This window comes from Salmo salar, chromosome 02, assembly GCF_965601325.2.
Source record: "Salmo salar chromosome 02, fSalSal1, whole genome shotgun sequence".
Taxonomy (NCBI): domain Eukaryota; kingdom Metazoa; phylum Chordata; class Actinopteri; order Salmoniformes; family Salmonidae; genus Salmo; species Salmo salar.
The window spans coordinates 89,992,726-90,064,814 of NC_138292.1; the positions used below are offsets into that span (position 1 = coordinate 89,992,726).

The 72,089-nt window shown below is 41.6% G+C and overlaps 2 protein-coding genes across 2 annotated transcripts; one reads left to right on the plus strand and one right to left on the minus strand.

The window, feature by feature from the left end:
- Window positions 1-8,626: 8,626 nt before the first annotated feature.
- On the minus strand, window positions 8,627-16,658 carry LOC145864037 (uncharacterized). The gene is made up of 2 exons (XM_082968955.1): window positions 14,556-16,658; window positions 8,627-12,040 (listed from the first exon to the last, which is right to left on the minus strand). Exons 1-2 carry the CDS (start codon window positions 14,887-14,889, stop codon window positions 11,052-11,054), a joined length of 1,323 nt encoding a protein of 440 aa, XP_082825081.1. The 5' UTR covers window positions 14,890-16,658; the 3' UTR covers window positions 8,627-11,051.
- Window positions 16,659-16,882: 224 nt separating this feature from the next.
- Window positions 16,883-46,572, plus strand: LOC106595040 (uncharacterized). Its single transcript, XM_045714142.2, has 2 exons — window positions 16,883-17,594; window positions 42,758-46,572. Exons 1-2 carry the CDS (start codon window positions 17,198-17,200, stop codon window positions 44,296-44,298), a joined length of 1,938 nt encoding a protein of 645 aa, XP_045570098.2. The 5' UTR covers window positions 16,883-17,197; the 3' UTR covers window positions 44,299-46,572.
- The last annotated feature ends 25,517 nt before the right edge of the window (window positions 46,573-72,089 follow it).

Sequence of the window (72,089 nt, forward strand, 5' to 3'; positions counted from 1 at the left end):
GCATTTTTTTACTCCAATGTTTATAAACTGTCGTGGAAATATCATGTCATTCCCCAAATAGACTTTATTACAAAGTAACAAGCCGAGCTGGTCCATGGAACAACTGCCGGACTCAGTCTCAGTCCTATTATACAGTTTCATGCTTATACAAGTGTCATAGTCCCTCCCCTTTATGCTAATAACCATATCCCCTCGGCTTTACTCCACCATTATTTACAAATCTAAGTTCTTTCCTGTGGTCCCGTGTGGCTCAGTTGGTAGAGCATGGTGTTTGCAACGCCAGGGTTGTGGGTTCGATTCCCACGGGGAACCAGTACGGGGGGAAAAATGTATAAAATGTATGCATTCACTACTGTAAGTCGCTCTGGATAAGAGTGTCTGCTTAATGACTAAAACGTTTAAAAAATATATATGTTTTATCTCTTATTCTTTTCTGTATGTTTTTGAAACTGCACTGTTGGATAGGGGCTCGTAAGTTTATTTTTGGGCTCGTTCCAAGGGGATGAGGGTTCTAGAAGCTAGTGAGTTTTAGGAAGAAAGAAGAAAAAAATAATATGATTGTATATTATTATTTAAATGCGTGTTTTTAATTGTTGACAGCCAGTAGACACCATGTTTATATTGGTGAAGGTGAAGCATTGTAGTTGGTTATAATGTGAAATGGAAGTTGTTTTCTGTTGGTGGTGAGCAAGCTTGTCCAACAAAAATATAGGATATATTTGTTGTCTTAAGGGGGAAGGTGTTACAGGCTTTGGTTTTGCCATTTATGTTTTGAGGTTGGATTTTAACACGTCTAGCTCGTTAGCACGTCTAGCTCCGTTAGCACGTCTAGCTCCGTTAGCACGTCTAGCTCCGTTAGCACGTAGGACGCACTGATTGGTGTCACCTCGTTAGTCAGTATGTGTTACACCTGTGCTGGCTTGTCCATCTCGTTAGTGGGAAGGTGTTTCACCTGAGCTGGTCCAGGTTCTATTTAAGAGTGTCTGGCCCAGTGCTCCAGTTGTCTTGATAGATGTGGAGAGTCAACACCTTTAGTTGCTCCACCTTTTTGGTTTGCTTCCTGTCTTTAAGTTTGTTGTGGGTTTTTATTTTGTTTTCCTCTTCTTGGGCAGATTTAGTGGGTCTCATGGTGGGTGTCTTTTAGGTCCCAGTTGTTGTTACTAGTCAACTTTCAGTGGACACCCCCATAGTGTCTTTCAGAACCCCTCCTAAAAAACAAGCTTATATTTTGGGTTGGATATTGCACCCAATTAATATTTTAATCAATGGAATTTCTTTAGGGTGCTCATTAGTATTTAAGTTGTTAATTTACTTTTTTATCCTCTTCTGTTTGTTGTGTACTAAATATTTGTTTATTTTCATTGTTTTTCTCCCCTGTGAAGCCATTTAGTTGCATCCATGTCTGAAATGTGCTTTATAAATAAAGCTTGATTTGAACATATTGCAAAACAAATTAACCCAATGATCGACCAACCAATCAACAGACTTGCAAAACCAATTAACAAATATGTGCAAAAGCAACACATATTGGTCCATCTTAGTATGAAAAACAGTATAAATTCAGTATATCTTCCACTGTCAATATAGTGCAAATGGTATGCATGTTTAGTATCACTTTTCAACCAACCAGTTCATTTGTTAAAAATGTTGAACTCAATATCAGAGGATTCAACTACTGAGAACTGAAACAAACAAATGGACCAAACAGATCAATCCCATTTTTCCAGCGTGGTGGAGTGGTAAACACCACCCCCGGCTCTACCAGGGGCTTGAGGTGGTCTCCCACAGCTCTGCTTATGTCATGTTCTGTGGCCTTGCTGTTCCATTTCTTGACTGCCCCTGTAACACAGAAACACATTTAGTCATATTATATAAAACACTCAAAGTAATGGATATGGAGCATCTAGGGCCTCAGTTACACCTGGCACCTAAATGTGACTTCTGTCATCTGATCACTCCAAGCTGCATATCTACCAGGATTAACATTCACACAGCCAAAAGGGATGAGAAATTACACCCATATCAGTGGACAATTTGCACTAATGTAAATAAACATAGATGATGGAACATATTCCCTTTTGCTGACGTGATGAACCGCTAAGAGGACATAAATATTTACCATCTAAACCATGTGTGACCTCTCACCTCTCTGGCTGTAGAAGTGTTCTTCCTAACCAGTCCCTCAACAGCTCTCTGACTGAGCTCCACCCTCACTGGGTCTTCAGAGGAGAGGAAGGCTGAGGAGGGACTGAAGGATGAATGGATCAGTCAGTCAATAAAGTGTAGAGCTGTTGTCTATGCTGTCTGACAAAATCACAATTTTAGTAGTTCATTAAAGTAAATAAGGCTTTATGACTGCTGAATACCAACTATCATTCACTTAGATCATGTATTTTCAGGTAGAGATACATCCTTGAGACGTCCCTAGCCCGTTGAAGTTGACATTTAAAATGGTTAAGGTAGGGATTAAGGTTAGGGTTTAGGGTAGGGATGTCCCAAGGATCCCAGATAGCATTGACCATTGTGCATTCTTCTGTCTCTTTTACATAGCAGGTGTAAAAGAAACACAGACAAGACAAGTAGGCTCGCAATGGATTATGCTCATTGTAGTTAATTACGTTTTATGCGCTAAACTATGTAGAATATTGGCCTGTTGGAAACTACAACTCTACTATCACACACAGTTCAGTCTGGGTCTGATTTATCTCTAGAGAAACTACAACTCCCTACTACATCACACAGTTCAGGCTGGATCTGATTTATCTCTAGAGAAACTACAACTCCCTACTACACCACACAGTTCAGGCTGGATCTGATTTATCTCTGTACAATGTTGTGAGGGAAAATCTATGTTAACCTCTTTAAGTTGATATGACTTATAATGTGTTGAAGGATCTTTTTAAGGTTGAGAAGTTTGTGTGGGTCTGTAACCACACACCCTCTGGGCAGACAGACCAAAGCCCCAATTCAGGGAACCGTTGATCTACTTCAGAGGAACTGTGTCTAGAGTGATTTCCTGTTGTTTTGACACCTCACTAGAAGACTAGAATAACTAGCTGTTGCTACAGAACGAGACGACCAATTCACAGTTAGTCTGTGTCTCGTTCTCCACACACGTACACAAACCAAGATCACGTGTTTTCTATATGCACAAGATAGTTTGACTATATAAGGCTTCTGAACTCCTTGTGTCATCGAGCTCTCGACCTTCCACCTCAGAGTGTAGGGCTGACCAGCTACTTTATTGTAATTCTTATCAAATAAAGGTTGATTGTTTGAAGAAATGACAAAGTCTCTCCTTATTGGTTAGAAATTCCACCACAATGTGCAGTAACAATGATAGACCAGACTCATATCAGTTCACCGTCTCACCTCATACTGTATTGGAGCAGCAGCAGCTGACTGCCCGGTTCAACATCAGCTCACCGTCTCACCTCATAATGTATTGGAGCAGCAGCAGCTGACTGCCCGGTTCAACATCAGTTCACCGTCTCACCTCATACTGTATTGGAGCAGCAGCAGCTCAAATGATCCATTAAAGATTCCAACTCAAAACCTACGTTCGTCTACATATGGGTTGTTTAAATTGTATCTAATTATATTCCCAGTATTACTTCATCAAATCTCTAGTAATTGATTATACACACATACAATTCATCATATTTTCATATATTCACAGAATCCATATAAAACGTAAGAAATTCTCAGGTAGTCACGACAACCATTCCATTTGCTTTTTCAAGGACTCCACAGCTACGAAGCAGCTCTCCATAAATACTCCCAGCAGAACAAAAAATAAACTTTTGTTTCCCAGACAATGACCATGGGATCCTTAACGGTTCTCTAACCTCCCAGAGACCACGGCAAAATCAAGCCTCCCAGGAACTATAGACCTTCAGCTGCTTTCTAAAATATCATCCTGCTTATTATCCACATTTCAATCATCTGATTAAGAATACTTCTATATGTTACTATCCAGACGACAGACTAAGACTCATTTCCACAACTCTCATATCACAGTCACACAACTCTCATATCACAGTCACAACTCTCATATCACAGTCACAACTCTCATATCACAGTCACACAATGCTATTCATTTACATTTACGTCATTTAGCAGACGCTCTTATCCAAAGCGACTTACAAATTGGTGCAATCACCTTATATCCAGTGGAACAACCACTTTACAATAGTACATCTATATCTTTTTTTTTTGGGGGGGGGGGGGGGGGGGGTTAGAAGGATTACTTTATCCTATCCCAGGTATTCCTTAAAGAGGTGGGGTTTCAGGTGTCTCTGGAAGGTGGTGATTGACTCCGCTGTCCTGGCGTCGTGAGGGAGCTTGTTCCACCATTGGGGTGCCAGACCAGAGAACCGTTTTGACTGGGCTGAGCGGGAACTGTGCTTCCGCAGAGGTAGGGAGGCGAGCAGGCCAGAGGTGGATTAACGCAGTGCCCTTTTTGGGTGTAGGGACTGATCAGAGCCTGAAGGCACGGAGGTGCCGTTCCTCTCACAGCTCCGTAGGCAAGCACCATGGTCTTGTAGCAGATGCGAGCTTCAACTGGAAGCCAGTGGAGTGTGCGGAGGAGCGGGGTGACGTGAGAGAACTTGGGAAGGTTGAACACCAGACGGGCTGCGGCGTTCTGAATGAGTTGTAGGGGTTTAATGGCACAAGCAGGGAGCCCCGCCAGCAGCGAGTTGCAGTAATCCAGACAGGAGATGACAAGTGCCTGGATAAGGACCTGCGCCGCTTCCTGTGTAAGGCAGGGTCGTACTCTGCGAATGTTGTAGAGCATGAACCTACAGGATCGGGTCACCGCCTTGATGTTAGCAGAGAACGACAGGGTGTTGTCCAGGGTCACGCCAAGGCTCTTAGCACTCTGGGAGGAGGACACAATGGAGTTGTCAACCGTGATGGCGAGATCATGGAACGGGCAGTCCTTCCCCGGGAGGAAGAGCAGCTCCGTCTTGCCGAGGTTCAGCTTGAGGTGGTGATCCGTCATCCACACTTATATGTCTGCCAGACATGCAGAGATGCGATTCGCCACCTGGTTATCAGAAGGTGGAAAGGAGAAGATTAATTGTGTGTTGTATGCGTAGCAATGATAGGAGAGACCGTGTGAGGATATGACAGAGCCAGTGACTTGGTGTATAGCGAGAATAGGAGAGGGCCTAGAACTGAGCCCTGGTGGACACCAGTGGTGAGAGCACGTGGTGCGGAGACGGATTCTCGCCACGCCACCTGGTAGGAGCGACCTGTCAGGTAGGACGCAATCCAAGAGTGAGCCGCGCCGGAGATGCCCAACTCGGAGAGGGTGGAGAGGAGGATCTGACTGTTCACAGTATCAAAGGCAGCAGATGGTCTAGAAGGATGAGAGCAGAGGAGAGAGAGTTAGCTTTAGCAGTGCGGAGAGCCTCAATGACACAGAGAAGAGCAGTCTCAGTTGAATGACCAGTCTTGAAACCTGACTGATTTGGATCAAGAAGGTCATTCTGAGAGAAATAGCAAGAGAGCTAGCCAAGGACGGCACGCTCAAGAGTTTTGGAGAGAAAAGAAAGAAGGGATACTGGTCTGTAGTTGTTGACATCAGACGGATCGAGTGTAGGTTTTTTGAGAAGGGGTGCAACTCTCGCTCTCTTGAAGACGGAAGGGACGTAGACAGCGGTCAAGGATGAGTTGATGAGCGAGGTGAGGTAGGGGAGAAGGTCTCCGGAAATGGTCTGGAGAAGAGAGGAGGGGATAGGGTCAAGCGGGCAGGTTGTTGGGCGGCCGGCCGTCACAAGTCGCAAGATTTCATCTGGAGAGAGAGGGGAGAAAGAGGTCAAAGCATAGGGTAGGGCAACGTGAGCAGGTCCAGCGGTGTCGTTTGACTTAACAAACGAGGATCGAATGTCGTCAACCTTCTTTTCAAAAGGGTTGATAAAGTCATCCGCAGAGAGGGAGGGGGGGGGGAGGATTCAGGAGGGAGGATAAGGTGGCAAAGAGCTTCCTAGGGTTAGAGGCAGATGATTGGAATTTAGAATGGTAGAAAGTGGCTTTAGCAGCAGAAACAGAGGAAGAAAATGTAGAGAGGAGGGAGTGAAAAGATGCCAGGTCCGCAGGGAGGCTAGTTTTCCTCCATTTCCGCTCGGCTGCCCGGAGCTCTGTTCTGTGAAGCCACGGAGCAGGAGGGGAGGACCGAGCCGGCCGGGAGGATAGGGGACATAGAGAGTCAAAGGATGCAGAAAGGGAGGATAGGAGGGTTGAGGAAGCAGAATCAGGAGATTGGTTGGAGAAGGATTGAGCAGAGGGAAGAGATGATAGGATGGAAGAGGAGAGAGTAGCAGGAGAAAGAGAGCGAAGGTTGTGACGGCGCAATACCATCTGAGTAGGGGCAGAGTGAGTAGTGTTGGAGGAGAGTGAGAGGGAAAAGGATACAAGGTAGTGGTCGGAGACTTGGAGGGGAGTTGCAGTGAGATTAGTAGAAGAACAGCATCTAGTAAAGATGAGGTCAAGTGTATTGCCTGCCTTGTGAGTAGAGTGGGACGGTGCGAGGGTGAGGTCAAAAGAGGAGAGGAGTGGAAAGAAGGAGGCAGAGAGAAATGAGTCAAAAGTAGACGTAGGGAGGTTAAAGTCACCCAGAACTGTGAGGGGTGAGCCATCCTCAGGAAAGGAACTTATCAAGGCGTCAAGCTCATTGATGAACTCTCCAAGGGAACCTGGAGGGTGATAAATGATAAGGATGTTAAGCTTGAATGGGCTAGTGACTGTGACAGCATGGAATTCAAATGAGGAGATAGACAGATGGGTCAGGGAAAGAGAGAATGTCCACTTGGGAGAGATGAGGATTCCAGTGCCACCACCCCACTGACCAGATGCTATCGGGGTATGCGATAACACGTGGTCAGATGAGGAGAGAGCAGTAGGAGTAGGAGTGTTTTCTGTGGTAATCCATGTTTCCGTCAGCGCCAAGAAGTCGAGGGACTGGAGGGTAGCATAGGCTGAGATGAACTCTGCCTTGTTGGCCGCAGACTGGCAGTTCCAGAGGCTGCCGGAGACCTGGAACTCCACATGGGTCGTGCGCGCTGGGACCACCATGTTAGAGTGGCAGCGGCCACGCGGTGTGAGGCGTTTGTGTGGCCTGTGCAGAGAGGAGAGAACAGGGATAGACAGACACATAGTTGACAGACTACAGGAGAGGCAAAGGAGATTGGAATTAAAATTAACTTAACTGGGGAAGCGAGAGCGCAGGGCCTCCCTCAAATAACCATTCACTGAAACACTCAAATATAACTTTTCCAACTTCCACTTTATTAATTATAATTGATGTAAACTACAGTGGTTCAATGTTTCCAGGAATAGGCTCAATCTATTCCCAAACATACCTAATCAATTAGTTGTTTTTCAAAAATATTTTTACCTGCAGGAATATTTTCACATTTCAATCTCATGGTTAGTTCCTAGGATAATGTAACTCATACATTTACATCTGTCAATACTTCTTAAATGGGGTACAGGTTTAAAACAATTACAGGTGCACCTTACTATCTTATACTATACCATAAATGGTCTTAACTAGAATCTGTGTTTACTAGTTTTCATCCAGTTCACACAGATAGCCGACTCAGCCTCAGAGCCTCCTGACTGGGCCCTGTTTACACCTCCACACAGGAATGCACACTCAGAGCCTCATGACTGGGCCCTGTTTTCACCTCCACACAGGAATACACACTCAGAGCCTCCTGACCGGGCCCTGTTTTCACCTCCACACAGGAATACACACTCAGAGCCTCCTGACTGGGCCCTGTTTACACCTCCACACAGGAATACACACTCAGAGCCTCCTGACTGGGCCCTGTTTTCACCTCCACACAGGAATACACACTCAGAGCCTCCTGACCGGGCCCTGTTTTCACCTCCACACAGGAATACACACTCAGAGCCTCCTGACCGGGCCCTGTTTACACCTCCACACAGGAATACACACTCAGAGCCTCCTGACTGGGCCGTTTTCACCTCCACACAGGAATACACACTCAGAGCCTCCTGACCGGGCCCTGTTTTCAACTCCACACAGGAATACACACTCAGAGCCTCCTGACCGGGCCCTGTTTTCACCTCCACACAGGAATACACACTCAGAGCCTCCTGACCGGGCCCTGTTTTCACCTCCACACAGGAATACACACTCAGAGCCTCCTGACTGGGCCCTGTTTACACCTCCACACAGGAATACACACTCAGAGCCTCCTGACTGGGCCCTGTTTTCACCTCCACACAGGAATACACACTCAGAGCCTACGGGGCTTTCCTAAAAACTCCACTTTGTGTGTGTCGCGCACCTCTTTCTTTAAACTACGTTCGAGATGTGGTATCCACTCAGCTCGCTGCCTCTGGAGATGTACTGATGTATATACTATTCTGATGGTATCCACTTGGCTCGCTGCCTCTCAGATCAAAGGTGGGTCCATCTGCTCCGTTCCCGAAGTGTGGTCACCCTGAGATCCCAAGTTAGAGGGATCCCTCATGCACCATTTACCCAGGTCATCAGGAGCAGTCACCAAGTCAAGATTCACATCCCCAAATGTGGTTGTTAATTTCTTTAATATCAAATGAGGTGAGACAAACTTATCATATAAGTCAGTTATTCTTAAACTAAATATTTATTCACTTATAAGGGAGCAGGTCAATACAACAATACAACACATATAAAGTGAATCAATTGAGTGCCCTACGATAATGATGGCTGGTGGACCTACGGGACAAAAGTACAAAGGTCTTTTATAGCCCCTTTCAACCTACATGACGAACAATAGATGTACAGAACGGGTCACAAGGTTAAGATTTGTATGAAAGATACTTATTATTCTCAGCAGACAGAATCTGCTGTAAAAACACTACTCTTTGTGTCGAGACCAGGGTCTGGCCCTGGGGTCATCTCTCCCTGGTACCATATAGAACAGAAACATTAACTCATGCTCTGGAATCCAGTCTCTTTAGGTTTTATCACACAAAAGACATTGTAAATCTCCTGTCAGTGTTTTCTCCCAGAGGCCCATCCTCAGTAGAACACAGACACAATAGTTCTAAGAACACTATTCTGTTGCATAAAACAACCATTTGATGCAATAAAAGTATTATAACATAATCTTGCAGTTTTGCTCTCAGTGTCCACTGAAAGTTGCCTAGTAACAACAACTGGGATATAAAAGTCACCCACCATGAGACCCACTAAATCTGCCCAAGAAGAGGCAAACAAAAGAAAAACCCACAACAATCTTAAAAACAGGAAGCAAACCAAAAAGGTGGAGCAACTAAAGGTGTTGACTCTCCACATGTATCAAGACAACTGGAGCACTGGGCCAGACACTCTTAAATAGAACCTGGACCAGCTCAGGTGAAACACCTTCCCACTAACGAGATGGACAAGCCAGCAAAGGTGTAACACATACTGACTAACGAGGTGACACCAATCAGTGCGTCCTACGTGCTAACGAGCTAGACGTGCTAACGAGCTAGACGTGCTAAAGTCCAACCTCAAAACAAAATGGAAAAACCAAAGACTAACACCTTAAAAGTTTGCTTACCACCAACAGAAAACAACTTCAATTTCACATTATAATCAACTACAATGCTTCACCTTCTACAATATAAACATGGTGTCTACTGGCTGTCAACAATAAAAAAAAACAAGAAAAAAACCTTGTCTTCCTAAAACTCACTAGCTTCTGGAACAAATGTTTTATATTTTTTTCCCCACTAGCTTCTCGAACTCTGGTCCCCGTGGAACGAAAAATACGGAAAAGAATAAGAGATAAAACATATTCGCCAATACGGAAAACCAGTCAAAATAAAATGTAATCAATGGCAACGCACTGGCTAACGCAAAACTTTTTAACTGCCCACAATCAGCAACCAAGTTGTCCTTACCACGGACATGTCTGATTTGGAGCTTCTCTCTCTTCTCAGGGTTCACTAGATAGGCATGTTGTTGGATCGGGGCCCAGTCCCCAATGTCATGCTCTAGTACATTTGGGTTGGCACATCTGAGAATGAACCCTGATATTCTAATAGCAGGGCAACAATGTCAATATAATTGTACCAAAAATTGTGTTGGTTACATAAATAAATATTTGGTTGCATAGTCCTTTTTTCAAAGTATTTTCAATTACATTTTTCTAGGTGGGATAGCACAATGTCAAAACACAGTTTTAACATGTACAAATCAATAACCAATATGCAGAAACAGTTTGTGATATATTGAAAACCTAAACATAAAATGGGCCACACTGCATACACAAACATCTGCCACAATAATCATATTACTTTTTAAAAACAAGCACCTTATAAACTGCACAAGCTCCAAAAACGCTGTTGTTTTGACAAGTAGCAATAAATCACTGATATCAATTAGGGGTGAAATCAGGTTGTACGGGATGTTGAAACTAACACAACTAAAAAACACATGGAAATGGGAGATATATTTTACCTCACTGGTTAGAGGACAACCTGCCGAAGACAGTCAGCTACATTTTGGAGTGATACATTTAAATTTAGGGGTCGCTAAACAAAGGAACACAACACTTATTTGTCATAACTCATCGCTAAAATCATTTCTGCGAGAGGAGGGAGATGAGGTTGCACGCCCTGTTAAAACTAACAGCTCAAAAACCACACGGAATCTGGGAATAATGTGTACATCCCTGGTTAGAAGACAATTTGTAGAAAACAGCTCGCTACATTTTGAAGTGTTGCATTTTGATTCAAGTGGGTCACCAACGTGGTAAGTGTAACACAACTCTTTTTTTGTAAGTCACTTTTTGTTAAATCACATAAATAGTAACTCTTTCATTTCAGAGCCTGGATTTCCCCACTGAGGCTAATATCCATATCATGTTGAAATCAATAGAACAGGGGACAAACGTTTAGGGTTCTACATTGTGACATCATTACAATACTGCTACTACAATGTTAAAACTTTCTACATTGTGCCATTAATTCATAGATATCATGAAACAACTCCTTCATGTATGTATTTTCTGATATTTGATCAGAGATTTTTTATCAGATTATCTCTGGTCACAGGTATGAGGTTTCTCTCCTGTGTGTGTTCTCTGGTGTTTAGTCAGACCACCAGACTCAGTAAAACTCTTCCCACACTGATCACAGCTATACGGTTTCTCTCCTGTGTGTGTTCTCTGGTGTACTGTCAGCTGGCTAGATTGAACAAAACTCTTCCCACATTGACCACAGCTATAAGATTTCTCTCCAGTGTGCGTTCTCTGGTGTAAAGTCAGATGGTCAGATCTAGTAAAACTCTTCCCACATTGACCACATCTATACGATTTCTCTCCTGTGTGTATTCTCTGGTGTAGAGTAAGATAGGTAGATGCCGCAAAACCCTTCCCACATTGACCACATCTATACGGTTTCTCTCCTGTGTGTATTCTCTGGTGTAGAGTAAGATTGCTAGATGCAGCAAAACCCTTCCCACATTGACCACAGATATAAGGTTTCTCTCCTGTGTGTATTCTCTGGTGTAAAGTCAGATGGTCAGATTGAGTAAAACTTTTCCCACATTGATCACAGCTATAAAGTTTCTCTCCTGTGTGCTTTCTCTGGTGTAAAGTCAGATGGTTAGATCTAGCAAAACCCTTCCCACACTGACCACAGATATAAGGTTTCTCTCCTGTGTGTATTCTCTGGTGCACTGTCAGATAGCTAGATTGAACAAAACTCTTCCCACATTGACCACAGCTATAAGGTTTCTCTCCTGTGTGTATTCTCTGGTGCACTGTCAGAGATGTAGATTGAACAAAACTCTTCCCACATTGAGTACAGCTATAAGGTCTCTCTCCTGTGTGGATTCTCTGATGAATTTTAATGCCCGAGGAGGTGAATCTCTTCCCACAGTCAGAGCAGCAGTGAGATTTCTTCCCTGTGGATCTCTGCAGGTGTTTATTGAGGTGTTCTGATCTGGAGAGACTCTTCTCTGCCTCTTCAGCATCAAGAGGTTGTTGAGACTCCCCAGAGGATCCACAACTGTCCCGCCTCTCTCCTGTGTGAACAACAAAGACAGACAGATGGTTAAAGGCCCACAACAGCGGTAATCCACTGTAAAAGGTGATGCCAACAGCGCAGCCACGATGTTGTACAACAATTGACCTCTGTAATGAATGTTAAAATTATTTGACAATTGTCTTAAAATTAGCTAGAATAGTCATATTTTGTCTTGTTTTCACATTAGTAGTAAAATCGATGATGTTAGGCTAGAAATAAGTTAAAGTTATTGAAACTCGAAGCAGTGTGCCAGACAACTTTTTGTATCCAATGTAGGCCCCTTTTTGTGTTTGCTAAAATTGCGGCACGAGGGCGATGCACATGCAATTTGATTGCAGAAACTCCTCCCTGCTAATGAGGAAACCGCTAGTTATGGATGTAGTATATCTGCCTGGAGCAGAAATGGTGAGCAAAGATTTTAGTTTTTCACAATGTATTCTGAATGTGAACGGGGGAAAACTCAGGGGAGAAACCTCCATTTCCAGGTTGCTTATGAGTACATTTCACACTACTTTGGATTATAATTGTAAGGCTCGTTTGAATGCCCTGCTTAATATAATGTTTGTGTCATCATCTCAAATAAACCACTTTGTACTTAAAAACACTTCAACCAGTAAAATGCTCTTTGGCTTTTCCATCAGCTTGACAATGAGGGTTTGTACAGTTTGCCAAATTGGCCCATAACTTCACCTAACAATAACATAGACATACTGTAGGACCCATAACTTCACCTAACAATAACATAGACCTACTGTAGGGCCCATAACTTCACCTAACATAGACCTACTGTAGGGCCCATAACTTCACCTAACAATAACATAGACCTACTGTAGGACCCATAACTTCACCTAACAATAACATAGACCTACTGTAGGGCCCATAACTTCACCTAACAACAACATAGACCTACTGTAGGACCCATAACTTCACCTAACAATAACATAGACCTACTGTCGGACCCATAACTTCACCTAACAATAACATAGACCTACTGTCGGACCCATAACTTCACCTAACAACAAATATAGGAAAATAGCTCTGTGTGTTGTACAATAGCCTATCCATCAAGGAACATTTCTCTACACATTATGAGCAAAGTATCTCTGTGTCCAAACAGACTAACGAGACCCTACAGTAAATCAAGCAGACAATAACACTTTATAAACATCAATTTGTTAGGGATGTTGGATTCAAAGTGGAGCACGGCATAACTTTCTTTACCAGAGTAATGAATGAAGAAGCACTTTGGTTGTTGTTGCATGTCGTGATGTTTGTCATGTGACTGTCATTCAGAAAATGATTTCCTGGATCAGCTGATGATAGTTGAACATGTGACTGTAACTAAACAGCTACAGTATTAAGTATTATGTGTAATTATTGAAGAACCACATTAATGACAGTATCCATTTGGGTGTTGTCAATAAAGTTAAGGTGACTCTCGGTTAGAACCATTGGATTTAGCAAACTCTGAAATGATTTAGGATTTTTGTGCCCATGAAAACTATTTTCCCAGCGTAATATAAGGAGACACTAAATGTTACGTAGGTAGAGTGTATTTCAGAGATCTGAATACAAAAAAACTGTCCTAACAGGACAATAACCAAAACCACGAGGCCAAATCTACACTGGAGGAACTTACCAAGATGACATTGAATGTTCCTGAGTGGCCTAGTTACAGTTTGGACTTAAATCGTCTTGAAAGTCTATGGCAAGACTTGAAAATGGCTTTCCAGCAATAATCAACAACCAACTTGACGGAACATGAATGATTTTAAATAGAATAATGAATATTCACATGAAGATCAGTAGCCTATTGGATGACATCACGACTTCCTATCAAGCCAACTCCTTGAAGGCCTTACTTTGACATCACTCCTTCTAGTTTGCAGATCTAAAAAAAAAAAAACTATTTTGCTCCAAACATTTATTTGTTTCCCTTTAGTGTGTTTATACTTTACTGTATTTATATATCCCTTTTCAACAGGAAAAGTTTAAAAATCCCTGGAGGACGTCATGAACAATTCACACAGTACAAAAACATATTCAAGTGTAGAATGCCCTTTTAAAAATCACACATTAGTTCAACAACTGCAGAGTTTGTGTCCCTCTTTTATAAGATGGTACTCACTGAATTTACTGGTGTTAATCAGATCAATGTCCCTGTTTTATAAGATAGTACTCACTATATTTACTGGTGTTAATCAGATCAATGTCCCTGTTTTATAAGATAGTACTCACTATATTTACTGGTGTTAATCAGATCAATGTTCCTGTTTTATAAGATAGTACTCACTGTATTTACTGGTGTTAATCAGATCAATGTTCCTGTTTTATAAGATAGTACTCACTATATTTACTGGTGTTAATCAGATCAATGTCCCTGTTTTATAAGATAGTACTCACTATATTTACTGGTGTTAATCAGATCAATGTTCCTGTTTTATAAGATAGTACTCACTGTATTTACTGGTGTTAATCAGATCAATGTTCCTGTTTTATAAGATAGTACTCACTGTATTTACTGGTGTTAATCAGTTCTCCAGTCTTCTCTTCTTCGTCCTCCTCTAATGTGACAGTAATCTCCCCCTCTTCATCCTCCACTCCAAAAACTGCATCCTCCTCCTCTTTCACTCTGAAGGTGTCTTTCTCTGTAACGTCTTTCTCTTCTTCTTTCACTGTAACAGCCTCACCCTCTACTTGTCTTTGTAGTGTGACATCCTCCTCTTCCTCTTTCACGACAACGTTCAGCCACACTCCCTCTTTCTCCTCCTCTTTCACGAGAGCTTCTTTCTCCGTCCAGCAGACCTCCTCTTCTTTAGCAGGAAGAGAGTAGCTTAGTGAACTCATGGTCGGGGATAATAGCTAGTTAGCATTAGCGACTAGACTAGTGCTAACTTAACCAGCCAGCTAGCTGACTTACAACGATAATATTAAATTTAATGGGGTAGCTAGTTGTTTCCACATAAGTATGTTTAAAGCAAAGTGGCAAATAAACCACGAAATTGTCTAAAGAGCTTGAATGTTCAGACTTTGTCGGCTAGCGAGCTACCGAGGTGGCTGCAGTTGTTGAAGAAGCGTTCCGTCCACTAGATTATACGTCACACTAGAAACATCGGCTGAAAGACACATATCGCCATCTGCTGTCTGGAGGGAAGAAACGCAGGTGAGGAGGGAAAACTATTTTTTTTCTTTATTGAATTATAATATTATAAAGCAGTTTAGGGAAACGTTTTTTTCTCTCCATTAAATATGAATATTATATCAGCACGTACAAAGAGCAACAAGTGTTGTTTGATTAGTTCAGATTTTTATGAGAATTTCAAACAAACTCTACATCTACTCCACATCTGTATTTCTGATTCAGTCAAATAATTAGATATCAAAATAAGCACCTAGTTATTGATACCCTTGATAAAGATGATAAAGAATTACTGTATAAAATAAATCATTAAACTTTACCCACTACTAGGATATTTTAGCCCAAAACCTGGTTACCTCTCTGCTAGGAGGCTGAAACTTGGCCTTAAGTGGATCTTCCAGCAAGACACATCATTGTCCACGAAGAAATGGTTAATCGGGCACAAAATCAACGCTTTCAATGGCCATCTCAGTCTTCGGACTTGAACTCCATTGAAATCCTGTGGTTTGAATTGAACAGGGCAGTCCACAAGCGCAGACAAAATAAATCAAGGACATGGAGAGATTCTGTATGAAGGAATGGTCTAAGATCACACCCAATGTGTTTTCTAATCTCATAAAACATTTCAGTGTCGTTATTCTCCCAAGGGGAAGGTGCTGGAGTATTGAAAACATGGGTGGCAATAATTCAGACCCCTACATTTTGAGAATTACATGTTAAACTAAATCTCTTTCTCTGAGCTATTGTATTAGTATAAAATAAAATCATTTCCCTGTATTTTTGACACAATATAGCTCAGAATTTGATTTTTTTTATAGAGTCGTTTTCACTCATCTTTATCAAGGGTGTTAACAATTTTGTCCCCCACTGTACCTCCATACTGCTCCTACACGGTGTAACAATACATCATGTAGATGTATATAATGAACAGACTAGGTCTATACTGCTCCTACATGGTGTAACAATACATCATGTAGATGTATATAATGAACAGACTAGGTCTATGCTGCTCCTCCATGGTGTAACAATACATAATGTGGGGCTTTAAGGCGATGCTGTTAGTGTGACGTATAATATAGTGGATGGAACGCTTCTTTCAACAGCAGCAACAGGGAATTTGTACATCAGTCAGTCGGCAATCGCCTGTCGAACAAGCCCAATACCAAACCAATTAGGTGGTTCTTTGATGAAATGAAGCTTCAGACGCCATTGATGACGTGCTGCTGATAAAATAATACAGGCATCGGTACACTGCTTTGAAGTTTACTGCTTAGCGATTTGGACGCAGGCCTCGTAGCTCCGGTATCAAACATAACATCCCTACTGACAACAAGGCACCAGAGCCTACCGTGCTAATGCGTTCCCACTAGATATCACAACCACACAGTATATGAAAGCATGAGGTGTGGCTGACGTTTGCAAGCTGGAGCTAGCTACCGAGCTAGCATACAAACTCTGCAGCACAGAGTAGATCCTCCATATGACGTTGAGAAATACTGCATTGTGGGTAGTTTAGAAGATATCCGGAAATAAGTCAAGAAATATGTAACAACGCTAAAAACATAACTGTTTGTACTTATAGGGAACCAGATCGTGACTACAACTCAGTTACTAAGTCTTTAACCACACTGTGTTGTTACACTGGTGAGTAAAATCTCATGTTTCCTACACTTTAACCCTTTGTCTGACAATAAAATAAACATTTTACTCAACTGCGTTACCCACTCCAGTCAGCAGATGGCGGTCTGGGAATTTAACGCAATGCTGTTGGTGTGACGTATAATGTAGTGGGCGGAACGCTTTTTTCAACAGCAGCAACAGTAGCTTGCTAGACAAAATAGCCGAACCAATAAAGCTCTTTAGACGCTTTAGTGTATATTAGCCACTGTGTTGTAAACCCACTTCTGTCGTCTAGTTAGTTATCCGATTTAATTTCATATTTACAGTGGTGTTGTTACTAGTCAGCTAGCGGGCTGGTTAAGTTAGCATTAGCCTAGCTAGCTAACATCCCCGACCATGAGCTCACTAAGCTACTCTCCTCCTGCTAAAGAAGAGGTCTGCTGGACGGAGAAAGAAGCTCTTGTGAAAGAGGAGGAGGAAGAGAAGGATGTTACAATACAAAAACAGGTAGAGGGTGAGGCTGTTACAGTGAAAGAAGAAGAGAAAAACGTTTCAGTGAAAGACGGGGAAGACCCGTTCAGAGTGAAAGAGGTGGAGGATGTTACTGTGAAAGAAGAGGAAGACGCGTTCAGAGTGGAGGAGGATGCAGTATTTGGAGTGAAAGAGGAGGAGGAGATGACTGTCACATCGAAGAAGGAAGAAGAGGAGGAAACTGGATATCTGGGCTCGGTTTCCCAAGGGCATCATAAGGCGTCCAATGGTTCTAATGATGAACGTGCCCTGATTAACACTAGTAAGTACTGTCTTAAAAACAGAGGCACAAACTGCAGTTGTTGAACTGATGTGTTCAAGGGGAAATCTGCAATTGCTACATCCATATTTTACTTTAAATGTATTTAATTATAGCCATTGGTTCTTGAAGAATATAACACATGCCTCATGAGCTTAGTTCAACTGTTGTACCCCATCAGAACCCCTAATAAGCTTTTTTTACTCCAATGTTTAGAAACAATGTAAACCAACATGGTTAAAACTATAATGTTGATATCATGGATGGTCAGTCCTTGCATCCATAGGTCTGTCTATGAATTTGAAAGTACTTACATTTCTCCAACCCCATCATCATCTTATTACCATAACAGTGGTGGAATTACAGCTTTGTTATTGTTTGGACTGCAGATTGGTTGATTGATTGTGTGGCTTTTTTAAAGGGGCAACCTAGTTTTTAAACAGAAACAAAATGGCTGCCCAGAGACTTGAGCTGTGTTCGAATAGTCATACTAACCATACTATCTATTATGTTTATTTGTCATAGTATGGATATAGTTAGCATGCCAAAGGTTCCCAGATGTTGTACTACAGTCGCTAAAATACGAAGTATACATGCAGAGGACACTATTTCTGTGTTTTTAGGGCCCAAAATGCAATTCTTCACGAAATGGGTGTGGCTTCAACTATTTTCAGATTTGAAGAAAATGGCGGAAAATATGCAGCCAAAGTCCGACGAGAGAGCGGATACAAGTGAATTCATTGCTTTAACTAATTATGACAAATGTTAAGAAAATGTTGAGCAATGTAATGACTTTTCAAATAAGTTACGTTACACATTACGTTAGCTACGCTATCCTTACAAACCGCATAGCGTATCTTCACAGCAGTATGTGCCAGTATGTCAGCTAGCTACCTAACATTAGTTGGCTACTGTCAAAGGAATTTTCTATCCCAATGATAATAATTAACAGTCAATAAGCCTTGACTAATTCCCAAGGTTTGTAAGACAATGGGTTAATAATTAGGCAAGGACTCAGCTTTCTGCAAAAGGTTCATTCAGCTTTATTCAGAGAACGTTCTGAGGTCAAAAAAACAAAGACATTTATTTTATAGTTCCCTCCCTGCTAACGCACATACATTTTCACAAACACTAGATATATGAAACACTCCTCGGATTTCTCACAACCGGTAATCACTATCCAGCGCTGTCTGTGCTCTCCCCCCGAGATTAGAGAAACCTTGGAGGTACCTCCCGGTTTTCTCCAAAGTCTCTCCAACTTTCTAGGTCGGGTAAAACAGATGCCTACTGTTCTCTTATCTCCCTGCTAAAACCACACACACACACATTTTGTCCTGGCCCTCTACTAGACCTTATGTGACTAACCATTCAGTACCTTAATTATTCATTATCCATGCTACATAACTACTAATTCATAATGGATTATTGATTCATTTACCTTTATTAGATAATTCTCTTATCAGCTACTTATACATCAAACTTGCCAGTATATTAACTATATTCTAACTACCTACCCGACTTGATTATTAACGTCATTCTTAGCCAAGGGGTTGTGTGCATTCTCAATGGAAATTGTTAATTTGGGTGCGTTCATAAATTCGCTCTGGCTCTCTACTCCGATTTCAGAGCACTCTTGTCTGAGTACCAGAGCGCAGAATAACTGATGAATTTACTGACGCTCAACACCCGTTGAATATGGCCGGTGTCAGTAAACGTCTGCAAAAAAACTCAAATTAAATTGTTGCCAGCAGCACAGTTATTCACCAACGTTCTGGATAACATGAAAACCGCCTAACCAGCTCTGCTAGGGCAAATAAAATGGTAAGAGTGAGGTTCTCTCTCATTTGTGTCTAGCAAGCTATCCAACCGTAGCCAGTTAGCTTGGGTGCTTTACTGTCATTGTGAGGTCAGAACGCTTGGCTCGACCCTACCCCTCAGCCATATAGTATTTGTTTACAAACAGTGGCCTTATACATGCTCATGTTTTGGTTTCTGATGGGGTTATACAGTTGAAACATACATTTCATTTCATGTATTTGTTATTTTTTTTTGCATTCTGACATAGGTGTTCCTTTTGTCCACGTGGGAAAAGACAGTGTGGAGTGCAATAGAGATTGCATCATCTGTGGATCTGTTAGGGCGGTATGCAAATTGGAGTGGGTCTCGGGTTTCTGGGATAATGGTGTTGATGTGAGCCGTGGCCAGCCTTTCAAAGCACTTCATGGCTACAGACGTGAGTGCTACGGGTCGGTAGTCATTTAGGCAGGTTACCTTAGTCCCTGTGCCCAAGAACACTATGGTGGTCTGCTTAAAACATGTTGGTATTACAGACTCAGACAGGGAGTGGTTGAAAATATCAGTGAAGACACTTGCAGGTTGGTCAGCGCATGCTCGCAGTACACATCCTGGTAATCCGTCTGGCCCTGCGGCCTTGTGAATGTTGACCTGTTTAAAGGTCTTACTCACATCGGCTGCGTAGGGCGTGATCACACAGTCTTCTGGAACAGCTGGTGCTCTCATGCATTAGTGTTATTTGCCTTAGTTTATCTCATCTTGTAGGCTCGTGTCACTGGGCATCTATCGGATGTGCTTCCCTTTGTAGTCTGTAATGGTTTGCAAGCCCTGCCACATCCAACGAGTGTCAGAGCCTTTAATACGATTTGATCTTAGTCCTGTATTGACACTTTGCCTGTTTGATGGTTCGTCGGAGGGCATAGCGGGATTTCTTATAAGCTTCCGGGTTAGAGTCCCGGTCCTTGAAAGCGGCAGCTCTAGCCTTTAGCTCAGTGCGGATGTTGCCTGTAATCCATGGCTTCTGGTTGGGGTATGTACGTACGGTCACTGTGGGGACGAGGATAGAATTATGGTCAGATTTGCCAAATGGGGGGTGAGAGCTTTGTATGTGTCTCTGTGTGTGGAGTCAAGGTGGTCCTGAGTTGTTTTCCCTCTGGTTGCACATTTAACCTCTTGGGGCTAGGTGGGACGCTAGCGTGCCACCCGTGGTGCACTCCATCAACAGCAGGTGCATTTCAAGAGCGGCAAATTTGAATCCAAATAAATGTCAAAATTCAAATTTTTCAAAAATACAACTATTTTACACCATTTGAAAGATAAACATCTCCTTAATCTAACCACGTTTTACGATTTCAAAAAGGTTTTACGGCGAAAGCATAAATTTAGAGTATGTTAGGACAGTACATTTACAAGAGTTGTGTGTAATGTTTTGTCAAGTCAAAGACAGGGTCACCAAAACCATAAAACCAGCTAAAATGATGCACTAACCTTTTACAATCTCCATCAGATGACACTCCTAGGACATTATGTTAGACAATGCATGCATTTTTAGTTCTATCAAGTTCATATTTATATCCAAAAACAGCGTTTTACTATGGCATTGATGTTGAGGAAATCGTTTCCCTCCAATAACCGGCAGTCAAGTCAGCGTCACAAATTAAATAATTAAAATTAGAAAACATTGGTAAAATATTATATTGTCATTTAAAGAATTATAGATTTACATCTCTTGAACGCAATCAACTTGCCAGATTTAAAAATAACCTTACTGGGAAATCACACTTTGCAATAATCTGAGCACTGCGCCCAGAAAAATACGCGTTGCGATACAGACTAGACGTCATGTTGGGGAGATCTAAAATCGAAAATACTATGTAAATAATCCATTACCTTTGATTCTCTTCATCAGATGTCACTTCCAGGTATCACAGGTCCATAACGAATGTAGTTTTGTTCAAAAAAGCTCATCATTTATGTCCAAAAATCTCCGTCTCGTTAGCACATGATGTAAGCCAGCCGGACTTCTCGTCATGAACGAGGGGAAAAAATATATTTCCGTTCGTTCAAACATGTCAAACGTTGTATAGCATAAATCATTAGGGCCTTTTTTAACCAGAACATGAATAATATTCAAGGTGGACGAATGCATACTCTTTTATAACGTATTGGAACGAGGGTACCCAACATGAACTCGCGCGCCAGGTGTCTAATGGGACATCATCGTTCCATGGCTCTTGTTCGGTCAGATCTCCCTCCAGAAGACTCAAAACACTTTGTAAAGGCTGGTGACATCTAGTGGAAGCAATAGGAAGTGCCAAAATATTCCTAAGCCCCTGTGTTTTTCAATGGGATAGGTTTAAAGTCAATACAACACATCAGGTATCCACTTCCTGTCAGAAAATGTCTCAGGGTTTTGCCTGCCAAATGAGTTCTGTTATACTCACAGACACCATTCAAACAGTTTTAGAAACTTTAGAGTGTTTTCTATCCATATATAATAAGTATATGCATATTCTAGTTACTGGGTAGGATTAGTAACCAGATTAAATCGGGTACATTTTTTTTATCCAGACGTGCAAATGCTGCCCCCTAGACCCAACAGGTTAACATGCTGATAGAAATTTGGTAAAACGGATTTAAGTTTCCTTGCATTAAAGTCCCCAGCTACTAGGAACACTGCTCTGGGGGAGCGTTTTCCTGATTGTTTTTGGCGGAATACAGCCCATTCAATGCGGTCTTAGTGCCAGCCTCAGTCTGTGGTGGTATGTAAACAGCTACGAAAAATACAGATAAACTTTCTAGGTAGAAAGTGTGGTCTACAGCTTATCATGAGATACTCTACCTCAGGCGAGCAATAGCTCGAGACTTCCTTAGATATCGTGCACCAGCTGTTATTTACAAAATACATAGTGCGCCGTCCCTTGTCTTACCAGACGCCGCTGTTCTATCCTGCCTGTGCAGCGTATAACCAGCCAGCTGTATGTTGATAATGTCATCGTTTAGCCACGACTCCGTGAAGCGTAAGATATTACAGTTTTGAATGTTCCGTTGGTAGTTTAGTCTTCCGCGTAGATCTTCGATTTTATTTTCCAAAGATTGCACGTTTGCTAGCAGAATGGAAGGAAGTGGGGGTTTATTCAATCACCTACGAATTCTCAGAAGGCAGCCTGTCCTTTGGCCCCTATTTATCCACCTTCGCTTCACGCAATTGACGGGGATCTGGGCCTGTTCCCGAGAAAGCAGTACATCGTTCACGTCGGACTCGTTAAAGGAAAAAAAGGATTCTGCGCCACGTTGGATCCAACCTCCCTAAACAAAATTATGTTTATAATGTGTTATTGTCTACTTGATTTCCAGTAGGGTCTCGTTAGTCTGTTTGAACACAGAGATACTTAGCTCATAATGTGTAGAGAATTGTTCCTTGATGTATAAGCTATTGTTCAACACACAGAGCTATTTTCCTTTATTCAGGACATTTAGAATGACAACACATTACAGAGTAACCTAGTGGGATTATTCACAAAATTATCTGGTGATCAGATTATGAAATGTCATGACAAATACATTTTAGTTTCCTTGTTTCACCTGAAATATTAAATTAGTCCTAGGTCTATGTTGTTGTTAGGTGAAGTTATGGGTCCTACAGTAGGTCAATCAATCAAATGTTTTTATAAAGCCCTTTTTACATCAGCTGATGTCATAAAGTGCTATACAGAAATCCAGCCTAAAAACTCCCTAGAAAGGCAGGAACCTAGGAAGAAACCTAGAGAGGAACCAGGCAATGAGGGGTGGCCAGTCGTCTTCTGGCTGTGCTGGGATGAGATTATAACAGTACATGGCCAAGATGTTCAAACGTTCATAGATGACCAGCAGGGTCAAATAATAATAATATCACAGTGGTTGTAGAGGGTGCAACAGGTCAGCACCTCAGTAGTAAATGTCAGTTGGCTTTTCATAGCTGAGCATTCAGAGTTAGAGACCGCAGGTGCGGTAGAGAGAGAGTTGAAAACAGTAGGTCCGGGACAAGGTAGCACGTCCGGTGAACAGGTCAGGGTTCCATAGCCGCAGGCAGAACAGTTGAAACTGGAGCAGCAGCACAACCAGGTGGACTGGCGACAGCAAGGAGTCATCAGGACAGGTATGTCTATGTTGTTGTTAGGTGAAGTTATGGGTCAATTTGGCATACACAAAGTGTACAAACACTCATTGTAAGGCCGATGGAAAAGCTAGCCAAAGAGCATTTTACTTCTTGAAGTATAAAGCAGTTGATTTGCGGCAATAACACAAACATTATACTAAGCAGGAGATTCAAACGAGCCTTACAATTATAATCCAAAGTTGTAATATTCAGAACACATTGTGTAAAAACCAGAACCTTCGTCCAAAACTAGCGGTTTCCTCATTAACGTTGTCGGGGTAGGTTCCTTGTCCCTCTTTGGCTTTTTTTTGTTGTACCTTTATAACAAGTCAGTTAAGTACAAATTCTTATTTTCAATGACGGCCTAGGAACAGTGGGTTAACTGCCTTGTTCAGGGGCAGAACAACAGATTTTGTACCTTGTCAGCTCAGGGATTCCAACTTGCAACCTTTCGGTTACAAGTCCAACGCTCTAACCACTACGCTGACGCCCCAGCTTATTGGTGAAATCAGCAGTCAGACAATATCTTCTTTAAGTAAACCAATCAAACCTTTATTTAATGTAATTGCAGACAGATGTTGACAACAGGAACATAAGGCATGTTTCTGAGTAAGTTCTGCTCCCCACCTAAAGGCCCAGCTGATTTTATACATGTGATCACTCCCTAGTGGTATGATCACCTATGTCAATGTATGTGTGTATCAATAAGCTGAGGTTACCTTATAAGGCAACCTAGTACAGTAGCTCCTCTGAATTTCTTAGAATTGTAAACTGTCACACAAGATCAAACTGTCAAAACCAGACAGTGGTTACTTCTCTTTATCTAGTTTCAGTCTGACTCAGACCCAGCCTGCAGCACACTCTCACAACAGCCAGAGCTTAACCACAAAGACTAATATAGATGGCTTGGACATCTAATGAGAGTTGGCTAAATCCTGGGATCGTTAAACTCATACGGGCCTGTAAACAATAGGTTCAATTATTCACCCACTTTCCCAGGACAGCCACACCCCAGGAGGGTATGACTGACATACCAAAAATCTCCCCCGGGCGTAGGACATGACCATAGTCTTCCTGATTGTCTGGGATGAGTCGTTTGGCACGCTTCAGTTCCCCAGAGTTGGTTTTACCTGTCTCATTGATCAGGTCGGTGACCGGAATTCTTAACATGTACATTTCTGTTCTCCCCAAATAACAACATCCCCCCCCCCATCCAGGAGGTAAAGTGAGGTATCCCCTGTTACTGCATACCCACATCCATCCAAAAGGTGCTCCCATGCCTTCCTCCATCCTGGAAAAGTTTACACCTGTCACCTGTTGCATTACCCATGTGCCAGATGTGTTCCCCTTTAATCCTATGTATGTCACTGCTTTCACCCATTTATTATTGTCCACATCCCCGTCCACAAAGGGAACCAGTAGGATTTGGAGAGCAATAAATACCCTGCATGTGTTTCCATGGTTGTGATTTTCTTGTTTCACAACCATAGTGTGTGATGGTGTCCTCGACATCTGATGACTCTTCTGGTTCTGTGGCTGAACCCTCTGTTGGTTCTTCTGGCCTTTGGTCTCGGCCCTCTGGCTGTGGTCTTCCCCGTTTCTCCTCTGGCTGTGGTCTTCCCCGTTTCTCCTCTGGCTGTGGTCTTCCCCGTTTCTCCTCTGGCTGTGGTCTTCCCCGTTTCTCCTCTGGCTGTGGTCTTCCCCGTTTCTCCTCTGGCTGTGGTCTTCCCCGTTTCTCCTCTGGCTGTGGTCTTCCCCGTTTCCCCTCTGGCTGTGGTCTTCCCCGTTTCCCCTCTGGCTGTGGTCTTCCCCGTTTCCCCTCTGGCTGTGGTCTTCCCCGTTTCTCCTCTGGCTGTGGTCTTCCCCGTTTCTCCTCTGGCTGTGGTCTTCCCCGTTTCTCCTCTGGCTGTGGTCTTCACCGTTTCTCCTCTGGCTCCTCCTCATCGGTGGATCTCAGCCTCTTTTGTTGCCATGGTCACCTGGAAGGGTCCCATCCATCTTGGCTGGTTCCATTTTCTCTTATGGACTCGTAGTTTCACCCAGTCTCCAACGTTTATGGTAAGCTCGTCAGGGTCTTCACCTGGGGGAACCTCGTTTGCTTTGCTAGTGTGAGAGTGGAGAAAACTTACAGCAGAGGTTAGTTCCTTCATGTACTCAAGATGGTCACACAGTGTCTCAGTTATTTCTGTCGGTCAGTCATAGGTCTCACCCCTGGGGTGTTCATTGGTCATCTTGTTAACATCTCATAAGGTGTACACCCAATACCTTTGTTAAGGCTGCTGCACATTTTCATGAGGACAAGGGGCAAGCATTCCACCCAGCTCATTTTTGTGTAATGACAGGCTTTTGCAAGCCCCCCTTTGATCATTTAATTAACCCTCTCTGTAATCCCGTTACTCCACGGGTGATAGATGGACACAAACCTCTGGTCAACACTCATCATTTTGGCCACTTGGGCAACCACATCTCCTATGAGATGGGTCCCATTGTCTGCAGACAAACCACAGGCACTCCGAACCGGAGTATAATTTCCCTAACTAGCAATTTTGCAACTGTACGCGCAACGCAGTTGGTAGTGGGATGGTTCCACCCACCTGGTAAACCTGTCAATTATCACCAGGCAGTATCTCTTTCTTTCTTTTCACTCTATCATGTCTATGAAGTCCATAGCAAGGTGGACAAAAGGTCCTTTTGGAGGGGAACTTCCCTGATTGCAGTGGAGTTCCCTTGTCTGTTTTTAATAGGTGTGTCTGTGGTATTAGTCACCTCTCCTGCTCTCTAAACCCCACTATGCTGAATCTGAGTAGACAGTAAGGGCCTTCCCTTCCCCCAATTCACAAGCTGTGTTCAGAGCTAATAAATGTGCTGTGATAAATGTTCTGGTAGGGGCCGTATAACCTCAATGTCACCTCCCACATCTACTACAGCTGATCCTACATATCTTCCCTGTGCTTTGATCTATATAAGTAGAACCATCAACAAACAGCACCATGTCAGAGTCAAGCAGAGGTTCATCAAACAAGTCTTTGTCCAGTACACATTCCTGGGCTGTCCCCATGTCCCTGTTATTGTTCCTTCATTGTTGATTCTGAGGGAAATAACAACTGTTGGTGTTGTGATTTCCCATTGGCCACGGCTCTTCTCTGTCATTAACTTGTCCTCCTTGTCCATAGGGCATAAGTGGCCCCAGGGAGCATATTCAGCTCCGGCCGAGTGGTACTGTGGCTGAGTTTCCTCTTCCTCTGCCAGACCCAAAGTTTCCTCTGCCCTTATTGTAACCTCTTCCTCTTTCATTTCCCCCACACTGTGAACTCGCATGCCCCAAATGCCCACAGGTCCAGCATTGAGTGTTGTTCCAGTCATGCAGGGCTCTGGCGGGCCCACCTCCTCTTCCAGTCCATGGTTGAGGGTCACCATAAGGTTGAGTGGTGAAAAGCACATACCCTGCAGGCACCAGGTTCACGGGTGTGACTGATGTGACTGTGGGGGGAGCTGCAGGCTGTGGTTGTGGTGAGCCTGTAGAAACAACTTTGAGCAGCCATCATATTGTGGGTAAAACCACCACTTCCTGTCTGGATCTGTGCAAGCTGGGCCTTCTTCAGTGCTGTGTCTAGTCCTCCTTGTCTTGCTCTCTGAATAGGTCACCCATGGATGGTGGCACATTGGACTTTTCTTCTGCTTCTGTAGTAGTTAGTGTTTTCTACAGGCGGCAATATGTCTAGGATCTTCCAGTCTGTTCCTTTGTGTGGAGTGAGTTGGGGTGGCGAGGGAAACTCCCTCCAGGAACTGTGCTTTCTTTTTTCATCCAATTTTAATGTTCTCATGCTGCTTGTTGCTGCTGTTGTGTCTTCCACCTCGTTCATCGGAGTCCCCTTGAGGATAATTGTGGTAGCATCTCCATTTTCTTCTGTCAGTGGTATGAGAGGGTAGATCTGTGTATAGTCACCCAGAGGTCCTCTGGGTTGATTTTCAAATGGCGGCAAATAATTATCAAATGATTTAACCTGTTGGGCAGTATTTTCACGGCCGGATAAAAAACGTACCCGATTTAAACTGGTTACTACTCTTGCCCAGAAACGAGAATATGCATATAATTAGTAGATTTGGATAGAAAACACTCTAAAGTTTCTAAAACTGTTTGAATGGTGTCTGAGTATAACAGAACTCATATGGCAGGCAAAACAACTGAGAGAAATTGAATCCGGAAGTGGGAGAAATTAGAAATGTACACTGCTCAAAAAAATAAAGGGAACACTTAACAGATTTTGTTTAATATATACGGCGTTGTTGTTGTTAGTCAGCTAGCGGGCTGGTTAAGTTAGCATTAGCCTAGCTAGCTAACATCCGCGACCATGAGTTCACTAAGCTACTCTCCTCCTGCTAAAGAAGAAGAGGGTATCACAGTAAAACAAGAAGTAGAGGGTGAGGCCGTTACTGTGAAAGAAGAGGAAGACGCGTTCAGAGTGAAAGAGGAGGAGGATGTTACAGTAAAAGGAGAGGAGGATGCAGTTTTTGGAGTGAAAGATGATGAGGAGGAGATGACTGTTACATCGAAGGAGGAGGAAGAAGAGGAGGAAACTGGATATCTGGGCTCGGTTTCACAAACGCATCTTAAGGCATCCAATGGTTCTAACGGTGAACTTAGCCATAAGATGGTTTTGAGAAACCGTTCCCTAATTAACACTAGTAAGTACTGTCTTAAAAACAGAGGCACAAACTCTGCAGTTGTTGAACTGATGTTTGGTGTTAAAGCGGAAATCTGCAATTGCTACATCAATATTTGGACTTTAAATTATTTGTTTATAGTCATTGATTCTTGAAGAATATAACACATGCCTCATGAGTTTAGTTCAACTGCTGTACCCCATCAGAACCCCAAATATTATTTTTTTACTCCAATGTTTAGAAACAATGTAAACCAACACTGTATAGCCTCAACATGGTTAAAACTATAACGTAGATAGTATAATGTTGATGGATGGTCAGTCCTTGCATCCATAGGTCTGTCTATGAATTTGAGACTAGTTACATTTCTCCAACCCCATCATCATCATCTTATAACCAAAACAGTGGTGTAATTACAGATTTGTTATTGTTTGAACTGCAGATTGCTGGGTTGTGTGGGTTTTTTAAACAGTAACAAAATGGCTGCCCAGAGACTTGGTTTGGTCAACAGCTGAGGGATGGCAGGAGAAGTGTAACCACTCTCAAATTCATAGAGAAAGCTGTTGTAGAAACCATAACTCAACACCTAGCGACCTCGTCAAGAAGTTCAGACATCTTGGCATAACAGTTATAAGGTGTTGGCTTGACAGTCGCTGGACCCAGGTTTGAGTTCAGCTCAGGGCTACCCCCCTGAATTCACTACACTACGAATACAAAGACTGGCCATCCATGATGTCATAATGATAGTTTACCAGGTTTCTAGGATATATAGTATATTCTAGAATTCATCCATGATGTCAAAATGACAGTTTAACCAGGTTTCTAGGATATATTGTATATTCTATAATTGCCAGTGAAGATTTCCTGTGGAGGCAAATTATTAGAGCTGTTGATAAGTCATTGTATAATATTCTGTAAAAAGGCAAGACATACCTAGATTCAATTACATTCATGAATTGGTTTGAAACCTTTGTTTTAAACCCTTCTCAAAGTTGGTGCCTTGACGGATTTCTAAAAAACGGGTTGTCATGAAACACTATTTTTTATAAATGTATTTAAATGTAACCTTTATTTAACTAGGCAAGTCAGTTAAGAACAAATTCTTATTTACAATGACTGCCTACCCCGGATGATGCTGGGCCAGTTGTGCGCCGCCCTATGGGACTCCCAATCACGGCCGGTTGTGATAGAGCCTGGATTTGAACCAGGGTGTCTGTAGTGACGCCTAAAGCACTGATATGCAGTGTCCGCTGTGCTACTCGGTAGCCCCAACATCATGTTCTAGTGCTGTCCCCAACTAAAATACATCTTGGTTAACCAAGAGTCATCTGTTCTTTCTACCAATCACCCCATGTGTTTTTATAAAATCTATATGTACTGAACTTGTCTGATGCTTTAAGCAGGCTGTTTGATTAAATAAATAAGACACACAAATGACTGGAGGGAGCCAGTCATCACTATAACCTGACTAGAGGGAGCCAGTCATCACTATAACCTGACTTGAGGGAGCCAGTCATCACTATAACCTGACTAGAGGGAGCCAGTCATCACTATAACCTGACTAGAGGGAGCCAGTCATCAACATAACCTTTTTTTTTTACTAGGCAAGTCAGTTAAGAACAAATTCTTATTTTCAATGACGGCCTAGGAACAGTGGGTTAACTGCCTTGTTCAGGGGCAGAATGACAGATTTGTACCTTGTCAGCTCGGGAATTCGATCTTGCAACCTTTCGATTACTAGTCCAACGCTCTAATCACTAGGCTACACTGCTGCCCCAACCTAACCAGAAGCCCCCCCCCCACTTCTGGACTTTGTAAATTCTGCCGTTCTGCTCCTGAAGTTTTCAGTAATAAACTAATAGACTACAGATAGATAGACTAATAGACTAGTAATAGACTACACCAGCAGTCGGCAACCTTTTCCAGTTGGAGTGCCAATTTATCTGACCATTTCTACTGATCTGGTGCCAGTTATGATTTTCATATTTACATTTTACATGAACAGTTTCATTTAATTTATAATACTATCTCAAAATTATTGTCTGATTAATCTACATTCTATCTAAATGAAAATAATACAAATCTAAAAGTAACTTTTATTGCCATTGCCAACTATGTAAAAAAATAGCCTACATAAAGCCAACAAATAAAAACATTGCATTCTGCATGTAGAAAATATCCTGATAAAAATTAATACTTTGGCTGCACATGGCCTGTCTACAACAAACTTGAAACATTGTATCAACTATCAACTGGGCCCCCTGAAACTTGCAACATTGTATAAAATATTCTGGCCCTCAGTTTTCCTGCCAGTGAGTTCTGGACAGACACAGCTGTAGGCTATTTGTTCAAAGGATAAGAAGTAATCAGGTATTTTATGACGTTTCCACTGGATCAGAGAATTACATTTTTCCCTTTTATGCCGAGTGGTTATCGAAAGGGCGAGAGCTGGAAATATTTTACAAAATTACTTTGAGGAACTATTGTCATTTGCAATTGATTTTTTGACTGTATTAACTATGTTTTGTTTATTCCATGTGCAACTCTGTGTTGTATGTGTCGAATTGCTATGCTTTATCTTGGCCAGGTTGCAGTTGCAAATGAGAACTTGTTCTCAACTAGCCTACCTGGTTAAATAAAGGTGAAATTACGTTATTTTCTTTTTATTAGACTTTGTTTACTTGCTGTGCGAGGTGGAAAAAAAAATATTTGAGAAGCTCCGCAACTCATTAGTGGTGATGCGTTAAGACAATCAGAAATATTATCAGACATCCCCAAATGGGCACATTTATAAGCCTACATTTGCACACAGGCCAGGTAGACTAGTCCTACTTCTATATGCGTAATCAGGTGTGTGTCCTTATTCAACATTGACAGGAGTGTTTCAAACAAAAGACTATTAATAAATTGACAAAACTGACGCATCTTGCGGGGTCAGGTCTGGGTGGTCTGCCAGGGGCCGTTTCATTTAGTATCCGTTTGGGTCTGCGTGGGGGATTGATTGTATTTTCCCATAGTATGTTTTACCGAAGTTGACCGACTGAAAGGGAGTGTAACTTTATGACTGTTGGATTCGGGCTAAACTTTGAACATTGAGATATTAAAGACATGATAGATCAGAGGCAGAGTATATAAAGGAGTGAGATCTGTAGAAAGACAGAGTGGCTGTGGAATGTGCTGGGTGGACGGGAGGAGATCACAGGATTGGTTTGGGGAAGCGGATGAAACCTAACACTATAATTAGTGTTCCCTGAAGGAGGGAAACGAGGTGCAACACCTGTTTGGCCCCACCCCTTCCTGGGTCGGTGAAGAGCCTTATTAAATTTAAGGAATAAATCCAAGCCTCACTCTCATCACCTGTGGAAGGCAGGGCTTCCAGAGAGGCGTGGATTTAATAGTATGTTGTACCTAGTTTCCCTCCTTCAGGGAACAGTAGTTATGGTCATAACGTTACGCTTGTCACATGATGAACTTAAATACTGGACAATTTTTTTGCATTCTGAAATGCACTCGAATTATGTATCATTTAGTGGCTCCTTATGTTACGCTGGGAAAACAGTTTTCATGGGCACAGAAATGCTAAATAATTTCAGAGTTTGCTAAATCCAATGGTTTTTAACTGAGTCATCTTGTAATCCAAGATGGCGTAGCAGTAAGACGTGTTTGTTGTAAATGTTATGTTTTTTTCATATTTTTTTGTATATATTGCAATATATTTCAATCTCTTGTTCCATTTTTAAATTAAATATACCTTCCAGCAACCCGCCTCACCCAATGTGATATGGATCTGCTATTTTTTTTAGACCTTATAGCTAGAACCTCCATCAGAAGCTAACCAGCTAATTAGCTACTAGCTATTTAGTCATTGTTAGCCACTGCTAGCGGCCTTTACCTTTTTAGCTCAGACATCAGCCACTTTTAGCCTGGATAATACCTGCCAGTCTGCACAGCGCGATATCAACCCTGAGCATATCGGACTGTTTTTCTCCACTACATCACCGGATTCCTGTCGTAAGCTCTGGACCATTACACCGGATTGGCTATAGTGGCTAACGCCCTTGTCCTGAAGCTAGCACCAGTTAGCCTTGAGCCAGGTGCATCTCCCGGCTAGCAAACAAAATTACTCCAGCTACAATACCTCTTTTGCCAATTGGCCTGGACCCATTGTCGACACGGAGCCCCGCCGATCCATCACAACTGGTCTGCCGACGTAATTCCGTCCGATGTGCCCTCAACCGGCCTTTGCCAGACGTCGGCGATGCCCTTGTCCCGAAGCTAGCACCAGTTAGCCTCGAGCCAGGCACATGTCCCGGCTAGCGTAGTAACGACTACCTAACGGCTTCCCTGTTTCATATATTGCTGTTCACTGGACCCTATGGTCACTTGGCTACATAGCTGATGCCTGCTGGACTGTTCATTAATCACGGTACTCCATTTTGTTTATTTTGTTGATCTGTCGGCCGCAGCCTCGAACTCAGGCCCTGTGTGTAGTTAACCTCTATGGGCTATGTGGCAAGCGTCCCACCCCTGGTACACCCAATCAACAACAGGTGAAATATCAAGAGCGCCAAATTTGAAAACAATTAAATGTCATAATTCAAATTTCTCAAACATACAACTATCTTACACCCTTTGAAAGATAAACATCTCCTTAATCTAACCACGTTGTCCGATTTCAAAAAGGCTTTACGGCAAAAGCATAAAGTTAGATTATGTTAGGAGAGTACATTGACAATAGCTGTGTGTAATGTTTTGTCAATTCAAAGACAGGCGTCACCAAAAGCAGAAAACCAGCTAAAATGATGCACTAACCTTTGACAATCTCCATCAGATGACACTCCTAGGACATTATGTTAGACAATGCATGCATTTTTTGTTCTATCAAGTTCATATTTATATCCAAAAACAGCGTTTTACTATGGCGTTGATGTTGAGGAAATCGTTTCCCTCCAATAACCGCCAGTCAAGCAGCACAACAAATTAAATAATTACTATTCGAAAACATTGGTAAAATATTATATTGTCATTCAAAGAATTATAGATTTACATCTCTTGAACGCAACCGGATTGCCAGATTTAAAAAGAACCTTACTGGGAAATCACACTTTGCAATAATCTGAGCACTGCGCCCAGAAAAATACGCTTTGCGATACAGACTAACCGCCATGTTGGAGAGATCTAAAATCGAAAATACTATGTAAATAATCCATTACCTTTGATTCTCTTCATCAGATGTCACTTCCAGGAATCCCAGGTCCATAACAAATGTAGTTTTGTTCGAAAAAGCTAATAATTTATGTCCAAAAAGCTCTGTGTTGTTAGCACATGATCTATGCCAGCCTTGACTTCTCGTCATGAACGAGGGGAAAAAAAATATTTACGTTCGTTCAAACATGTCAAACGTTGTATAGCATAAATCATTAGTGCCTTTTTTAACCAGAACATGAATAATATTAAAGGCGGACGTTTGCATTCTCTTTTAAAACGTTTTGGAACGAGAGTACCCAAACATGAACTCTCGCGCCAGAGTCTAATCGGCAACCACCGTTCCAAGGCTCTTGTTCGTTCAGTTCTCACAGTATAAGACTCAAAACACTTTCTAAAGACTGGTGACATCTAGTGGAAGCCATAGGAAGTGCTCAACAATTAATAAGCCCCTGTGTGTTTCAATGGCATAGGCTTAAATGTAATTCAACACATCAGGTATCCACTTCCTGTCAGAATTTGTCTCAGGGTTTTGACTGCCATATGAGTTCTGTTATACTTACAGACACCATTCAAACAGTTTTAGAAGATTCAGAGTGTTTTCTATCCAAACCTGAACAATAATATGCATATTCTAGCTTCTGAGTTGGTGTAGGAGGCAGTTAAAAATGGGCACATATATTTTTCAAAATTCTCAATACTGCCCCCTAGCCCCAAGAGGTTAACTGACCCTCTCTGCCCATTCATCGCCATTGTCGTGTCTTTGGGCACCATTATACTGAAGACATGTTTATCAAAATAACTCCCTGCAATTATTATTACGCGATTAAACTGATTAATCGTTTAACTGTATTTAACTAGGAGATCGGGGCACCAAGGAAAATATTCAGATTACAAAGTTATAATTTTCCTAATATAACTTTCCTATATTATAACATTATATATTATATTATAGTACAGGCCGATTATATTCTGGTTTAAATGGTGTATTTTACCTCGTGTCAGTCTCATTACAAACGTCGTAAATTGTTGTATCTGCACAAATCCAGTCTTTACTAAGTCATCCATACATCAACTGTCTTAAAATCATTTATTTACTAAACAAAGTAATTCACAGAAAACATACAAACAGTAATTATCGTCACAAAGAAATGGTAGAGTAATGTGCCCTAGTGGGCTAAACCGGCATGGCGGCTTGTTAAACAAACAAGGGGGTTGGGGCAGCTGAGAAGGCACAACAGAGTTGATAAATATTAACAATTGATATGCTAATCTGCACATGAACGCTCACTCATTCGGGAACAATTGCAATCAATATATATTTACGCTCAGTGTGTCGTCGGGATCCTTGTTGGAGAGTTTTGTCCGCATTCTCTCTCTCTCGATTAGAATGGATCTTTCAAAGCGACATTCATTAATGTCGTTATAGAATGGATGTTTCGTCGGTCTTCGCGTTTGATGACATCAAATTTCTAGCTGCAGACTATTAATTAATATCAAAGACTTGTTATTATTATGTCAGTATCGATAGTCTAAAAGTTTACCACGTGGTATGGTCAAAGTTCAGGAGAGGGATGCATGGTCAAACCTATTGGCCAACTCGTAATGGAGTGGAGGCCTGGTCTAAAGAAAGTAACCCTGGGTGGGGGTTTTATTCGGAATGACAGAAAAAGGCTGTCTCATGGCGCCAGGTCTTGTCTGTGTCCCTGGGGGCGTGCCAATGACTGAGTTAACCTGTTTGGGCTAGGGGGCAGTATTGAGAATTTTGGAAAAAATATGTGCCCATTTTTAACTGCCTCCTACACCAACTCAGAAGCTAGAATATGCATATTATTGTTCAGGTTTTGATAGAAAACACCCTAAAGTTTCTAAAACTGTTTGAATGGTGTCTGTGAGTATAACAGAACTCCTATGGCAGGCAAAAACCTGACAAGGTTTCATGCAGGAAGTGGCCTGTCTGACAAGGAGTCGTGCGTCTTGCATCTGTTTATTGAAGAGTAAGGATCTTAGCTGTAACGTGACAATTCCCAGGGCTCCAATAGGCTCTCAGAACCCGGGAAAAACCTGAACGATGACGAGGCAGCCTCTGGCTGAAACAGATTATCGCCTTATCCAAGTGGCCGATCAGAGGACCATTGAATGAGGCGCGTGCACGATTCGCCCCCGTGGAGAAATTTCATTCGGCTGTTTAGCTTATTGCAGATTCCCGGTCGGAATATTATCGCTTTTCTACGAGATAAATGGCATAAAAATTGGTTTTAAACAGCGGTTGACATGCTTCAAAGTACGGTAATGGAATATTTAGACATTGCCCATAGAGGTTAAGCTTTAAACAGAAATACAATTCTATCACATTAACCTGTTAGGGCTAGGGGGCAGTATTGACACGGCTGGATAAAAAAACATACCCGATTTAATCTGGTTACCACTCCTACCCAGTAACTAGAATATGCATATACTTATTACATATGGATAGAAAACACCCTAAATTTTCTAAAACTGTTTGAATGGTGTCTGTGAGTATAACAGAACTCATTTGGCAGGCAAAACCCTGAGACATTTTCTGACAGGAAGTGGATACCTGATGTGTTGTATTACCTTTAAACCTATCCCATTGAAAAACACAGGGGCTGAGGAATATTTTGGCACTTCCTATTGCTTCCACTAGATGTCACCAGCCTTTACAAAGTGTTTTGAGTCTTCTGGAGGGAGATCTGACCGAACAAGAGCCATGGAACGATGATGGCCCATTAGACACCTGGCGCGCGAGTTCATGTTGGGTACCCTCGTTCCAATACGTTATAAAAGAGTATGCATTCGTCCACCTTGAATATTATTCATGTTCTGGTTAAAAAAGGCCCTAATGATTTATGCTATACAACGTTTGACATGTCTGAACGAACGGAAATATATTTTTTCCCCTCGTTCATGACGAGAAGTCCGGCTGGCTTAGATCATGTGCTAACAAGACGGAGATTTTTGGACATAAATGATGAGCTTTTTTGAACAAAACTACATTCGTTATGGACCTGTGATACCTGGAAGTGGCATCTGATGAAGAGAATCAAAGGTAATGGATTATTTACATAGTATTTTCGATTTTAGATCTCCCCAACATGACGTCTAGTCTGTATCGCAACGCGTATTTTTCTGGGCGCAGTGCTCAGATTATTGCAAAGTGTGATTTTCCCAGTAAGGTTATTTTTAAATCTGGCAAGTTGATTGCGTTCAAGAGATGTAAATCTATAATTCTTTAAATGACAATATAATATTTTACCAATGTTTTCTAATTTTAATTATTTAATTTGTGACGCTGACTTGACTGCCGGTTATTGGAGGGAAACGATTTCCTCAACATCAATGCCATAGTAAAACGCTGTTTTTGGATATAAATATGAACTTGATAGAACTAAAAATGCATGCATTGTCTAACATAATGTCCTAGGAGTGTCATCTGATGGAGATTGTAAAAGGTTAGTGCATCATTTTAGCTGGTTTTATGGTTTTGGTGACCCTGTATTTGAATTGACAAAACATTACACACAACTCTTGTAAATGTACTGTCCTAACATACTCTAAATTTATGCTTTCGCCGTAAAACCTTTTTGAAATCGTAAAACGTGGTTAGATTAAGGAGATGTTTATCTTTCAAAGGGTGTAAAATAGTTGTATGTTTGAAAAATTAGAATTTTGACATTTATTCGGATTCAAATTTGCCGCTCTTGAAATGCACCTGCTGTTGATGGAGTGCACCACGGGTGGCACGCTAGCGTCCCACCTAGCCCATAGAGGTTAACATCAGTACATAGCCTCTCAACATATTCCAAATAGCTTTAATCTTATTAAATCATTGTATACAACCATTTAGATGCAAGTCCCATAGCTGAGGCTATTATATAAACCTTAGTATGGTAATATGGCACTATTGTCTCCAATGAGTATCACAAAATTGTACCAAGCGGACCAGTTCGTAGCTGGATTCTTCACCGATCTTTTATACCTTCTCCAGAACATAAATGTCGTTCGGTTCCCCAATTCTGTGAGTTGGAAGAATTTCCTTTGTCTCTCTATGAAACCCCTCTCTGTCTCAAAACTGGGCCATGCGGCAGGACATTCTCCTTTAGAATTTTACGACCCCTCTCACCACAGCAGTGTCAGAAGTATAGAGGTCGGGGGATGGTGCATAGAAAAGGCCTGGTGCAGAGGGAGGGGGTTCAACTGTGTTCTCTGTACCCAGATAGAGGGCAACGTCATGACATACCCCCCTGGTGGTTTGGATCTTGTTTATCCTGCAAGTTACAAATCAACATAAAATCATGACCACGTGATGTCCCGTTGGTAGATCATCTTAGCTAGCTCTCCCAATCAACACTTGTGATTGCTTTTTGCCTCGCTTTATGTCTCTCTAATGTTAATATGCCTTTTATACTGTTGTTTAGGGTAGTTGTCATTGTTTTATTTTACTGCGGAGCCCCTCGTCCCACTCAACATGCCTCAGAGAGCTCTTCTGTCCCACCTCCCACACATGCGGTGACCTCTGTGGTGGTTAATTTCTTTACTATCAAATGAGGAGAGACAATCTTCACACAAGTCAGAGTTATACTTAAACTAAATCTTTAATAATAAGAGCTTTGCAATAGCAATGACTTATCAACGATTCACCATTTTCTAATGATCTGTTGAGAGTGGCAAAACAAAAGTACAAAGATATTTTATAGCCAAGATGCACCCCTTTCAACCTACATGACGAACAACAGATACATAGAATGGTCACAAGGTTAACCTGTTGGAGGTAGGGGGCAGTATTGACACGGCCGGATAAAAAACTTACCCGATTTAATCTGGTTACTACTCCTGCCCAGTAACTAGAATATGCATATAATTATTGGCTTTGGATAGAAAACACCCTAAAGTTTCTAAAACTGTTTGAATGGTGTCTGTGAGTATAACAGAACTCATATGGCAGGCAAAAACCTGAGAAGATTCCTTACAGGAAGTGCCCTCTCTGACAAGATCTTATTCTTCTTGTCTCTGTTTATTGAAGACTGAGGATCTTTGCTGTAACGTGACACTTCCTACGGCTCCCATAGGCTCTCAGAGCACGGGAAAAATCTGAATGATATCGAGGCAGCCCCAGGCTGAAACACATTTGCGCTTTTGGCAAGTGGCCGATCAGAGGACAATGGGCTTAGGCGCGTGCACGAGTCGACCCCATGCTTTATTTTCTTTCGTCTTTTTACCTAAACGCAGATTCCCGGTCGGAATATTATCGCTTTTTTACGAGAAAAATGGCATAAAAATTGATTTTAAACAGCGGTTGACATGCTTCGAAGTACAGTAATGGAATATTTAGAAATGTTTTGTCACGAAATGCGTCGTGCTCGTCACCCTTCTTTACCCTTTCGGATAGTGTCTTGAACGCACGAACAAAACGCCGCTGTTTGGATATAACTATGGATTATTTGGGACCAAACCAACATTTTGTTATTGAAGTAGAAGTCCTGGGAGTGCATTCTGATGAAGAACACCAAAGGTAATAACATTTTTCTTATAGTAAATCTGACTTTGGTGAGTGCTAAACTTGCTGGGTGTCTAAATAGCTAGCCCTGTGATGCCGGGCTATCTACTTAGAATATTGCAAAATGTGCTTTCACCGAAAAGCTATTTTAAAATTGGACATATCGAGTGCATAGAGGAGTTCTGTATCTATAATTCTTAAAATAATTGTTATGCTTTTTGTGAACGTTTATCGTGAGTAATTTAGTATGCTAGTTCTGAACGTCACATGCTAATGTAAAAAGCTGTTTTTTGATATAAATATGAACTTGATTGAACAAAACATGCATGTATTGTATAACATAATGTCCTAGGTGAGTCATCTGATGAAGATCATCAAAGGTTAGTGCTGCATTTAGCTGTCTTCTGGGTTTTTGTGACATTATATGCTAGCTTGAAAAATGGGTGTCTGATTATTTCTGGCTGGGTACTCTGCTGACATAATCTAATGTTTTGCTTTTGTTGTAAAGCCTTTTTGAAATCGGACAGTGTGGTTAGATTAACGAGAGTCTTGTCTTTAAAATGGTCTAAAATAGTCATATGTTTGAGAAATTGAAGTAATAGCATTTCTAAAGTATTTGAATAATGCGCCACAGGATTCCATTGGCTGTTACGTAGGTGGGACGATTTTGTCCCGCCGACCCTAGAGAGGTTAAGATTTGTATGAAAGATATCTATACTACATAGCAGACAGCATCTGCTGTGTCAACAGTTTTCATTGTATAGACCAGTGTCTGGCCCACCTACTCCAAACTGGAACCGTCTCTTCCTGGTACGGTATAGAACAGAACCATTAACTCATGTTCTCTGGAATGCTCTTTAGGTTTTATCACCCAAAGACATCGTAAATCACCTGTCAGTGTCATCTCATAGAGGCCCATCCTCAGTAGAACACACACACAATAGTTAACAGAATACTCTATTCTGTCAAATAAAACAACCATTATAATGCAATACAAGCATTATAACATAATCTTGCAATTTCCCTGACACCTCACCTAGCATAACTGTTGCCTCCAGAGATGCAACCTATCTAATCGTCACTCAATGCCTAGGTTTACCTCCACTGTACCCGCACCCTACCATACTCCTGTCTGTACATTATGCCTTGAATCTTTCCTACCACGCCCAGAAATCTGCTCCTTTTATTCTCTGTTCCCAACGCACTAGACGACCAGTTCTGATAGCCTTTAGCCGTACCCTCATCCTACTCCTCTGTTCCTCGGGTGATGTAGAGGTTAACCCAGGTCCTGTGTGTCCCCAGGCACTCTCATTTGTTGACTTCTGTAACCATAAAAGCCTTGGTTTTATGCATGTTAACATCAGAAGCCTCCTTCCTAAGTTTGTTTTACTCACTGCTTTAGCACACTCCGCCAACCTTGATGTCCTTGCCGTGTCTGAATCCTGGCTTTGGAAGGCCACCAAAAATTCTGACATTTCCATCCCAAACTACAACATTTTCCGTTGGAACTGCCAAAGGGGGAGGAGTTGCAATCTACTGCAGACATGGCCTTAAAGTTCTATCATACTTTCCGGGTCTAAGCACAAACAGTTGGAGCTTCTAATAAAAAAATGAATCTCTCCAGAAATAAGTCTAACTGTTGCCACCTGTTACAGACCCCCCTCAGCTCCCAGCTGTGCCCTGGACACCATATGTGAATTGATTGCCCCCATCTGTCTTCAGAGTATATTCTGTTAGGTGACCTAAACTGGGATGCCTGGTTGTTCTTTAAAAGTAATTTCCTCACCACCTTAAATAAGCATGCCCCTTTCAAAAATTGTAAAACTAAGAACAGATATAGCCCTTGGTTCACTCCAGACCTGACTGCCCTCGACCAGCACAAAAACATCCTGTGGCGTACTGCACTAGCATTGAATAGTCCCCGCGATATGCAACTTTTCAGAGAAGTCGGGAACTAATACACACAGTCAGTTAGGAAAGCAAAAGCTAGCTTTTTCAAACAGAAATTTGCGTCCTGTAGCTCTAACTACAAAAGGTTTTGGGACACTGTAAAGTCCATGGAGAATAAGAGCACCTCATCCCAGCTGCCCACTGCACTGAGGCTAGGAAACACTGTCACCACCGATAAATCCACGATAATCGAGAATTTCAATAAGCATTTCTCTACAGCTGGCCATGCTTTTCTCCTGACAACCCCGGCCAACAGCTCCCCACCCCCCATAGCTACTTGCCCAAGCCTCCCCAGCTTCTCCTTCACCCAAATCCAGCTGATGTTCTGAAAGAGTTGCTAAACCTGGACCCGTACAAATCAGCTGGGCTAAACAATCTGGACACTCTCTTTCTAAAGTTATCCGCCGCCATTGTGGCAACCCCTATTACTAGTCTGTTCAACCTCTCTTTCGTATTGTCCGAGATTCCTAAAGATTGGAAAGCTTCCGCGGTCATCCCCCTCTCTAAGGGGGTGACACTCTAGACCCAAACTGTTACAGACCTATTTCCATCATGCCCTGCCTTTCTAAAGTCTTTGAAAGCCAAGTTAACAAACAGATCACTGACCATTTTGAATCCCACCGTACCTTCTCCTCTGTGCAATCCGGTTTCCGAGCTGATCACGGGTGCACCTCAGCCACGCTCAAGGTACTAAACGATATCATAACCGCCATCGATAAAAGACAGTACTGTGCAGCCGTCTTCATCAACTTGGCCAAGGCTTTCGACTCTGTCAATCACCGTATTCTTATCAGCAGACTCAACAGCCTTGGTTTCTCAAATGACTGACTCGCCTGGTTCACCAACTGCTTCTCAGACAGAGTTCAGTGTGTTCCTTGATGGACAGGCTATTGTACAACACACAGAGCTATTTTCCTTTATTTGTTGTTAGGTGAAGTTATGGGTCCTACAGTAGGTCTATGTTGTTGTTAGGTGAAGTTATGGGTCCTACAGTAGGTCTATGTTGTTGTTAGGTGAAGTTATGGGTCCTACAGTAGGGCTATGTTATTGTTAGGTGAAGTTATGGGTCCTACAGTAGGTCTATGTTATTGTTATGGGTCCTACAGTAGGTCTATGTTATTGTTATGGGTCCTAGAGTACACTATGTATGTCATGCAACAACAACCAAAGTGCTTCTTCGTTCATTACATAGGTATATTTGTTGTTAGGTGAAGTTATGGGCTAATTTGGCAAACAGTGTGCAAACCCTCATTGTCAGGCTGATGGAAAAGCTAGCCAAAGAGCATTTTACTGGTTGAAGTGTTTTTTAAGTACAAAGCGGTTGATTTGCAATGATGACACTAACATTATATTAAGCAGGACATTCAAACGAGCCTTAAAATTATAATCTAAAGTAGTGTGAAATGTACTCATAAGCAACCTGGAAATGGAGGTTACTCCCCTGAGTTTTCCCCCATTCAGAATACATGGTGAAAAACTAAAATCTTTGCTCACCATTTTTGCTCCTGGCAGATATACTACATCCATAACTATCGGTTTCCTCATTAGCAAGGAGGAGTTTCTACAACCAAATTGCATGTGCATCGCCCTCGTGCCGCAATTTTATTAAACACAGAAAGGGGCCTATATTGGAGACCAAAGGTCGTCTGGCACACTGCTTAGAGTTTCAACAACATGAGTAACTCATTTATCGTCTTAGATGTTACTACTAATGTGAAAACAAGACAAAATATGACTGTTCTTGCTCATTTTAAGACAAATGTCAAATAATCATTACATTCATTACAGACGTCAATTGTTGTAGAACATCATGGCTACGCTGTTGGCATCACTTTTACAGTGGATTTTCGCTGTTGTGGGCCTTTAACCATCTGTCTGTCTTTGTTGTTCACACAGGAGAGAGACGGGACTACCATGGGTCCTCTGGGGAGCCTCAACAACCTCATGATGCTGACAAGGCAGAGAAGAGTCTCTCCACATTAGCACACCTCAAGAAACACCAGCAGAGATCCACAGGGAAGAAACCTCACTGCTGCTCTGACTGTGGGAAAAGATTCACCACCTCATCAGGCATGAAAATTCATCAGAGAATCCACACAGGAGAGAAACCTTATAGCTGTGGTCAATGTGGGAAGAGTTTTGATACATCTAGCCATCTTATTGTACACCAAAGAACACACACGGGAGAGAAACCGTATAGCTGTACTCAATGTGGGAAGAGCTTTAGTCATTCAAACAGCCTGATATCACACCAGAGAACACACACAGGAGAGAAACCTTATAGCTGCGGTCGATGTGGGAAGAGTTTTACTACTTCGAGCAATCTGACGCTTCACCAGAGAACACACACAGGAGAGAAACCTTATAGCTGTGATGAATGTGGGAATAGTTTTACAACATTGCGTAATCTGACTCTTCACCAGAGAATACACACAGGAGAGAAACCTTATAGCTGTACTCAATGTGGGAGGAGTTTTACTCAATCACCCAGCCTGATATCACACCAGAGAACACACACAGGAGAGAAACCTTTTAACTGTGCTCAATGTGGGAAGAGTTTTACTAGGTCAACTGGCCTGATATCACACCAGAGAACACACACAGGAGAGAAACCTTATAGCTGTGATGAATGTGGGAAGAGTTTTGTTACATCTAACAGTCTGACTAAACACCGGAGAACACACACAGGAGAGAAATCTTATAGCTGTGATAAATGTGGGAATAGTTTTGTTACATCTAACAGTCTGACTAAACACCGGAGAACACACACAGGAGAGAAACTTTTTAGCTGTGCTCAATGTGGGAAGAGCTTTACTGAGTCTAGCTGTCTGACGAAACACCAGAGAACACACACAGGAGAGAAACCTTATAGCTGTGATGAATGTGGGAAGAGTTTTGTTACATCTAACAGTCTGACTAAACACCGGAGAACACACACAGGAGAGAAATCTTATAGCTGTGATAAATGTGGGAATAGTTTTGTTACATCTAACAGTCTGACTAAACACCGGAGAACACACACAGGAGAGAAACTTTTTAGCTGTGCTCAATGTGGGAAGAGCTTTACTGAGTCTAGCTGTCTGACTAAACACCAGAGAACACACACAGGAGAGAAACCTTATAGCTGTGATGAATGTGGGAAGAGCTTTGTTACATCTAACAGTCTGACTAAACACCGGAGAAAACACACAGGAGAGAAACTATATAGCTGTAATCAATGTGGGAAGAGCTTTACTGAGTCTAGCTGTCTGACTAAACACCAGAGAAAACACACAGGAGAGAAGCCTTTTAGCTGTAATCAATGTGGGAAGAGTTTTACTCAGTCAACCAGCCTGATATCACACCAGAGAAAACACACACAGGAGAGAAATCTTATAGCTGTGCTCAATGTGGGAAGAGTTTTACTACGTCTAGCAAGCGGACTACACACCATATAACACATACAGGAGAAACCTCAGCTGTGATCAGTGTGACCAGAGATAATCTGATAAAATACCTCAATCAATGAATTAATGTCAAATGTTTTAACATTGTAGAAGGAGTATTTAATGATGTCACAATGTAGAATGTTTTAATATTGTAGTAGGAGTAATTTAATGATGTCACAATGTAGAACCCTAAACGTTTGTCCCCTGTTCTATTGATTTCAACATGATATGGATATTAGCCTCAGGGGGAAAATCCAGGCTCTGAAATGAAAGAGTACTATTTATGAGATTTAACAAAAAGTGACTAATAGAAAAAGAGTTGTGTTACACTTACCGCATTGGCAACCTACTTGAATCAAAATGCAACACTTCAAAATGTAACGATCTGTTTTCTACAAAGGTTCCTCTAACCAGTGATGTACACATTATTCCCAGATTTCGTGTGGTTTTTGAGCTGTTAGTTTAACGGGACGTGCAACCTCATCTCCCTCCTCTCGGTACAATTGATTTCAACGTGATATCGATGAGTGATGACAAATAAGTGTTGTGTTCCTTTGTTTAGCGACCCCTAAATTTAAATGCATCACTCCAAAATGTAGCTGACTGTCTCCTGCAGGTTGTCCTCTAATCAGTGCGGAAAAATATATCTCCCATTTCCATGTGTTTTTTTTTAGTTGTGTTAGTTTCAACAGCACATACATCCTGATTTCCCCCCTAATCGATATCAGTGATTTATTGCTACTTGTCAAACCAACAGCGTTTCTGGTGCTTGTGCAGTTTATAAGCTGCTTGTTTAAAAAATACAAGTAATATGATTATTGTGGCAGATGTTTGTGTACATAGCACATTTTATGTTTAGGTTTTCAATATATCACAAACTGACATTGTTGCCCTGCTTTTAGAATATCAGGGTTCATTCTCAGATGTGCCAAACCAAATGTACTAGAGCATGACATTGGGGACTGGGGACTGGGCCCTGATCCAACAACATGCCTATCTAGTGAACCCTGTAAAGAGAGAGAAGCTCCACAGTGGTTTGCTTCCTGTTTTTAAGTTTGGTGTGGGTTTTTCTTTTGTTTGCCTCTTCTTGGGCAGATTTAGTGGGTCTCATGGTGGGTGACTTTTAGGTCCCAGTTGTTGTTACTAGTCAACTTTCAGTGGACACCCCCATAGTGTCTATCAGAACCCCTCCTAAAACCTCACCTGTTTAGTTGTGGTTGTCAGTGACTCTTTGTTAGTTCCTCTTCAGTTTGAGCAATTTAGATTTTTCTTTCTGGGGAACGTAACAACAAACAATGTAGTAAAACAAGCTTATATTTTGGGTTGGATGTTGCATCCAATTGTTAATATTTTAATCATTTCCTTAGGGTGCTCATTAGTCTTTCAGTTGTTAGTCTTCTGTTTTTTATCCTCTTATGTTTGTTGTGTACTAAATATTTCTGTTTATTTTCATTTGTTTTTTCCTATGAAGCCATTGCGTTGCATCCATGTCTGAAATGTGCTGTATAAATAAATCTTGATTTGATTTGAACATAATGTAAAACAAATGAACCCAATGACTGACCAAAGAAGACTCTTGCCAAAACATTTTACAAATATGTGCAAAAGCAACACATTTCTTGGTCCATCTTAGTATGAAAAACGGTCACTTTTCCAGCCTGCTGAAGGCGTGGTGGAGTGGTAAACACCACCCCCGGCTCTACCAGGGGCTTGAGGTGGTCTCCCACAGCTCTGCTTATGTCATGTTCTGTGGCCTTGCTGTTCCATTTCTTGACTGCCCCTGCAACACAGAAATAAACACATTTAATCATGTTAAATAAAACACTCAAAGTAATGGATATGGAGCATCTATGGCCTCAGTTACACCTGGCACCTAAATGTGACTTCTGTCATCTGATCACTCTCAGCTGCATTAGGTCTGGATGCACAAAAGTCACAATGTGCTGCATTAGATTTAGATCTGCCAGGATGGGCATTGTGTTCGGAATTTGAGTCAGGCCACCGAATATACATAAGCAATATAAAGAGATGGGGTGAATGAGTGGGGAAAAGTACATTTGACACAAATGACCTTCATAATATCAAAGAACAAATGTGTGTCTGAGGGGAAATTAACTTTCATACAGCCAAAAGGGGTGAGAAATTACACCAATATCAGTGGACAATTTGCATTCATGTAAATAAACATGGAGGATGGAACATATTACCTTTTGCTGACGTGATGAACCGCTAAGGGGACAAAAATATTTACCATCTAAACCATGTGTGACCTCTCACCTCTCTGGCTGTAGAAGTGTTCTTCCTAACCAGTCCCTCAACAGCTCTCTGACTGAGCTCCACCCTCATTGGGTCTTCAGAGGAGAGGAAGGCTGAGGAGGGATGGAAGGATGAATGGATCAGTCTGTCAATAAAATGTAGAGCTGCTGTCTATGCTGTCTGACAAAATCACAGTTTTAGTAGTTCAATAAAGTAAATAAGGCTTTATGACTGCTGAATACCAACTATCAATCACTTAGATTATGTATTTTCAGGTAGAGATACATCCTTGGGGCTTCCCTAGCTCATTGAGGTGACATTTAAAATGGCTGAGGTAGAGGTTAGGGTTTAGGGTAGAGATGTCCCAGGGATCCCAGATAGCATTGACCATTGTGCATTCTTCCGTCTCTTTTACGTAGCAGGTGTAAAAGAAACAAAGACAAGTAGGTGCTCAGGTCATTATGGTCATTGTAGTTTAAAAAATAGCATCTAATTATGCCAATCTGTAAGTGGGGTTGTTAGAGAAGAATGTGATTGTCAGCCCTAACAATCCATTCTTGCACCTCATCAGGCTCTGAAAATGGCTTCCTTGATGACGTGTTCCTTCTATTCCAGGGGACAGCAGAGAAATTCATTGATTCCACTCCTTCATCAATACAAGCAGTGAACATCTGAAATTCACCCTCACCTTTGATGTGCATGAAACAAGTTACCCGATGGTTGGACGATACTTTTCTCATTAATCATCTTAAATACTTAAACTGGAAATCAACCAATCCTCCATTGTTAACGTAGTGGAAAGGTCAAATGCTTTATTATCTAAACATGTAAAGTGGGTGACGGAGAGAAATAAAATGGTTATGGTAAAGTTTATAAAAGATCAAATATGTTCCCAATCATTTTTTTAAAGTTCCAATGTAAAGTTACACCTCACTGTTCTATTTTTGGAGTTATTACAAAAACCAATCAGAATTCAGAAGAATGATGAAGTCAGGTGTGATGTAATATGGAGGACCAGCCTATTCCCTATGATGTAAACTACAACAGAAATAACTTCAAATTAAACCAATCGTTTGCACTCATGACTTGAGTGATTAAAGTAAACCAACGTTTTGGAAATACATAACGCCATCTAACCAATCAAAGAATGTTAGCTATATGCAGTTATCTTAGCCAGCCAGCTAACATTAGTTATTTAGCCAACTAGCTATTGTCAGCGAGCTGGAGCCCAACTACAGGAGACCAGTTAGAACCCAACTAACAAAACTCAACTAAAACATAACTGCAGATCAAAAGAACAGAGACATACAGAATGATGGCAGGGAAAATCCCCAACATAAAAAATAGATAGATTCCAGAAGTCAGTCAGCTAGTGCGCTAGCAGTAAGCCAAGGTGGAAAAAGTGATAAAACTCCCGTAGTCGACTTCACAGAGAATATGCTGAAAAGTAGTGATGGGGAAACAAAGCTTCCTGAAGCATTGACGCTTTTCAGCCTGTTGTGTAAAAGAAAAAAAGAAAAAAAAAGAGCAAGCAGGTTGATATCCTCTGTCGTTTTGAACCCACTGCAAGAGGCACCAGATCCTACTGTGCTAACGGGTTCCCTCTAGATAACACAACCACACAGTTCATGAAAAGCATGAGGTGAACCTTGAGCTAGATATTAAGCTAGCTTGACCTTCCTGGTCCCTCAAGTCAGTGAGTCAACACAGGAAGGAGCAATGGATGGATAGTTCATTTATTTCCAAAGCTGCAATGATGGGACACACCCAGTATGGATGTATGATCAGTAGTGACGGGATATAAATAGCACTCCCACACAGTATAGATGATATACAGTTTATGATGTAATGTCAACTTTATACATTTCTATGCCAGGACCATTCAATTTTCAACTCACCGACAGCAATTCTCCATAAATCTGCTGTGGATTACCCAGAATCCCCAAATAAATTAATACATATTAATACATAAATTAATACATAGGTAAAGCCCGCCTTATCTCAGCTCACTGGTCACCATAGCAGCACCAACCGGTAGCACGAGCTCCAGCAGGTATATTTCACTGGTCATCCCCAAAGCCAACACATCCTTTGGTCGCCTTTCCTTCCAGTTCTCTGCTGCCAATGACTGGAACGAATTGCAAAAATCACTGAAGCTGGAGACTCATATCTCGCTCACTAACTTTAATTAAGCACCAGCTGTCAGAGCAGCTCACAGATCATTGCACCTGTACACAGCCCATCTGTAAACAGCCCACCTGTACAAAGCCCACCTGTACACAGCCCATCTGTAAACAGCAGCCCATCAACTACAGTTGAAGTAGGAAGTTTACATACACTTAGGTTGGAGTCATTAAAACTCATTTTTCAACCACTCCATACATTTCTTGTTAACAAACTATAGTTTTGGCAAGTCGGTTAGGACATCTGCTTTGTGCATGACACAAGTCATTTTTCCAACAATTGTTTACAGACAGATTATACACTTATAATTCACTGTATCGCAATTCCAGTGGGTCAGAAGTTTACATACACAAAGTTGTTTGTGCCTTTAAACAGCTTGGAAAATTCCAGAAAATGATGTCATGGCTTTAGAAGCTTCTGATAGGCTAATTGACATCATTTGAGTCAATTGGAAGTGTACCTGTGGATGTATTTCAAGGCATACCTTCAAACTCAGTGCCTCTTTGCTTGATATCATGGGAAAATCAAAAGAAATCAGCCAAGACCTCAGAAAAAAATTGTAGACCTCCACAAGTCTGATTCATCCTTGGGAGCAAATTCCAAATGCCTGAAGGTACCACGTTCATCTGTATAAACAATAGTACGCAAGTATAAACACCATGGGACCACGCAGCCATCATACCGCTCAGGAAGGAGACGCGTTCTGTCTCCTAGAGATGAACGTACTTTGGTGCGAAAAGTGCAAATCAATCCCAGAACAACAGCAAAGGACCTTGTGAAGATGCTGGAGGAAACAGGTACAAAAGTATTTATATCCACAGTAAAATTAGTCCTATATCATCATAAACTGAAAGGCCGCTCAGCAAGGAAGAAGCCACTGCTCCAAAACCGCCATAAAAAAGCCATACTACGGTTTGCAACTGCACATGGGGACAAAGATCTTACTTATTGGAGAAATGTCCTTTGGTGTGATGAAACAAAAATAGAACTGTCTGGCCGTAATGACCATCGTTATGTTTGGAGGAAAAAGGTGTAGGCTTGCAAGCCGAAGAACACCACCCCAACCGTGAAGCACTGGGGTGACAGCATCATGATGTGGGGGTGCTTTGCTGCAGGAGGGACTGGGTGCACTTCACAAAATAGATGGCGTCATGAGGGAGGAAAATTATGTGGATATATTGAAGCAACATCTCAAGACATCAGTCAGGAAGTTAAAGCTTGGTCGCAAATGGGTCTTTCAAATGGACAATGACCCCAAGCATACTTCCAAAGTTGTGGCAAAGGGCGTAAGGACAACAAAGTCAAGGTATTGGAGTGGCCATCACAAAGCTCTGACCTCAATCCTATAGAAAATTTGTGGGCAGAACTGAAAAAGCATGTGCGAGCAAGGAGGCCTACAAATCTGACTCAGTTACACCAGCTCTGTCAGGAGGAATGGGCCAAAATTCATCAAACTTATTGTGGGAAGCTTGTGGAAGGCTACCCGAAACATTTGACCCAAGATAAACAATTTAAAGGCAATGCTAACAAAATACTAATTGAGTGTATGTAAACTTCTGACCCAATGGGAATGTGATGAAAGAAATTAAAGCTGAAATAAATCATTCTCTCTACTATTATTCTGACATTTCATAATCTTAAAATATAGTGTTGCTCCTAACTGACCCGAGACAGGGAATTTTTACTTGGATTAAAGGTCAGGAATTGGGAAAAACTGAGTTTAAATGTATTTGGCTAAGGTGTATGTAAACTTCTGAATTCAACTGTACCTCATCCCCATGTTGTTATTTATTGTTTTGCTCCTTTGCACCCCAGTATCTCTACTTGCACATCCATCTTCTGCACATCTATCACTCCAGTGTTTAATTGCTAAATTGTAATTACTTCGTCACTACGGCCTATTTATTGCCTTACCTCCCTAATCTTACCTCATTTGCACACACTGTATATAGACTTTTCTATTGTGTAATTGACTGTGCGTTTGTTTATTCCATGTGTAACTCTGTGTTGTTGTTTGTGTCGCACTGCTTTGCTTTATCTTGGCCAGGTCGCAGTTGTAAATGAGAACTTGTTCTAAACTGGTCTATCTGTTAAATAAAGGTGAACTAAAATAAAATAAAAAAAATATATAAATATGTGATTATTCAAAAAAATAACAGTTTGTGCTTATAGGTAACCAGATCTTCAATACAACTAGGTTTCTAAGTCTTTAACCACACTGTGTTGTTACACTGGTGAGTAAAAACTCACGCTTCCTACACTTTAACTTGTTTGAAAATATAATAAACGTTTTACTCAACTGCGTTACCCACTCCAGTCAACAGATGGCGGTGTGCGACTTTAAGGAAATGATGCTGGTGTGACGTATAATCTAGTGGACGGAACGCTTCTTTCAACAGCAGTAACAGTTATTCAGCCACCTCGGTAGCTTGCTAGACAAAATAGCCGAACCAATAAAGCTCTTTAGACGCTTTCGTGTATATTAGCCACTGTGTTTTAAACTCACTTCTGTCGTCTAGTTAGTTATCCGATTTAATTTCATATTTACGGTGTTGTTATTATTCAGCTAGCGGGCTGGTTAAGTTAGCATTAGCCTAGCTAGCTAGCATCCCCGGCCATGCAGTTACTAAACTACTCTCCTGCTAAAGAAGAGGAGGTCTGCTGGATGGAGAAAGAAGCTCTCGTCAAAGCGGAGGAGGAAGAGGAGGCTGTTTCAATACAAAAACAAGTAGAGGGTGAGGCTGTTACTGTGAAAGAAGAAGAGAAAGACGTTTCAGTGAAAGAAGAAGAAGAGGCGTTCAGAGTGAAAGAGGAGGAGGATGTTACTGTAAAAGAAGAGGGGGATGCATTTTTTGGAGTGAAAGAGGAGGAGGGGGAGATGACTGTCACATCCAAAAAGGAGGAGGAGGAAGAAGAGGAGGAAGCTGGATATCTGGGCCCGGTTTCTCAAATGCATCTTAAGCCGTCCAATGGTTCTAACGGTGAACTTAGCAATAAGATGGTTTTGAGAAACCGTTCCCTGATTAACACTAGGAAGTACTGTCTTAAATACAGAGGCACAAACTCTGCAGTTGTTGAATTGATGTGTGGTGTTAAAGGGGAAATCTGCAATTGCTACATCCATATTTAGACTTTATAATTATTTATTTATAGCCATTGATTCTTGAAGAATATAACGCATGGCTTATGAGCTGAGTTCAACTGTAATACCCCAGGCCTCCCAGGTGGCGCAGTGGTCTAAGGCATCGCATTGCTGGCTGTGCCACCAGAGATTCTGGGTTCGTGCCCAGGCTCTGTCGCAGCTGGCCATGACCGGGAGGCCCATGGGGCGGCGCACCTGACCAGGTCACCAGGTGTACGGTGTCCTCCGACACATTGGTGCGGCTGGCTTCCGGGTTGGATGTGCATTGTGTCAAGAAGCATGGCTTTGTTGGGTTGTGTTTCGGAGGACGCATGACTTTCGCCTCTCCCGAATCCATAAGGGAGTTGCAGCGATGAGACAAGACTACTACCAATTGGATACCACGAAATTGGGGCGAAAAAGGGGTAAAATCTAAAAATAAAAAAACTGTCATTCCCCATCAGAACCCCAAATAAGCATTTTTTTACTCCAATGTTTATAAACTGTCGTGGAAATATTCTGTCATTCCCCAAATAGCAACTGCCTGACTCAGTCTCAGTCCAGTTTCATGCTTATACAAGTGTCATAGTCCCTCCCCTTTATGCTAATAACCATATCCCCTCGGCTTTACTCCACCATTGTTTCCAAATCTAAGTTCTTTCCTCTAGGGGGGGTTTTCCTCTCCCCTCTAGTTCCTTGGATCAATTATATTGGTGGCGCGCCTATACATGATTTCCAGAAAATAATAAGTACAGATTACTATAGGCCATTATAATATTAATACAGATTACTATCGGCCATTATGGCTCAGTTGGTAGAGCATAGTGTTTGCAACGCCAGCATGGTGTGTGCAACGCCAGGGTTGTGGGTTCGATTCCCACGGGAGGCAAGTACAAAAAAATGTATGAAATGTATGTATTCACTACTGTAAGTCGCTCTGGATAAGAGCATCTGCTAAATGTCAAATGTAATTATAGGATTAAGTACAGATTACTATAGGCCAATTATAGGATTAAATTGGGTCCTACAGTTGGTCTATGTTGATTTTTGATGAGGTTATGGGTCCTACAGTCGGTTTATGTTGTTAGGTGAAGTTATGGGTCCTACAGTAGGTCTATGTTATTGCTAGGTGAAGTTATGGTTCCTACAGTAGGTCTATGTTGTTGTTAGGTGAAGTTATGGGTCCTACAGTAGGTCTATGTTATTGTTAGGTGAAGTTATGGATCCTACAGTAGGTCTATGTTGTTGTTAGAAGAGGTTATGGGTCCTACAGTAGGTTTATGTTGTTAGTTGAAGTTATTGGTCCTACAGTAGGTCTGTGTTATTGCTAGGTGAAGTTATGGGTCATACAGTAGGTCTGTGTTGTTAATTGAAGATATGGGTCTTACAGTCGGTCTATGTTGTTGTTAAATCAAATTTAATATCCAATCAAATGTATTTATGTAGCCCTTCTTACGTCAGCTGATATCTCAAAGTGCTGTACAGAAACCCAGCCTAAAACCCCAAACAGCAAGCAATGCAGGTGTAGAAGCACAGTGGCTAGGAAAAACTCCCAAGAAAGGCCAAAACCTAGGAAGAAACCTAGAGAGGAACCAGGCTATGAGGGGTGGCCAGTCCTCTTCTGGCTGTGCCGGGTGGAGATTATAACAGAACATGGCCAAGATGTTCAAATGTTCATAAATGACCAGCATGGTCAAATAATAATAATCACAGTAGTTGTCGAGGGTGCAACAGGTCAGCACCTCAGGAGTAAATGTCAGTTGGCTTTTCATAGCTGATCATTGAGATTATCTCTACCGCTCCTGCTGTCTCTAGAGAGTTGAAAACAGCAGGTCTGGGACAGGTTGCACATCCAGTGAACAGGTCAGGATTCCATAGCCGCAGGCAGAACAGTTGAAACTGGAGCAGCAGCACGGCCATGTTGACTGGGGACAGCAAGGAGTCATCATGCCAGGTAGTCCTGAGGCATGGTCCTAGGGCTCAGGTCCTCCGAGAGCGAAAGAAAGATGGAATTAGAGAGACCGTACTTAAATTCACACAGGACACCGGATAAGACAGGATAACTACTCCAGATATAACAGACTGATCCTAGCCCCCCGACACATAAACTACTGCAGCATAAATACTGGAGGCTGAGACAGGAGGGATCAGGAGACACTGTGGCCCCATCCGATGATACCCCCGGAAAGGGTCAAACAGGCAGGATATAACCCCACCCACTTTGCCAAAACAGCCCCCACACCACTAGAGGAATATCTTCAACCACCAACTTACCATCCTGAGACAAGGCCGATTATAGCCCACAAAGATCTCTGCCACGGCACAACCCAAGGGGGGGGGGGGGGGCAACCCAGACAGGAAGACCACGTCAGTGACTCAACCCACTGAAGTGACGCACCCCTCCTAGGGCCGGCATGGAAGAGCACCAGTAAGCCAGTGACTCAGCCCCTGTAATAGGTTTAGAGGCAGAGAATCCCAGAGGAGAGAGGTGAACCTGTCAGGCAGAGACAGCAAGGGCGGGTCGTTGCTCTTGTGCCTTTCCGTTCACCTTCACACTCCTGGGCCAGACTACACTTAATCATAGGACCTACTGAAGAGATGAGTCTTCAATAAACACTTAAAGGTTGAGATCGAGTCTGCGTCTCTCACATGGGTAGGCAGACCATTCCATAAAATGGAGCTCTATAGGTGAAAGCCCTGCCTCCAGCTGTTTGCTTAGAAATTCTAGGGACAATTAGGAGGCCTGCGTCTTGTGACCATAGTGTACGTGTAGGTATGTAGGGCAGGACCAAATCGGAAAGATAGGTAGGAGCAAGCCCATGTAATGCTTTGTAGGTTCGCAGTAAAACCTTGAAATCAGCCCTTGCCTTAACAGGAAGCCGGTGTAGAGAGGCTAGCACTGGAGTAATATGATCCAATTTTTTGGTTGTAGTCAAGATTCTAGCAGCCGTATTTAGCACTAACTGAAGTTTATTTAGTGCTTTATCCAGGTAGCTGGAAAGTAGAGCATTGCAGTAGTCTAACCTAGAAGTGACAAAGCATGGATAAATTTTTCTGCATCATTTTTGGACAGAACATTTCTGATTTTTGCAATGTTACGTAGATGGAAAGAAGCTGTCCTTGAAACAGTCTTTATGTTCTTCAAAAGAGAAATCAGGGTCCAGAGTAACGCCGAGGTCCTTCTGTCATGAGAATTTTGCTATCTCAGTGGTTGAACTCAACTATCACTCAAGCTTTGACCAATTCCCAGAGGTTGTAAGGCTCTGGTTAATGAAGAATTAGACAAAGTCTCAGTCTGCAATAGATCAGTCCTTTATTCAGAGAGCTCTCTGAAAATCATACAATGCACATAGCCTTTTATACCTCACATTTGGTTATATCATACACTTTATAAATGCCCCTCACTAACTCTGTCGCAATGTTCTACTTTGATAGCTTCTACTGTCTAACCGGGTTCCTCCATCTTCATGTCTGCAACTGACAAGTCTAGCTCAAAACAGGAAACCTCTGTGGTTTCGCAGCGCCTGGCTTACTTCCCTTCTCGGAGCTCAGTCTCGCCTATTTCTTCAGAGGAATAGATCTACTTGTTTCCTACAAACCCACACACATGTTCCCTCCTAACCGTCAATATTTCTCTAACCTACTTTGAAACACACTCATAAATGTTGAATGTTCCCTTCTATTATTCAACATTAACTCAATAAATGAATACTATTTACAAGTCTTCTCCAACACACACATCATCATCAGATTATAGTCTTATGATCTTAACACATGTCATACAGTTCTACAGTTTTCAGGGTGGAATACTTTAGTCATTATTTTAAACATATAAATTATTCTATCAACAGTAGGTCTATGTTGTTAGGTGAAGTTATGGGTCCTACAGTAGGTCTATGTTATTGATAGGTGAAGTTATGGGTCCTACAGTAGGTCTATGTTATTGTTAGGTGAAGTTATGGGTCCTACAGTAGGTCTATGTTGTTAGGTGAAGTTATGGTTCCTACAGTAGGTCTATGTTGTTAGGTGAAGTTATGGTTCCTACAGTAGGTCTATGCTATTGTTAGGGGAAGTTATGGGTCCTACAGTAGGTCTATGTTATTGTTAGGTGAAGTTATGTGTCCTACAGTAGGTCTATGTTATTGTTAGGTGAAGTTATGGGCCCTACAGTAGGTCTATGTTGTTGTTGTTAGGTGAAGCTATGGGTCCTACAGTAGGTCTATGTTGTTGTTAGGTGAAGCTATGGGTCCTACAGTAGGTCTATGTTATTGTTAGTTGAAGTTATGGGTCCTACAGTAGGTCTATGTTATTGTTAGGTGAAGTTATGGGCCAATTTGTTAAACACTTAGTGTACAAACCCTTATTGTCAGGCTGATGGCAAAGCTAGCCAAAGATAATTTTACTGGTTGAAGTGTTTAACTATAAATCAGTTGATTTGCGACAATAACACAAACATATTAAGCAGGTGATTCAAGCGAGCCCTACAATTATAATCCATATTTGTGAAATGCACTTATAAGCAACCTGTAAATGGAGGCTATTTTTGCTGTCAGCCTATGAGAACTCCCCTGAGTTTTCCCCCACGGTGGTGAATTAGTAAATGGACAGAGCTTAATGTGAGTTTCCTTGAGTAGCGCTCCTAATCTTGCGCTGTAATATTCAGAATACATTGTGAAAAACAAAAATCTTTGCTCACTATTTTTTGCTCCAGGCAGATATATTACATCCTCATTACCAGATATACTACATCCATAACTAGTGGTTTCCTCATGACCAGATATGCTACATCCATAACTAGTGGTTTCCTCATTAGCAGGGAGGAGTTTCTGCAATCAAATTGTGTGTGCATTGCCCTCGTGCTGCAATTTTAGAAAACACAGAAAGGGGTCTATATTGGAGACCAAAAGTTGTCTGGCACACTGCTTAGGATTTCAACAACTTTAATAACTTATTTCTAGTTACTACTAATGTGAAAACAAGACAAAATATGATTGTTGCTAAGTTGACTGTCTTAATTATCAAATAATTTAACAGATGTCAATTGTTGTACAACTTCATGGGTATGATCTGGGCATCACCTTTTACCTCAAATAAACAGTGGATTTCTGCTGTTGTGGGCCTTTAACCATCTGTCTGACTTTGTCATTCACACAGGAGAGAGGCGGGACAGTCGTGGATCCTCTGGGGAGCCTCAACAACATCATGATGCTGACGAGGCAGAGAAGAGTCTCTCCAGATCAGAACACCTCAAGAAACACCAGCAGAGACCCACAGGGAAGAAATCTCATTGCTGCTCTGACTGTGGGAAACGTTGCAAATATTCATCAGACCTTAAAATACACCAGCGAGTACACACAGGAGAGAAACCTTATAGCTGTAATCAATGTGGAAAGAGTTTCACTACATCTAGTCAGCTGATATTACACCAGAGAACACACACAGGAGAGAAACCTTATAGCTGTGATCAATGTGGGAAGCTTTTACTCAGTCAAGCTCCCTGAAATCCCACTGTAAACTACACACAGGAGAGAAACCTTTTAGTTGTAATCAATGTGGGAAGAGTTTTATTACATCTAGCCATCTGACTAGACACCAGCGAGTACACACAGGAGAGAAACCATTCCATTGTTCAGATTGTGGAAAAAGATTTTCAACTTCACATATTTTGAAGATGCACCAGAAAACACACACAGGAGAGAAATCTTATAGCTGTGATCAATGTGGGAAGAGTTTTACTACATCTAGCTATCTGACTGTACACCAGCGGAGACACACAGGAGAGAAATCTTATAGCTGTGTTCAATGTGGGAAGAGATACTCTGATAAAAGTTATCTGATCAAACATCAGAAAATACATACATGAAGTAGTAGTTTCATGATATCAATGAATTAATGTCACAATGTAGAATGTTTTAACATTGTAGTAGCAGTATTGTAATGAGGTCACAATGTAGAACCCTAAACGTTTGCCCCTGTTCTATTGATTTCAACATGATATGGATATTAGCCTCAGGGGGGAAATCCAGGCTCTGAATTGGAAGAGTACTATTTATGAGTTTTAACAAAAAGTGACTAACAAAAAAATAGTTGTTTTACACTTACCACGTTGGTGACCCACTGGAATCAAAATGCAACACTTCAAAATGTAGCTTGCTGTTTTCTACAAATTGTCCTCTAACCAGTGATGTACACCTTACTCCCAGATTCCAGGTGGTTTTTAGATGTTAGTTTTAACAGGACGTGCAACCTCATCTCCCTCCTCTCGCGCATTTGATTTCAACATGATATTGATGAGTTATGACAAATAAGTGTTGTGTTCCTTTGTTTAGCGACCCCTACATTTAAATGCACCACTCCAAAATGTAGCTGACTGTCTTCTGCAGGTTGTCCTCTAATCAGTGAGGTAAAATATATTTTTTAGTTGTGTTAATTTCAACATCCCGTACAACCTGATTTCCCCCCTAATCAATTTCAGTGATTTATTGCTACTTGTCAAAACAACAGTGTTTCTGGTGCTTGAGCAGTTTATAAGGTGCTTGTTTAAAAAAATACAAGTAATATGATTATTGTGGCAGATGTTTGTGTATATAGCACATTTTATGTTGAGGTTTTCAATTTATCACAAATTTATTAACAATCCTACATCACTCCAGTATTTCTTTACAACATTCAAGCGCTAATTGTCTTTATTCCACTACTGAAGAAGCAAGACTCAAATCACCTCATATTTCAAACATTCAGCCTGACAAAAGATACATGTTTTATTATTCCATGCCTCACCCTTAAGTTAATTATTGCCAATACATATTAACAAATGGGTGTACATTTGGTTTTGATATTTCATGTTAACAATTCATGTAACATTTTGTTAGAATTTTTTATGCAACCGACTTACAATTTTGGGGTACAATTATATTGACATTGTTGCCCTGCTTTTAGAATATCAGGGTTCATTCTCAGATGTGCCAACCCAAATATACTAGAGCATGACATTGGGGACTGGGCCCCGATCCAACAACATGCCTATCCAGTGAACCCTGAAAAGAGAGAGAAGCTCCGCAGTGAGGTGGAAAGTTACTACAGATATTGCAGGAGTTTCCTCTTGAAATCAGACATGTCTGTGGTAAGGACAACTTGGTTTCTGATTGTCTCATGGGTGGGCATTCAAAAGGTTTTGTGTTTAGCCAGTGCGTTGCTATGATCATAATTTATTTTGACTGCACAGTTTTTCCTGTATTTATAGATGAATAGAATTACTTTTGTTTGGATCCAAGGGGACGAGAGTTCTAGAAGCGTTTTAGGAAGAAAATACATTATTTTCTTGTTTTTAATTGTTGACAGCCAGTAGACACCATGTTTATATTGTAGAAGGTGAAGCATTGTAGTTGATTATAATGTGAAATGGAAGCTGTTTTCTGTTGGTGGTGAGCAAACTTGTAGGATATATTTGTTGTCTTAAAGGGGGAAGGTGTTACAGGCTTTGGTTTTTCCAATTATGTTTTGAGGTTGAAATTTAGCACGTCTAGCTGGTTAGCACGTCTAGCTGGTTAGCACGTCTAGCTGGTTAGCACGTCTAGCTGCTTAGCACGTCTAGCTGGTTAGCACGTCTAGCTGGTTAGCACGTAGGACGCACTGATTGGTGTCACCTCGTTAGTCAGTATGTGTTACACCTGTGCTGGCTTGTCCATCTCGTTAGTGGGAAGGTGTTTCACCTGAGCTGGTCCAGGTTCTATTTAAGAGTGTCTGGCCCAGTGCTCCAGTTGTCTTGATAGATGTGGAGAGTCAACACCTTTAGTTGTTCTGCCTTTTTGGTTTACTTCCTGTCGTTAAGTTTGGTGTGGGTTTTTCTTTTGTTTTCCTCTTCTTGGGCAGATTTAGTGGGTCTCATGGTGGGTGTCTTTTAGGTCCCAGTTGTTGTTACTAGTGAACTTTCAATGGAGAGCCCCTCTTAAAAAAAAAAAGCTTGTATTTTGGGTTGGATATTGCATCCAATTAATATTTTAATCAATGGCATTTCCTTAGGGTGCCAATTAGTCATTCAGTTGTTAATCTTCTGTTTGTTGTGTACTAAATATTTATGTTTATTTTCATTTTTTTATTTGTTTTTTTTCCTGTATAAATAAAGCTTGATTTGATTTCAACAAATGAACACAATGACAGAATATGCTTATGTCATGTTCTGTGGCCTTGCCGTTCCATTTCTTGACTGCCCCTGTAACACAGAAAGAAACACATTTAGTCATATTATATAAAACACTCAAAGTAATGGATATGGAGCATCTATGGCCTCAGTTACACCTGGCACTAAAATGTGACTTCTGTCATCTGATCACGCCAAGCTGCATTAGGTTCAGATCTACCAGGATGGGCCTTTGACACAGTCAGGCCACTGAATATGCATAAGCAATGTAAAGAGAGGGGGTGACTGAGGGGAAAAGTACATTTGACACAAATGACCTTCATAATAACAAAGAACAAATGCATGTGCCTGAGGGGAAATTAACTTTCATACAGCCAAGAGGGGTGAGAAATTACACCAATATCAGTGGACAATTTGCACTGATGTAAATAAACATAGATGATGGAACATATTCCCTTTTGCTGACGTGATGAACCGCTAAGGGGACATAAATATTTACCATCTAAACCATGTGTGACCTCTCACCTCTCTGGCTGTAGAAGTGTTCTTCCTAACCAGTCCCTCAACAGCTCTTTGACTGAGCTCCACCCTCACTGGGTCTTCAGAGGAGAGGAAGGCTGAATGGATCAGTCAGTCAATAAAGTGTAGAGCTGCTGTCTATGCTGTCTGACAAAATCACTATTTTAGTAGTTCATTAAAGTATATAAAGCTTTATGACTGCTGAATACCAACTATCAATCACTTAGATCATGTATTTTCAGGTAGAGATACATCCTTGGGACGTCCCTAGCCCGTTGAAGTTGACATTTAAAATGGTTAAGGTTAGGGTTTAAGGTTAGGGTTTAGGGTAGGGATGTCCCAAGGATCCCGGATAGCATTGACCATTGTGCATTCTTCTGTCTCTTTTACATAGCAGGTGGTGGGTTCTGACTTCTGAACTTGAAAATATGAAATATCCTTATTCATGTCACTGTTTGAGAGAAGGGGATGTAGAACGTTTACATTCTGTCAGAATGTGTTATTGTTAGACGTCAGGGATCCTATGGAAGGAGAAGGGCCACAGTCTGGAACAAGTCAACAGGACAGCCGTGAGGTGGGGAGGAGAAGGGCCACAGTCTGGAACAAGTCAACAGGACAGCCGTGAGGTGGGAAGGAGAAGGGCCACAGTCTGGAACAAGTCAACAGGACAGCCGTGAGGTGGGGAGGAGAAGGGCCACAGTCTGGAACAAGTCAACAGGACAGCCGTGAGGTGGGAAGGAGAAGGGCCACAGTCTGGAACAAGTCAACATGACAGCCGTGAGGTGGGAAGGAGAAGGGCCACAGTCTGGAACAAGTCAACAGGACAGCCGTGAGGTGGGGAGGAGAAGGGCCACAGTCTGGAACAAGTCAACAGGACAGCCGTGAGGTGGGGAGGAGAAGGGCCACAGTCTGGAACAAGTCAACAGGACAGCCGTGAGGTGGGGAGGAGAAGGGCCACAATCTGGAACAAGTCAACAGGACAGCCGTGAGGTGGGGAGGAGAAGGGCCACAGTCTGGAACAAGTCAACAGGACAGCCGTGAGGTGGGGAGGAGAAAGGCCACAGTCTGGAACAAGTCAACAGGACAGCCGTGAGGTGGGAAGGAGAAGGGCCACAGTCTGGAACAAGTCAACATGACAGCCGTGAGGTGGGGAGGAGAAGGGCCACAGTCTGGAACAAGTCAACAGGACAGCCGTGAGGTGGGGAGGAGAAGGGCCACAGTCTGGAACAAGTCAACAGGACAGCCGTGAGGTGGGGAGGAGTGAGGAATTTAGGCTGAGGTCAGATGAAGTGAGGAAGAATTGATATCACAAAGGTTCTGCCTAGCAACAGAGGTGTAAGGAGGAGACTCAGCATAAAGGGTTAAATACCAGTAAGGAGGAGACTCAGCATAACGGGTTAAATACTAGGAAGGAGGAGACTCAGCATAAAGGGTTAAATACCAGTAAGGATGAGACTCAGCATAAAGGGTTAAATACCAGTAAGGAGGAGACTCAGCATAAAGGGTTAATACCAGTAAGGAGGAGACTCAGCATAAAGGGTTAAATACCAGTAAGGAGGAGACTCAGCATAAAGGGTTAAATACCAGTAAGGAGGAGACTCGGCATAAAGGGTTAAATACCAGTAAGGAGGAGACTCAGCATAAAGGGTTAATACCAGTAAGGATGAGACTCAGCATAAAGGGTTAATACCAGTAAGGATGAGACTCAGCATAAAGGGTTAAATACCAGTAAGGAGGAGACTCAGCATAAAGGGTTAAATACCAGTAAGGAGGAGACTCAGCATAAAGGGTTAAATACCAGCAAGGAGGAGACTCAGCATAAAGGGTTAAATACCAGTAAGGAGGAGACTCAGCATAAAGGGTTAAATACCAGCAAGGATGAGACTCAGCATAAAGGGTTAAATACCAGCAAGGAGGAGACTCAGCATAAAGGGTTAAATACCAGCAGCTTGTGTGAATATGTCTTGGTCTTATGCAGCTGTGACTCAGTGGGTGAATAAACTTGGTTTGAGCTTTACTTATCGTCTGAGTTTTTACTCTTTATTTAGAACTTAACACAGGTGTAAAAGAAACACAGACAAGACAAGTAGGCGCGCAGTGGATTATGGTCATTGTAGTTAATTACAACGTTTTATGCGCTAAACTATGTAGAACATTGGCCTGTTGGAAACTACAACTCTCTACTACATCACAAAGTTCAGTCTGGGTCTGATTCATCTCTAGAGAAACTACAACTCCCTACTACACCACACAGTTCAGTCTGGGTCTGATTTATCTCTAGAGAAACTACAACTCCCTACTACATCACACAGTTCAGTCTGGGTCTGATTTACCTCTAGAGAAACTACAACTCCTTACTACATCACACAGTTCAGGCTGGGTCTGATTTATCTCTGTGCAATGTTGTGAGGGAAACATCTATGTTAACCTCTTTAAGTTGATATGACTTCTAATGTGTTGAAGGATCTCTTTAAGGTTGAGAAGTTTATGTGTATGTTTGTGTGGGTCTGCAACCACACACCCTCCAGGCAGATAGGCCAAAGGCGCTTGGCCCAATTCAGGGAACCTTTGATCTACTTCAGAGGAACTGTGTCTAGAGTGATTTCCTGTTGTTTTGACACCTCACTGGAAAACTAGAATAACTAGCTGTTGCTACAGAACGAGACGACCAATTCACAGTTAGTCTGTGTCTCGTTCTCCACACACGTACACAAACCAAGATCACGTGTTTTCTATATGAACAAGATAGTTTGACTATATAAGGCTTCTGAACTCCTTGTGTCATCGAGCTCTCGACCTTCCACCTCAGAGTGTAGGGCTGACCAGCTACATTATTGCAATTCTTATTAAATAAAGGTTGATTGTTTGAAGAAATGTCAAAGTCTCTCCTGATTGGTTCTAATTTCCACCTCAATGTGCAGTAACAATGTTAGACCAGACAGAATGAATGACTGACTGCCCGGTTCAACATCAGTTCACCGTCTCACCTCATACTGTATTGGAGCAGCAGCAGCTGACTGCCCAGTTCAACATCAGTTCACCGTCTCACCTCATACTGTATTGGAGCAGCAGCAGCTGACTGCCCAGTTCACCGTCTCACCTCATACTGTATTGGAGCAGCAGCAGCTGACTGCCCAGTTCACCGTCTCACCTCATACTGTATTGGAGCAGCAGCAGCTGACTGCCCAGTTCAACATCAGTTCATCGTCTCACCTCATATTGTATTGGAGCAGCAGCAGCTGACTTGATCGTTGATGCTAATCATCATGTTTGAATCTGAGAGTAAATAGAGCCGACTACACTCTAAAAATGAAGTGTTCAACTGGAGTTGTTCTCAGATCCCCTAAGAACCGTAGGGTTCTTGGTCAATGAAAAACAGCCCCAAAAGGTTCTTCAAAGAACTTGTTAGAAGGTGGGTTCATCGAGGAACCTCCGTTGTTGCTGGACTTCTTCCGGGAACTTCGCAATTACAACTGAAACGATGGTGACAAGATTGGATGCGACAACAGTTAAAAAGGTTAAGTTGGGTTGATGTTTGGCTCTGAATATGTCTCGAAATCATTTATTATAATAATATAACATACTAATAATGAATAACGAAGACAATGATGGTTTTCTGTGAATATCTTCCATAACGTTACTATAGTTAATTAACGTAAATATTAGAAAGCCGGGTTTGACCGTCGGTGTTGTATGAGGTACAGTACAGTACCGTTAGCTAGCTAGCTAACGTTATGTCCTAACTAGGCACAACTAGGTTTGGATTATTTCCTGAACTATATTCTTTCCCATATATTGTATATCGTTTCAATAAAGCCAACATGGCTTTACACTCTCATTAATGTAAGTTTACAATCTAGAGCAGTTCTCACTTTTGTGAGAATGAACTAGCTAACGTTAGCTTCGTTAACTAACTAACTAACTAACTAACTAACTAACTAACTAACTAACTAAGGACGGTGACCTGTCCAGACGAGATGTTACAACGAACTGAATCGTCAATGGAGGTCTTCCTCTTTATATAGCCTGCTAGAGCATGCAATACTATTAACTCACAAGGGGGCATAACATTACATGTACAATACTATCCCATTTTGGAAACGTTACATGTACAATACTATCCCATTTTGGAAACGTTACATGGACAATACTATCCCATTTTGGAAACGTTACATGGACAATACTATCTCATTTTGGAAACGTTACATGGACAATACTATCCCATTTTGGAAACGTTACATGTACAATACTATCCCATTTTGGAAACGTTACATGTACAATACTATCCCATTTTGGAAACGTTACATGGACAATACTATCCCATATTGGAAACATTACATGTACAATACTATCCCATTTTGTTAACGTTACTTGTAGAATACTATCCCATTTTGGAAACGTTACATGTACAATACTATCCCATTTTGGAAACGTTACATGTACAATACTATCCCATTTTGGAAACCTTACATGGACAATACTATCCCATTTTGGAAACATTACATGTACAATACTATCCCATTTTGTTAACGTTACTTGTAGAGTACTATCCCATTTTGGAAACGTTACATGTACAATACTATCCCATTTTGGAAACGTTACATGGACAATACTATCCCATTTTGGAAACGTTACATGTACAATACTATCCCATTTTGTTAACGTTACTTGTAGAATACTATCCCATTTTGGAAACGTTACATGTACAATACTATCCCATTTTGGAAACGTTACATGTACAATACTATCCCATTTTGGAAACCTTACATGGACAATACTATCCCATTTTGGAAACATTACATGTACAATACTATCCCATTTTGTTAACGTTACTTGTAGAGTACTATCCCATTTTGGAAACGTTACATGTACAATACTATCCCATTTTGAAACGTTAGATGTCCGCCCCCTTGTGGAGGGAAATTAATATCTTAGATGGTAGCTGTAGATGGGATTCAAATGCATAATGGTATTAATACAGTGTCTAGACTACCTCTTTTGCATTCAATTGTATGTTGATGCCATTTATCTTTCAATATTTATTTAATATATATATTTTAATGCTTGTAAGACTATTCTTTGACACATTTTCTCTTCCTTTGAAATTCTTATAGGACAGAACATTGACACAATGCAATTGGGATTGCTGGGGTTCATTTCCTTGTTCCTTGTCAATCATTGGCTCATTGGTGAAAATTAGCATTATGACAATATCTTTAATAAAATCATTCAAAACCTTTATTAATGCAATGCAGACAGAAGTTGCCAACAGGAACATAACGGATGTTTCCGAGTAAGTTCTGCAAAAAAGTAAAAGTCCCAAGTTGCTTTTATTAAACCTGAAGTCCAGCCATTACATCATTACCTTCTACTCATGAGACCAAGCCCATGCAGCCACACAGCTATACAAACGTAGAGTTTCAGTGTTATCTAAAAGCTTAGCAGTAAATGTCCAAGTTGATTTATAGTGGAATGTCCGACTAGTGTCTTACACTCCCCTGCAGAGTCCTGTCTTCACAGTCACACATTTCTCAGACAGTTTTGTAGAGAGTAGAAAAGTACTTTGGAACAATATTAAACCTCATAATGTATATATATTGTTAATCTGTAGTCTGGGACCCTATAAATGTAAGGAGGGAGGGGTTTTATTAATACAACATTAACATAATCAATTATTATAATACATCAAACATTTGGTGTTGCATCTATCATGACCCCTAGGTGAACCTCTAAGACCCCTTAAGAGAAAGACTGTAACAACTTAATAGAATGCTTACCACCAACAGAAAACAACTTCTATTTCACATTATAATCAACTACAATACTTCACCTTCACCAATGTAAACATGGTGTCTAATGGCTGTCAACAATTAAAAATAAAAAAATACTTTTCCCCATTAGCTTCTAGAACTCTCTTCGTCCTAAAACTCACTAGCTTCTAGAACTCTCGTCCCCTTGAAAAAAAAGTGCAGTTAAAATAAATTGTGATCCATAGCAACGCACTGGCTAAACACAAGTCTTTTTGACTGCCCACCCTTGAGACAATCAGCAACCAAGTTGTCCTTACCACAGACATGTCTGATTTCAAGAGGAAACTCCTGCAATATCTGTAGTAACTTTCCACCTCACTGCAGAGCTTCTCTCTCTTTTCAGGGTTCACTAGATAGGCATGTTGTTGGATCGGTGCCCAGTCCCCAATGTCATTCTCTAGTACATTTGGGTTGGCACTTCTGAGAATGAACCCTGATATTCTAAAAACAGGGCAACAATGTCAATATAATTGCACCCAAAAAATTGTCAGTTGGTTGCATAAATAACTTTCACTACTAAATGTTACATGAAATGTAAATATGAAATAGTTGATTGCATAGTCATATTTTCAACATCTTTTCAATTACATTTTGCTAGGTGGGGATGATTAGGTATGATGGCCAGATTGGGAATTTAGCCAGGACACCAGGGTTAACACCCCTACTCTTACAATAAGTGCAATGGGATCTTTAATGACCTCAGAGAGTCAGGACACCCTTTTAACATCCCATCCGAAAGACAGCATCCTACACAGGGCAGTGTCCTGGGGCATTGGGATATTGTTTAGACCAGAGGAAAGAGTGCCTCCTACAGGCCCTCCAACACCACTTCCAGCAGCAACTGGTCTCCCATCCAGGGACTGACCAGGACCAACCCTGCTTAGCTTCAGAAGCATGCCAGCAGTGGGATGCAGGGTGGTATGCTGCTGGCAATCAGTTGTGCGAAAGGAGGAAGATGAGGTTACACGTCCTGTTAAAACGAACAGCTCCAAAACCACACAGAATCTGGGAATAATGTGTACATCACTGGGTAGAGGACAATTTGTAGAAAACAGCTAGCTATGTTTTGAAGTGTTGCATTTTGATTCAAGTGGGTCACCAACGTGGTAAGTGTAACACAACTCTTTTTTGTGTTAGTCACTTTTTGTTAAATTACATAAATAGTACTCTTTCAATTCAGAGCCTGGATTTTCCCCCTGAGGCTAATATCCATATCATGTTGAAATCAATTGAATGGGGGGAAAAAAAGGCTTCTACATTGTGACATCATTAAAATACTCCTTCTACAATGTTAAAAACATTCTACATTGTGAGATTTCGTTTCATTGATATCATGAAACAATTCCTTCATGTATGTATTTTCTGATGTTTAATCAGAGATCTTTTACTAGAGTATCTCTTGTCACACTGATCACAGCTATCAGATTTCTCTCCTGTGTGTGTTCTCTGGTGCACTGTCAGCTCTCCAGATCCACCAAAACTCTTCCCACATTGATCACAGCTATAAGATTTCTCTCCTGCGTGTATTCTCTGGTGTGATACCAGATGGCCAGATTTACCAAAACTCTTCCCACATTGATCACAGCTATAGGATTTCTCTCCTGTGTGTGTTCTCTGGTGTAGAGTCAGAGAGCTAGATTGACCAAAACTCTTCCCACATTGATCACAGCTATAAGATTTCTCTCCTGTGTGTGTTCTCTGGTGTAGAGTCAGAGAGCTAGATTGACCAAAACTCTTCCCACATTGATCACAGCTATAAGATTTCTCTCCTGTGTGTGTTCTCTCGTGTAGAGTCAGAGTGCTAGATGCAGCAAAACTCTTACCACATTGATCACAGCTATAAGATTTCTCTCCTGTGTGTGTTCTCTGGTGCACTGTCAGCTCTCCAGATCCACCAAAACCCTTCCCACATTGATCACAGCTAGAAGATTTCTCTCCTGTGTGTGTTCTCTTGTGTTGAGTCAGATGGCAAGATCGACCAAAACTCTTCCCACATTGACCACAGCTATAAGATTTCTCTCCTGTGTGGATTCTCTGGTGTAGAGTCAGAGAGCCAGATCCACCAAAGCTCTTCCCACATTGACCACAGCTAGAAGGTTTCTCTCCTGTGTGTATTCTCTGGTGTTGAGTCAGATTGCCAGATGTAGTACATCTCTTCCCACATTGATCACAGTTATAAGATTTCTCTCCTGTGTGTGTTCTCTGATGAATTTTAATGCCTGATGAGGTGAATCTCTTCCCACAGTCAGAGGAGCAGTGAGTTCTCTTCCCTGTGGATCTCTGCAGGTGTTTCTTGAGGTGTTCTGCTCTGGAGAGACTCTTCTCTGCCTTGTCAGCATCATGAGGTTGTTGAGGCTCCCCAGAGGATCCACGGTAGTCACGTCTCTCTCCTGTGTGAACGACAGAGTCAGACAGATGATATAAATGCCCACAACAGCGGTAATCCACTGTAGAAGGTGATGCCAACAGCGGAGCCATGATGTTGTACAACAATTGACGTCTGTAGTGAATGTTAAAATTATTTGACATTTGCCTTAAAATGAGCAAGAATAGTCATATTTTGTCTTGTTTCACATTAGTAGTGACATTGATGATTGTAGGCTAGAAATAAGTTATTAATGTTGTTGAAACTCTAAGCAGTGTGCCAGACGACTTTTGGTCTCCAATATAGGCCCCTTTCTGTGTTTGCTAAAATTGTGGCACGAGGGCAATATGATTGCAGAAACTCCTCCCTGCTAATGAGGAAACCGATAGTTATGGATGTAGGATATCTGCCTGGAGCAAAAATGGTGAGCAAAGATTTTAGTTTTTCACAATATATTCTGAATGTGAATGTGGGAAATTCAGGGGAGTAACCTCCATTTCCAGGTTGCTTATGAGTACATTTCACACTACTTTGGATTATAATTGTAAGGCTATTTGAATGTCCTGTTTAATATAATGTTTGCTACAGCATTAAGAATTATGTGTAATTATTGAAGAACCGCATTAATGACAGTATCCATTTGGGTGTTGTCAATAAAGTTAAGATTTTATTTATTTATTTAACCAGGTATGCCAGTTGAGAACAAGTTCTCATTTACAACTGCGACCTGGCCAAGATAAAGCAAAGCAGAGCGACAAAAACAACAGTTACACGTGGGATAAACAAACGTACAGTCAATAACACAATAGAAAAATCTATATACAGTGTGTGCAAATGGAGTAAGGAGGTAAGGCAATAAATAGGCCATAGTAGCAAAGTAATTACAATTTAGCAAATTAACACTGGAGTGATAGATGTGCAGATGATGATCTGCAAGCAGAGATACTGGGGTGCAAAAGAGCATATAAAAACATGGGGGTGAGGTAGGCAGTTGGATGGGCTATTTACAGATGGGCTGTGTACAGCTGCAGCGATCGGTAAGCTGCTCAGATAGCTGATGCTTAAAGTTAGTGAGGGAGATATAAGTCTCCAAATTCAGCAAATTTTGCAATTCGTTCCAGTGATTGGCAGCAGAGAACTGGAAGGAAAGTCGGCCAAAGTAGGTGTTGGCTTTGGGGATGACCAGTAAGATATACCTCCTGGAGCGCGTGCTATGGATGGGTGTTGCTATGGTGACCAGTGAGCTGAGTTAAGGCGGCCTAGCAAAGACTTGTAGATGACCTGGAGCCAGTGGGATAGGTGACAGATTTGTAACGAGGGCCAGCCGACGAGAGCATACAGGTCGCAGTGGTGGGTGCTATATGGGGCTTTGGTGACAAAACGGATGGCACTGTGATAGACTGCATCCAGTTTGCTGAGTAGAGTGTTGGAGGCTATTTTGAAAATTACATCGCCGAAGCCAAGGATCTATAAGATAGTCAGTTTTACGAGGGTATGTTTGGCAGCGTGAGTGAAGGAGGCTTTGTTTGCGAAATAGGAAGCCGATTCTAGATTTAATTTTGGATTGGAGATAGTTATGGATGTAGTATATCTGCCTGGAGCAAAAATGGTGAGCGAAGATTTTAGTTTTTCACAACGTATTCTGAATATTACATCTCACTATCAGCACAAGATCAGGAGTGCTACATAAGGAAACTCACATTAAGTTCTGTGTCTATTTACTAATTCAACACCGTGGGAGAAAACTCATGGGAGTTCTTATAGGCTGACAGCAAAAATAGCCTCCATTTACAGGTTGCTTATGCAACACAAGTGCATTTCACATTAACCTCTCTCGGGCAGGTGGGACGCTATCGTCCCACCCACGGGACACACGATTCAACAGCCAGTGAAAAATCAGAGCGCCAAATTCAAAAACCACAAAATGTCATAATTCAAAGTTCTCAAACATAACATATTTTACACCATTTTAAAGGTACACTTCTCCTTAATGTAACCACATTGTCCGATTTCAAAAAGGCTTTATGGCGAAAGCATAAAGTTAGATTATGTTCGGACAGGTACAACACAAGAGTAACCACACAGCCTGAAAACCAGAAAACCAGCTAAAATTATGCACTAACCTTTGACGATCTTTATCAGATGACACTCCCAGGACATCATGTTACACAATACATGCATTTCTTGTTTGATCAAGTTGATATTTATATCCAAAAACAGCATTTTAGCATTTTATGCGCGTGATGTTCAGAAAATATATTGCCTTCAATACTGCCGGTGAATCAGCACAACAATTTACAAAAATACTCATCATAAACGTTGATAAAATATTAAACTGTTATTCAAAGAATTATAGATTAACATCTCCTGAATGCAACTGCTTTGACAGATTTCAAAATAACTTCACGGGGAAAGCACACTGCAATAATCTGAGTACGGCACTCATCAGGCAATACAGATACCCGCCATTTTGGAGTCATCTAAAATCATAAATAGCATTAGAAATATTCACTTACCTTTGATAATCTTCACCAGAAGGCACTTCCAGGAGTCCCAGGGCCACAATACATTTTTACATTACATTTTACATTTACGTCATTTAGCAGACGCTCTTATCCAGAGCGACTTACAAATTGGTGCATTCACCTTATGATATCCAGTGGAACAACCACTTTACAATAGTACATCTATATCTTTTCTTTTTTTGGGGGGGAGGGTTAGAAGGATTACTATATCCTATCCCAGGTAAATGTTGTTTTGTTCGATAAAGTCCATAATTTATGTTCAAATATCTCCTTGTTGTTTGCACGTTCAGTAAGCTACTCCAAATGTAGAAAGCGCCCGAAAGTTTCACGACGAAAAGTTTAAAAAAAGTTATATTTACATTCTTTCAAACATGTCAAACGTTGTATAGCATCAATCTTTAGGGCGATTTTAACTTAAAACTTCAATAATATTCCAACCGGACGATTGCAATGTCTTGAAAAACGTTTTGGAACACAGCTACCTCCTCACGTGAATGCGGGTCACAAACCCATGTCCTTCCCTGAGTCACCAACTTCCCAGCCTTCTTGTTCGCTTTCTGTTCACTGCAAAAGGCTGAAAGAAGGTTCTAAAGGCTGTTGACATCTAGTGGAAGCCTTAGGAAGTGCAAAATGAACCCGAAGTCAGTGGTTGTTAGATAGGCAATGACACTTCCTGGTTGGATTACTCTCAGGTTTTTGCCTGCCATATGAGTTCTGTTATACTCACAGACATCATTCAAACAGTTTTAGAAACTTCAGATTGTTTTCTATCCAAATATACTAATAATATGCATTCTAGTTCCTGGGCCCGAGTAGTAGGCCGTTTAATTTGTCTACGTTTTTCATCTGCCCCCTACCCTAGAGAAGTTAAATATGGATT

Coding starts and splice junctions, on each gene's coding strand:
- LOC145864037 (XM_082968955.1), bottom strand. CDS start 14,889: ATGAGTTCACTAAGCTACTCTCTTCCTGCTAAAGAAGAGGAGGTCTGC. Junction 12,041..14,555: donor GATTAACACCAGTAAATACA/GTGAGTACTATC, acceptor TTGTTCACACAG/GAGAGAGGCGGGACAGTTGT.
- LOC106595040 (XM_045714142.2), top strand. CDS start 17,198: ATGAGCTCACTAAGCTACTCTCCTCCTGCTAAAGAAGAGGTCTGCTGG. Junction 17,595..42,757: donor ACGTGCCCTGATTAACACTA/GTAAGTACTGTC, acceptor TTGTTCACACAG/GAGAGAGACGGGACTACCAT.